The sequence below is a fragment of the Sarcophilus harrisii genome, chromosome X, assembly GCF_902635505.1.
Source record: "Sarcophilus harrisii chromosome X, mSarHar1.11, whole genome shotgun sequence".
In the NCBI taxonomy this organism is placed as follows: domain Eukaryota; kingdom Metazoa; phylum Chordata; class Mammalia; order Dasyuromorphia; family Dasyuridae; genus Sarcophilus; species Sarcophilus harrisii.
The window spans coordinates 21602188-21674276 of NC_045432.1; the positions used below are offsets into that span (position 1 = coordinate 21602188).

At 41.6% G+C, this 72089-nt stretch overlaps 1 protein-coding gene across 2 annotated transcripts; it reads left to right on the plus strand.

Annotated features, from left to right (window-relative positions):
• Nucleotides 1–17302: 17302 nt before the first annotated feature.
• EDA2R (ectodysplasin A2 receptor) lies at nt 17303–45682 on the plus strand. 2 transcript variants are annotated; one of them, XM_012553178.3, is made up of 8 exons: nt 17303–17559; nt 31461–31571; nt 33358–33536; nt 34962–35047; nt 35814–35978; nt 42230–42355; nt 42819–43246; nt 43336–45682. In XM_012553178.3, the coding sequence occupies exons 2-8, from the start codon at nt 31485–31487 to the stop codon at nt 43369–43371; spliced, it is 1107 nt and encodes a 368-aa protein (XP_012408632.1). In that variant the 5' UTR covers nt 17303–17559; nt 31461–31484; the 3' UTR covers nt 43372–45682. The 2 variants fall into 2 exon arrangements, with proteins under 2 accessions (XP_012408632.1, XP_031800267.1); XM_031944407.1 differs by having other exon boundaries at nt 17304–17559; nt 31436–31571.
• The last annotated feature ends 26407 nt before the right edge of the window (nt 45683–72089 follow it).

Sequence of the window (72089 nt, forward strand, 5' to 3'; positions counted from 1 at the left end):
TTTGCCAACAAACGACTGACTTTCTTGCCAGAGAGAGGTGGCTGCCAAAGGCAACAGCAAGATAGAATATGAAATCATTTATAAAATCTTACTAGGAACTATGATGAACAATTATGATGAATATCATCTCAAAAAGCAGAGAGAATCAGTGGAGGAGAAAACCAGTTTAAAGAGAGCTTGACGGGATATCTAACTAAGCAAAGTCATTCCAAAGACATTTTAAGAGTGTATTGGAAGGAAGATGACAAAGGAAAAATGGAGACTATTTATAAAAATTCTCCATCAAAGACAATGGAACCAGCACCCTTGGACCTTGCTAACATCAAAGCCTCGGAAGTGATCTAGAGAAATCAAAATAGCAATAAGGAGGGGAAAAAAGACAAGGAAAAAAACATATAGACTAAACTAAGTCTAGATAGAGAGAGGTAATGGAGATGAAACAATTGTGCGAGTGTTGAACTATAACAATACTCTTACAGATGAAGAAACTTGGGTTGAGGGCAGTTAAGCAACTTAGCCAAAGGCACAAAGGTAGTATGTGTCTGAGACAGGATTTGAAGGCATTTAAATTCCTGTGTTCCACCTACCTAGATGCCAGCTAGACCAGATACCTGCAGGAGAGAAAAATAGCAAACACATGGGGGGAAATACTGGATTTCATTAAGATTGGGAGGGAAAGGGTGGGCAGGAAATCACTGCTGTCTTGTGTGCTTTCTTCCCAACTATACACAATCTTTATGACAATCATCTATCTATACACGAATTAGGGGTATTTGTCAGAAACAAACATGTTTACTTACACAAGTGATAGTAGACAATGGACCGCATCTTGACTGTCTCACATGTAATATAGAAAGAATATAAGATCCTGTTGTGTTTTTTTTATTTACTGGTTATGAAAAAAATTGATTTGGTAGAACAAAACATTATCTTATGGTCTCTTTTACGAGAGGCCTCTCATCCAAACATCAAAATCATTTAAGATGTTTTGGAAAAATACAATAGAAAAAATCCTGTTCAATGGTTCTCTGATTATAAACATCAAACTAGTCATCAAAGGGGCCGATGTATACTAGCCAAAGGTGTTCATCACTGTAATAGGAGATCCAATGCCAAGTCCAAGTTGAAGAGGGAATTCCCCATTGATTGTGAGGTATTCTGTGTGCTGCTTTAAACTATGCTGATTTCATCAAACTCTAGAAAAATGCAGAACCTCCTAGAAAGTCTCTGTGTAATCCCCTCCAAGGAATTTGGACTGAACGCTCGTACAGGAAAGATCAAATGGTCAAAGGAAGAATATAGCTTACCAAATTTATAATATAATATAAAAAATATAATATAAATTATAATTTATAATAAATTTATAATATTTATAATAAATTACCAAATAATATACCATAATACCAAATATAAATATAATTTATAATATAATAATCAGATGGATAATCTAGAATCGGTCTCCCAGGTTTTATCTCGGGTAATACAAATGGACAATGAGCCGAGCCCAGAATTGAACAGGGGGAGCACAGACAGCTGGACTGCTTTAAGGAAATTGCAAAGTTCTTTTATTGACCTCAAGCATCCCACAAAAACAAAGACCAATCTTTTAAATTCTAACATTCTGCTAGTGTTGTTTTATCATAGGGAGAATGAGACTGCTTCTGAAGAACTAAAGACAAGTATCACACAGAGGACAATGATAGGTGTGAGCAGGCTGCAACATATAACCAACAAGGAATTCTGAAGAATAACAGGAGTAAATGATGTCATCAAAGAAAAGATGGCTAATCCTGTGGCAAGGGTGAAAAATGACAAGCAGAGAGCCAGTGTACTCCACCGGTACCCTAACAATATCAGGAAGAATTGAGGCTTTCAGCATGAGATAGGGACACCTGGGGGTGATGGTCTTCCTATCTTTGGGCCCAGTGCTCTATCCACTGTGCTTTCTAGTTGCCTGGCATGGCTGGTTCATCAGTGGCGACTTCCAGATCAATCAGATCACAAATTTATTTGATTATTTGAGTATCAGACTTTTACTGCATATCTTTGACACAAAGCTTTTTTCCCCACTTGAAAGTTTCTCTTAAATTCTAGCTACATTGATTTTGTTTGCACAAGGGCTTTTCAATTTTACATAATCAAAAGTGTCTATTTTATCCTTTGTAATCTCTTTCCTCTGTATGATTATTAAATTTTCCCCAATCATAGTTGTCCTTTCATTCTCCCTCCCTCCCTCCCTTTTCCTCTCTCTCCCTCTCTCCCTCCTCCTCCTTTCTCCCCTCCCTCCCTCCTTCTTTTCGCCCACCTCTTAAATGACATGACTTTGTGATTTTTTCCCACAGAGATCACAGATTGTTCAGTTTTCATTATAAGCATCTATATCTCAGAAATCAGTAAAGGCTTATTCAAGACTTAACTTATTGTTTTGTTAATTGTCTAGACTTAAGAGAGTGATGGAGAAAATGTTAATACAGATAAAACTTAAAAGTGTGCCATATATACTTCTTTTTTCCTAGAGCTGGTTATCAACAATTTATCATATATCACTGTCCTTCTCATAAGACTATATCATCTCATCAGGATTCTAGGAATATCCCTGAGGAGTCTAATGCCATTGGCTCAAGTCCATCCCAGTGTTCCCATCTAAGATTATCAGCCAATTTCAAGTAACTTTTAAAAAAGGAATATTTACTATGGTGATACAATAAGAACAATGGGTCCAAAACATCATCCCAAAAGTATGTTACATACTCTCCAATAAATGCATATAGATTCTAGGGGAAAGTGGATTGAAGTTTAGAGGGTGCACGTGGCAAATGGGATAATCCATAGATTTTTTTCTGTAAATTTCTTTGATCTCATTTGTAGAATGCTCAAGAAGTTCCTTCTTAGGAAAGATGGAGTTTCTTTATTAGATTCTTTGTGTCATCATGTATTTACATCCAGGCTGCCCTTGGCTTCTAATGTAGACACTGTTGCCCGCTAATTCAGGAACACCCCTAACAGGAAAATGGGAAGTCCAATAACTTTTGGCTCCTTCAAATATAGAAGCTCCTCCTCTAGCCAAAGGGAACAAAAAAGAAGTCCTAGGCCAAATCTAGACCTGAGGCCTCTCCTTCCTTCCTCAAAGAAACTCTTCCTCAGAGGGGTTGGCTAAGAAGGTCCCATTTGTTCCAACATCTTAGATGACTCTATTTCTAAACCAGCTTAATAATGATGGGCCCTGGGGTATAAGTGAGAAAGTTTCCTAAGCCTATTCAAACAATATTCCTATCCAATGGCATAGAGTTCCAAGGACTTTTTACACATAACCTAAGATTGAGACTTATATACTGAGCATCTTATAACTTATTTGAAGTGTGTGTGTGTGTGTGTGTGTGTGTGTGTGAGGGGGAAGCCTTGATTAAATAAATCAATCAACTCTACTCTTATATTGACCTTACTGTCTTTTCAGCCAAATTATGTTCCAGTTTACTTAACTCTTCTTGTTGAATTCAGAGTTAATCTCTACACAGTTTGTTTTCTTGAGTTTATCAAACACAGATCTACTGTGTTCACTGGTTTATCTAGTTGGTCTTAGTGACTTAATTTTCATTCTTTTTTCTACTACCAAATACTTTTTAAAAATAATAGCTTTTTATTTTTAAAATATATGCAAAGATAATTTTCAGCCTTCACCCTTGCAGAACCTTGTGTTCTAAATTTTTCTCCTTCCCTTCCCCCATTCTTCCCAAGCAATCCCATATAGGTTAAACATGTACAATTCTTCTCTACGTATTTCCACACTTATCATGTTGCTCAAGAAAAAGCAGATCAAAAAGAAAAAAATGAGCAAGAAAAAAGGAAAGCAAACAACAACAAAAAAGGTGAAATCCTATGTTGTGATCTCTATTCAGTCCCCACAATTCTCTCTAGATGCAGATGGCTCTCTCTCCATCACAAGTCTATTGGGATTGCCTTGAATCACCTCATTCAATGTTGAAAAGAGCCAAGTCCATCACAGTTGATCATCACATATTCTTGTTGTTACTGTGGACAATGTTCTCTTGATTCTACTCAGGTGGCATCAGTTCCTGTAACTCTCCCCAGGCCTCTCTGAAATCATCCTGCTGCTTTTTCTTATAGAACAATAATATCCCACATCATTCATATATCATCACTTATTCAGCCATTCCCCAACTGATGTACCAAATACTTTTGATGATTATTGTATTTGAATACCTTTTCAGTCCTTATCCTCCTTACATTTTATCCCTTAAATTTTGTTATTATGTTGCGTGGTTATATAAAGCTGGTGTTGCTGTTGTTGACATTGTTAAACCTTGGCATTAGTGTTGCATTACTCTCTAAGCTAGTTTATCATTGGACCATCATTTTTTATCATGTTAGCATGACTCAGCTATGAGCCATGGATCTTCCCCCTAACTATTTAAATTTTCTTTTATTTCTGTAAAGAATATTTTGTAATCATAGCTATTTAAATTCTGAATGGGCTTTAGTTGGCTAATGCTTGGAGATTTTGTACATTTGATAGTCATTTTGAATGGAATTTTTCTCTCTTTGTTTCCCTCTAAGGAACTCCAGTTAGTGATTTTGTCAATTTCTTTTTTATTCTACTGTTAGTTAAGCTATTAATTGTAATTCTCTGAGGTTCTTTAACTACACCCCAAGAACATTTGTAGACAAGCTGGAAAGGACGACAATATGTCAGTGAAAAATGGAACAGATTTGCCAGCAAGTCTGTAATGATCTCGTTTCATCATCAATAATGCTAAAAACAACACATTTGGACTCTATGTCTCAGTACCTTATGTAATATATAGGGAGCAGAAATGCACATTTGAAAATGAAGTTAGGAAGGACAGTCAGATTTAATTAAATTCTGAACTACTTCACAGTTCCATGATCTCCTCAATCAGAATGGCCCCTCAATGATAAAAGAGCTTTGCTGCCTATTGTTTGTGACTCTTGTCCATGGCCTCCTCCAAATTTGCCTCAGAGGTGCCACTCAACATACTGGGACTTTTCTCCCTTTTTCCTAAAAAAGAAATCTGCCCCCAAGGTGACAACTTGAAAGGCGCAACAGAATCCATTTTGGAGGTATTTTAAAGAAGAGATAATTCCCAAAGCATGGAAAATAATACAGATGATTGTCTTTTTTAAAATGTAGAGAAAGATACAACAATAACTAGTGACTCTGGAAAATATCCATGAGAATTCTCTGGTTACAGAATTTGGAATAGGAAAATATTCAAATTCAAAACTGGCCTTAGACCACTTAGCTATGTCACTTGTCTCAGCATCAGTTTTCTCCTCTGTAAAGGAGAAGATTGGACTCCACGACTTCTAAGTTCCTTTACTTCTTTAAATCTATGATCCTATAATCCTGGGAGTTCCCATTCTTTCACTGCCACTTATTATCTATTGAACCTTGTCTCAAAACAAAGGCCAAAAATGTTTTGACTACACATTAACCTCATGGCTATATCTCATCAATACCTTCTTTGAGAAAAGAGTTGGATTGAAAACCTTCAAATCTCAGAGGATTGCCAGTACAGAATTCCTCCTCTCATGTCTCATTGGAGAAGTGGCCAAATATAGGTGCAGAGTGAGGCAGACTTAGTCAGACATAGCAAATGTGTCTATTTGTGTAGTTCTTTGTTCCAATAGATGATCCTTTGGGGTGGAGGAGGAGACATTCATTGGAAAGTGACAATGAGTTTTTAAAACAAATGTTTTTTTTTAAAAGAGATATGAGGTTCTAAAATATGAGATTCTGAACAAAAGTACAGAGAGAGAAAGAGAGAGGGAGGGAGAGAGAGAAAGAAAGAAAGAGCCAGAAAGAAGAAAGAAAGAAAGGAAGGAAGGAAGGAAGAAACAAACAAACAAAGAAAGAAAGAAAGAAAGAAAGAAAGAAAGAGCCAGAAGGTGGTGGACATGGTGAGCACCAAATAACATAACAAAAAATGAAATCGATTAGATTTTAACAGATAGGAAATTACTTGTTACTGAGTCATTCCTGAACTAGCTTTCTGTGTACAGGCAGACCACTGACTTGTTAAAGCAAAGATCAAAAAGGGCAGTGGCAGTTTAGAATAGAATTTCTTTTGTAACATGTTATGGAGGAGGATCGTAGAAGATTATAAGCAATATCACCTCATAAAATATCAAAAAGCCATGGAGGGAAAAACATATTTAAAGAGCACTCGGTGAGAGACCCAACTAAATAAAGTTTTCCCAGGGGCATTTAAGGATGAAAATTGAAAGATGACAACAAATAGACAGAAAATGGAAAAGATCTGTAACAGTTTTTATAACAAACTCTTTTCATCATCAAGGACAGTCGAGCCACCACATTTGGACTTTTAATATCACAGTTCCACATGTGCTGCATGTGGAAGTGTAAATAGCATTGAAGGAAGCAAAGATGGGACAAACACTTGAAATAGACCAAGTATACATAGAGGAGATGTATGCTGGCAACAACACAATTCTGAGGGTGTTGGGTGATCAATTCTCAATGTATCTAAAAGTGGGTAGGAACCAGAAAAGTGGGAAAATCTGGGGCTGTATTGTAACTACCAAAGAACTGACTCAGCCACTGTGAATTGAGATATGTCTCTTGCCTACCCTTTAAAAAACAACTAAGAATAGTTAGTTTATGCACACTGAAAACATGGTTGATGAAGATATACAAAGAGAACGGGCAGACAGTATTCTACAGCAGACCACCTCTTAACACAAAGGGCTGAAATTGTATAAAATACAGGATTATTCTGCCCTTTGCTTATTGTTTAATGATGTAACTCACTTCAAAGTTTCTACCATGAATATGTCAAAATCATACAAGATTCCAGGAAAGTTGTACAACAGAGAGACCTTTTTTCCTTGAACCTTTGATCATTAAAATTAGTCAAGACACAACCAACAGAGCCATGCTCAGCAAACTGGCTAGAGTCTTTGAAATAGAAACGAACAGTCCAAAGGAACCTAGAAAGGAAAGCGCATTGTGAGCAATTAGGAGGAGCTGTGGGATGATGTAGGGCTAACATTCTAATAAGGGGAGAAGGAACAAGTGTCTCTTGAGAATCTTAATGTGTTCAAAAGGGAATGAGGGAGCTCAATAAGAAAACAAAACAGAGGTTCTGGAGATGAGTTACTTCTCTTTTGAGGGATTGAAGAGAAGAAAAAGAAGAAAGAGTAAAAAGGAGGAAGAGGACAAGAAAGTTCTGTCCTGTCCTGTCCTGTCCAATTGGGGTGTGTGAAAAGAAAAAAAAAGTGTAATTATGTGGTGGAAGGAATGGGAGAAGTAAACATCCAATGAATCTCACTCATTTGAAATGAACAAAAGAAGATTGAATACATATATACATGAATAAACATTTTAGCATAAAAATAAACTCAACAGGGAAACAAGTGGGGATGGGAAGGAGAAAAAGGGTAAAAAAGATGATAAAATAGGGCAGGAAACAATCACAAGTAGAGTGAACTTCCTGACCATGAAACAGGAATTAAAAAAAGAGAGGGGGAAAAGAATGAAAATTTAAGGGGAAGGGTGCCTTTTACGGCCTCTTAGACAATTAAAAATGAGTGAACAAATTGTACATGAATGTAATGGAATATTATTACATTGTAAAAAATTATGAAACAGATGATTTCTGAGATCCTTAAGTGGAATGAACTGACACGGAGTGAAATGAGGCAGAACCAGGAAATTAGTTTATACAGCAGCAATATTGTAAAAACAAACTACTTTAAAAGATTTAAGAACTCTTAAGGATACAATGACCAATCATGCCTTCAAAAGACCTGTGGTATTAAGGATATTATCCATCTTCTGACAGAGAGGTGATAGCCACAAAGTGCTGAAAGAGATGTACATGTTTGGACATGGCCACTGGATAGATTCATTTTCCTTGATCATATTTATTTTTTACAAGATTTTTTTTCCCTCTTGCTCTTGGCTAATGATGGTGGTGGGAGGCAGTGGGGGATAATGCTGGTGGTGGAGTTAGTTCTAGGGAAAGGGAGAGAGGGAAGGATATGCTGGTAAATGTTTAACAACAAGATTTCTGAGTAAAATATACACACGGTGCACTTTTAAATTAAATTTGCATTATTAACAGTTTTTCCATCACTTCTTCATTCTAGAAATCTGTAGCATTTGCAGATTTCTGAGGTGTCTCTGCTCACACTGAAAATAAAACAATCTGCTTTCTGGAGTTGATTTGAGCTCCCCTAAGGGAAGTTAGTAATAGTGATGCTACTGTAGGGGGTCACTATAACATGTTTTTAAAGGCCCAGAATTCAGAAGAAAATGAAGACAAGGAGAGTTTTAAATGTAACGTGTACACTTTTTTTTTCTATAGTTACAAAAAACCAAGTCGTGCTAAATGGATATTCATGATTTTGTAAGGAACTCCAATTTTTAGATTCTACTATGTTCTTTTTGAGAACTTAAGCTTAGAATTTAAAAAAGAAAGAACTGATTATATGCTTTTTTTTAACAAAAGGAAGATATGGGAAATGGGAAATTCATAGTTTCATATGAAAAATCTTATTTTTGTTTTCTGAGGGATAATATTTACATTAATCCTAAAAAAATTTCAAAAATAAAACTACAGACTAATATTTCTAATGAACTACTCGGTGCAACTATTTTAAATAAAATATTATCAAATAGGCTACAATACCTATATTAAAAAGATAATATTCTCTGACTAGTTTTAAATGCAGTTTTGTTCAATATAAGGAAAACTCCAAGCATAATAAGTCATACGATAAAACTAATAAAAACCATATTGTTATATTAATAGATGCTGAAAAAAGGCTTTTGATGAAATCCAACACCCATTTCTGTTAAACAACACTAGAAAGCATAGGAATAAATGAACTTTAATATGTAAGTAGTAGCTATCTAAAATCATGAATAAGCATTATATGCAATGGAGAAGTAAGAGGCCTTTCCGACAAGATCAGGAGTATGGCAAGGATGCTCATTACCACCACTACTATTCAGCATGGTACTGGAAGCATTAATTATAGCAATAAGATGAGAAAAACAAGGAGAGAGAATAAACAAAGAGGAAACAGAGCTATCACATTTTGTCCTATCGAGAAAACTCTAAAAAGTCAACAAAAATAATTGAAACAATTAATTGTTGCAGGATATAAAACAAATCCATATAAATCCCTAGAAGTTCAGTATATCACCCACAAAATCCATTGGGAAGAGAGAGAAAAATTACATTCAAAAGCAGTATAGGATATAGAAACATGGAAGTCTGTCTACCAAGACAAGCATGGGAACTGAATGAAAACAGCTGCAAAGAAGGACAGACCAAAATAATTGGAGAACTATTAGTTGCTCATGAATGAGTTGTTTCAGTATACCAAAATGACCGCACTATCTAAATTATTTACTTATCCAGCACCATACAAGTCAAACTATCAATGAATTATTTGTAGAAATAGAATAAATAATAACATTTATCTGGATAAAATATATCTTCCTTTTTTAAAAAAAAGCATCTAATCAATTCTTTATTTTTTTTTTAAATTCTAAGCTTAAGTTCTCAAAAAGAACATAGTAGAATCTAAACATTGGAATTCCTTATGAAATCATGAATATGCATTAAACACTATTTTTTTTAAAGTATGAAAATATTCCACATGTTACTTTCAAAACTCTCCTTGTCTTCATTTTCTTTTGAACTCTGGACCTTTAAAAACAAGAATCTTAAGGGAAATAATGACCAAAAAAGTGGGAAACAAGGGATTTTAGCAGTACTAAGTCTTAAACTGGTAATTAGGTAGTTCTAGGCTCAGTGAAGCCCAGAGTCAGGCTCCTGGGCCTGGAGTCAGAAAGACCTGAGTTCAAATTTGACCTCAGATACTCATTAGCTGTGTGCCCCTGGGCAAGTCACTTTACCTCTGTTTACCTTAATCTACTGAAGAAGGAAATGACAAACCACTTTAGTATCTTTACCAAGAAAACCTCAAATTGGGTCAAGAATAGTGGGACACTCCAAATCAACACCTCCAAAAGATCTTAAACTATACTCTAACCACTAATCATCAAAGTGATTACACACACACACACACAAAGAGAGAGAAAGAGAGAGAGAGAGAGTATGTATGCATCAGTAAAACAGAAATAACAAATGTAGCATGGTGTTTGAGAAACCCAAAGACCACAGTCTTGGAGGTAAGAACTCACTTTTGACAAAAACTGCTGGGAAAATAGGAAAAGCAGTCTGGAAGAAATCAGGTAGAGTATACCAAAATAAATTACAAATGGATACATGGATTAGACATAAATTGTGAAAACATAAGAAAATTAAAGGATCAAAAAAGAAATTATTTCTCAGTTCTAATGACTTGGAAAACTGTTTCTCACCAGAAAAAAAAAGAGGATGGTGAGAGGATCATAGAAGAAAAATTGCATAATTTTTATGATATAAAATTTAAGAGATTTGAATAAACAAAACAAATATAAGTAAAATGCAGGTTAAAAAAAAGACAGGTAAGTGGGGAAAAAAATCCTTTCAGCAAGTTTCTCTGAGAAAAGTCTTACACTGAAGATATATAAGGTACTGATTGAAACTAAAAAGCACAGAAGTCATTCCTTAATGGACAAATGGTCAAAGAATATGAACAGGCAGTTTTGAAAGAAAAAAATTCAAGCCATTCAAAGCCATATAAGAATTTCCCAAATCATCAATAATTAGAGAAATGTAAACGAAAGCACTTCTGAGGTTTTGATTCATGTTCATTAGCTTGGTAAAGGTAATTTTTAAATAAGGAAAATAACAGTTGTTAGAAAGACAGCAGAAAAATAGGCACATTAATATATTGTTGATATAGTTGTGAATGGGTCTAGCCTTTGGGAAAGCAACATGGACCTACTACTAAAACATCACTAAACTGTGTATACCCTTTGTCCAGCGGTCCATAATACTTATACTATAAAGAGATGAAAGAATGGAGCACAGAAGCCATATGTACAAAATTATTTTTAGCAGTTCTTTTGGTAACAGCAGGGAAAAAAACTTTGAAATTTAGGTAGTTTACATAATATGGGGGATATTTGAAAAAATTATGTCATATAAAGTAATGATAAATAATTTGATCATTAGAAATAGTGAAATGGACAGTTTCAAAGAAAAATGGGAAGATTTGTATGAATCAATGTAGAGTGAAGCGAGTAGAACCGGAAGAATTTACACAATAACATTGTCAAAAGGAACAATTTTGAAAGACTTAAGCATTGTGATCAATGCAATGACTAACCAGAATTCCAGAGACTTGATTATAAAGTATGCTACCTACTTTCTGAGAGAAAGGTGATAGTTCGAATGTTTGTGGCAGCCCTTTTTGTAGTGGCTAGAAACTGGAAACTGAATGGATGTCCATCAGTTGGAGAATGTCTGAATAAATTGTGGTATATTTTTGATTTCCTTCACAAGCTAATTGTACAATATTTCAGAGTCTGACTCTTTTTATACAGCAAAATAATGTTTTGGTCATGTAAAAAAAAAAGAGAAAGGTGATAGTTTCAAGATGCAGAATGAGACTTTTTTTGACACAATCAATGAGATGATTTGTTTTCATTGTCTGTACATATTTATTGCAAGGGGTTTTGTCCTTCTTTCCTTCTTTCCTTCCTTTCTTATTTTCTTCCTCTCTCTCCATCGCTCCTTTTCTTCCTTCTCCTGTCCCTTTTTCCCTGCCTTCCTTTCTTCCTCCTTTCCTTCTTTTCTTCCTCTTGGCATATAGTTTCCTTCCAGGAACTATATGAACACAATCACAAAAGACTTTTTACCCAAATAAAGTCAGATCTAAACAATTGGAAGTGCTCATGGGTAGGCCAAGCTAATATAATAAAAATGACAATTCTATCTAAATTAATCTACTTATTCAGTGCCATACCAATCAAGCTGACAAGAAATTATTTTACAGAGCTAGGAAAAAGCATAACAAGGTTCATCTGGAAGAACAAAAGGGCAAGGATCTCAAGGGAATTAATGAAAAAGTCAAAGGAATGTGATCTAAATTATATTATAAAGCAGCAGTCATCAAAACCATTTGATACAGGGTAAGAAATAAAGTAGTGAATCAGTGGAATAGGTTAGGTTCACATGACAGCAATAGTCAATGACTACAGTAATCTAGTGTTTGATAAACCCAAAGACCCCAGCTTCTGGGATAAGTACTCATTATTTGACAAAACATTGCTAGGAAATTGGAAAATACTATGGCAGAAACTATGCATTGAACAACACCTAACATCCTATACCAAGATAAGGTTGAAATGGGTTCATGATTTAGACATAAAGGATGATGTTATAAGCAAATTAGGAGAACAAAGGATAGTCTGCTTTCAGATCTGTGGAGAAGGAAGGAATTTATAGCCAAAGAAGAACAAGAGAATATTATGAAATACAAAATGGATAATTTTGATTATATTAAATTAAAATGTGTTTGTACAAACAAAACCAATGCAGACAAGATTTGAAGGGAAGCAGAAAACTGGGGAAATATTTTACATCCAAGGGTTAGGATAAAGGTCTGACTTCTAAAATAGACAATTGACCCAAATTTATAAGAATACAAGCTGTTCTCCAATTAATAAATTGTCAGAGGATATGAATAGATGATTTTCAGAGGAAGAAATTAAAACCTTTTCTAGTCATATGAAAAAAATCCTCTAAATCACCATTGATTAGAGAAATGCAAATTAAGGTAACTCTGAGGTACCTCTACATACCTCAGGTTGGTTCAGATGATAGGGAAAGATAATGATAAATGTTGGAAGAGATGTGGGAAAATTGGGTCATTGTTGATGGAATTGTGAACTGATCCAAACATTCTGGAGAGCAATTTGGAACTATGTCCAAAGGGTATCAAAGACACCCTTTGATTCAGCAGTGTCTCTACTGGGTCTATATCTATAAAAAAGGTCATAAAAAGGGAAAAGGACCCACTTGTGCAAAAATGTTTGTGGCAGCCCTCTTTGTACTGGCAAGAAACTGGAAACTGAGTGGTTGTCCATCAATTGGAGAATGGCTGAATAAACTGTGGTATATGAATATTATGGAATATTATTGTTCTATAAGAAATGATAAGTAGGATGATTTCAGAAAGGCCTTGAGAGATTCTAAATGGAATGAGTAGAACAAAGAAAACATTGGACACAGCAAAAACAAGATTATATGATAACTGTGATGGATTTGGCTCCTTTTAACAATGAGGTGATTCAGGCTAATTCCAATAGACCAGTGGTCCTCAAACTTTTGTTCTCAATATCTTTATCCTATTAAAAATGATTGAGAATTTGTCCAAAGAGTTTTTGTTTATGTGGTTTATAGTTATAGATATTGATCACATTAAAGATAAAAACCAATTATGAATTTGTAGACTCTCTGAAAGGATTTCAGAGATTCCCAGGATGCTCTGGACCAGACTTTGAGAACCACTGCAATAGACTGATGATGAAGACAGCCATCTGCATCCAGAGAGAAGATTGTGGGGACTGAGAGTGGATCACAACATAGTATTTTCACCTTTTTTGTTGTTTGCTTCTTTTCTTTCTCTCATTTTTTGCCTTTTTGATCTGATTTTTCTTGCATGATAAATGTGAAAATATACTTAAAAGAATTGTACATGTTTACCCTATATTAGATCACTTGCTGTCTAGGGGAAGGGTGGAGGGAGGAGAGAGAGAAAAATTTGGAACACAAGGTTTTACGAGGTGAATGCTGAAAGCCATTTTTGCTTATATTTTGAAAATTAAAAAGCAATTATTTTTTTAAAAAAGAAATATTTTGATAAGTGTATTTCAATGTAATTAGTTTTCTTTGTATTCCTGGCTTTAAAAATGTTTAAACATCTAAAAACCTGATTCTGAGAAGGGGACCAGAGGCTTCACCAGCTTCACTGTCAAAGGGAGTGTCCTATGGCATGCAAAGAGTTGGAAATTCTGATCTAGGTCAGCCATTCATGGTTATTTATCATTTTAATTGAGGTTCTTTTTTATATAACCTTATTTCTAAATGCTTCTGGTATTTGTTTTCTCTTCAGCAAGATCCCCTTAGCAATAAAAGTTTTGTTTTTAAGAGAATATAAAACATATTATCAGAGTATGCCATGCTCCTCACTCATAGTTTTCTCCTTCTGTGAAGAGAGGAGGGGGATGTCCAACAGACCGTAGACGCTTAATAAATGCTTACCGATTGATGGGCTGATTGAGTCAAGATCTGTTTTCTCATCACTTCTTTTTGGTAGTGTTCATTTCATGTTTTTGTTTTCTTCTTTCCAACTACAATGTAGTAATTATTACATATCAAGAAGCAGGTAACTGGAATCAGAAAGTTTGGGGTTCAGATTCTACCTCTGTCATGGGCTTCTGCAGAGCATTAACTTTGCCACAACCAAGGCACTTATGGATTTCCTGCAGAGACCCATTTCCATTCTTCAGGCTTGGTGGGTCTTGGAAGTTGCTTCTTGAGTAATCCCAAATTCAGGAATTAGAGACTCAAGGGGGTAAGGATCCACGTGTACAAAAATGTTTGTAGCTCCTCCTTTTGTGCTGGCAAGGAATTGGAAATTGAGTCAGTGGATGCCCATCAACCAGGGAATGGCTGAATAAGTTATGGTATATGAATAATAATAGAATACTATTGTTCTTTAAGAAATGATGAAAGGACAAAGTTCAGAAAATCCTCAAAAGACTTACATGAATTGATGCTGAGTATCAGCAGTAACAGTAAAATCGGGTGATGATCAACTATGACAGATTTAGCTCTTCTCAGCAATCTGGTGATCCAAGACAATTCCTATATACTTGTGATAGAAAATGTCATCCCTATCCATAGAAAGAACTATGGGGGGCTGAAAGAACAAAGGGAGAAAATATTCAGAACTCAAAATCTTATAAAACTGAATGTTGAAAACTAGCTTTACATGTAATTGGAAAAATATTATTAAGTGAAAAGTAAATAAATTGATAATTTAGATTAAAAAAAGAATCAGAAGCTCAGACCTTCTAGAGAGAAAAGGTATCCCTTTGATCCAGCAGTGTTACTACTGGGCTTATATCCCAAAGAGATTTTAAAGAAGGGAAAGGGACCTGTATGTGCACGAATGTTTGTGGCAGCCCTTTTTGTAGTGGCTAGAAACTGAAAACTGAATGGATGTCCATCAGTTGGAGAATGGCTGAATAAATTGTGGTATATGAATATTATGGAATATTACTGTTCTGTAAGAAATGACCAGCAGGATGATTTCAGAAAGGCCTGGAGAGACTTACACGAACTGATGCTGAGTGAAATGAGCAGGACCAGGAGATCATTATATACTTCAACAACAATACTAGATGATGACCAGTTCTGATGGATCAGGCCATCCTCAGCAACGAGATCAACCAAATCATTTCTAATGGAGCAGTAATGAACTGAACCAGCTATGCCCAGAGAAAGAACTCTGGGAGATGACTAAAAACCATTACATTGAATTCCCAATCCCTATATTTATGCCCACCTGCATTTTTGATTTCCTTCACAAGCTAATTGTACAATATTTCAGAGTCTGATTCTTTTTGTACAGCAAAATAACGTTTTGGTCATGTAGACTTATTGTGTATCTAATTTATATTTTAATATATTTAACATCTACTGGTCATCCTGCCATCTAGGGGAGGGGGTGGGGGGTAAGAGGTGAAAAATTGGAACAAGAGGTTTGGCAATTGTTAACGCTGTAAAGTTATCCATTCATGTAACCTGTAAATAAAAGGCTATTAAATAAAACAAAAACAAAAAAAGAGAGAGAGAGAAAAGGTATCCTGATACAATATGATCCTTGGAGAAAGAAGGCCATTTCCCCCACAGTTCCCAAAAAGTGTCTTGAACCAGAATGCTATTTGGTCTGTCCAGATCCAATGGAAAGGGGATCCTTCATTTATCTATTCCCCAAATATGTTTATCTTCTGTGGATAATCCAAAGCATGGGGTTACATTTTGAGTCTAGGAAGAACTGTGAAGGACCATGTGGGAGTTCTCTGGATCCTCCTGTTGACTGAATTATCTCAGCCACAGCTCTGAGCTGTTTCCCTCTGAGGGATGATTTGAGTGTTTTCTGTGTTTTTGTATCTGTTTGAGTTTGAGTCTTCTGCCTGGCCAAATAAAGGCTGCTCTACCCACACACATTGATGGGTAGCTTGGGCACCTTTCCAGGAGGTAGGAAATCTTTGGGGAAACCTAGACTCAAGCTATATTTACGCCTTCCTGGAACAGTTTCACAAGCAGGCAACATGCCACAGGGACACTGAGACTTTTGGGTCAGCCTTCGGGACTGGATTCGGTCAGTTTCTGTGAGCACACATGTGGGGGAAGCAGGCAGCCTGGAGTTTACACATACCCTCCTTTCATGGAATGCACAATCTGGTAAATGGGCAGTTCAGTTCACTAAACTTTTGTGTCTTCCACACCAGACTTCAACCTGGTCTCAGATCCCATAGCTCTTCCATTCTGTTTGGCCCTTGGATACCTTCACCCCTATTCCCAGGAATCATAAGCACAGATGCCAAGTTCTAACAACCTATAGCCCAGGTCCTAAGGTCCCTTCCAGCTATCACATATCCTTTCCAGCTCTGACACTCTGAGCTAAGATCCCTTCCAGCTCTGACACTCTGTGAGCTCAGATGCCTCCCAGATCTGACATTCTATGATCTAAACTCTCTTCCAGCTCTAAGAGTTTATATTCTAAAATTCAGAGATTTCAAACTAGAAAAAAATCTGATGATCCTTCCAGTTCGACCTTCCCCTTTTACAGAACAGGAAACTAAGGCAGGGGGTTGTGAAATGTCTTGCCCAAAGTCACACAGTTGATAGATAAGCGAGCTAGGATTCTAACTAGGTCCTCTGGTTCTGGGGAAACCATAACTCTTTCCATATATACCACAAAGTCTCCTAGCCCCAAGATTTTCTGTTTCAAGGTCCCCGGGTCTTGAAATTCTTGACCAGAGGCCGTGGGGTTTGTTTCTCCGTCAGTCTGTCTTTGTGGCTGATTTTCCCTCGTCTCCCTTTTCATAAACTCCCAGAGTGCCTCTTCATCGAGGTCACAGCTGAGACGTGACATGACCTATGTAGGCCTTGGACGCCTTCCCAAACATTTCCATGGCTCATTCAGTTTCAGCTGGAGGCTCCGAGTGTTTACCCATCCCATGGGGCACGCCCACTTGGAGAGGAGAGGCGGGGATCTGTTTTGGCTAGCCCCTCCTAAGTAGGGGGAGAGGACCAATGGTTTGGGGGCTAGGCCCGGCCTGGGCCAGGCGGGGCCGGAGGCTGGGACTACACGTGGATGAGTCAATCGAATATCTGCCCGCAGAAGACTCCGTCCCCTGGTAGTGCAGTGCGCGAGGGGGCAAACTGCGCGCTGGGTGGGGTAGGGGGCTGCCGGCCTCTGCGTGCGTGCGTGCGTCCGTCCGTCCGTCAGTCCGCCCGGCTGCCCGATTGCAGAGCCCGCCTGGCTCGGCCGCCGTCGCCACCACCTTCTAACCCGGTAGGGAGGGGACAGCCAGGTGTGATGACTGGTCCTGGAGGGGAGTGGGCGGCCGGTGGCAATTACGCACGGACTTTGGGGGTGGAATGGGGTGGGGTGGGGGAAGGGAGAGGGGGCGCTTGGGGCCGGGCGGCCTTCCTCGGAACGCTGTTCGGGACCTGGAAAGGAAGCTTTCTTTCCCGAGTGTCCCCCAGCCCCTGCCCCAGCTTCGCCGGGCAGGCTCGGCCTAAATGGGTACAAAAGTGGAGGCCATTGTCCCGCCCTGCTCCTGAGCAGCTGTGGCTGGAACGAGCGGCGGGCGCCGGCGGGAGGAGGCCGGGGGCGGCTTGGACCCGTGCCTTCCGGACCCTGGGCGAGTCATTCTCCCTCTGCGGTCCTCAGTTTCTTCCTTTGTAAATGCTGGTTGGGGACTAAAACAGGCCTTCTTAACCTTCCCCCCCCCCCCGAGGCCCCATTTCTCCCCAGAACTTTTTAGACGACCCCGGCTACATAGGTATAGAGACCAGGCCCACAATGCCACGTTCCTAGTCTCTCCACCCCCACCTTCAGGTAGGAAACCCCCTATGCGGCCGCGGGCCCCCGTTTAAGAAACTGGGGACTAAAGACCTCCTTTCTAAGCTCCCCCTAAGCTTCCTTCTAACTGAACCTGCAACGCCCCAATGTCCCTTCCGGCTGGGCCGGGGAGCCTTTGCCCTCTCTGGGCTCTAACTCTCCGGGCCCAAGGCCCCTTCTCTCTGTGGCTCCCGATGGCCCAACACGTCAAGGCCCAAGGTCTCCTGCGTCTGTGATGTCTGACGGCCGCAGGGCCCAGGGCCCAAGGTCCCTGTCTAGGTCTCCCGGGGGATTTCTGCGGTCCCTCCCTGCTCTGCTATTCTCCGATTCCGTGACCCGGAGGCTGCCGCAGGAGGAGGCTGGGGAACATGCCTGAGCGCATCCCGCATCCCCAAGCATCCCAGCCGCTGGGAGGCCCGAGGGGGCGGGGAGGCGGGAAGGGGCGGGGCCAGCGGGAGGCCAGAGGCGGGCCCGAGCCCTGGGACGGAGCCGGGGAGGGCGGGGGAGGGGGAGGCAGGGCCGGCCCAAGCATCCTTGGCATCCTGAGGGGAAGCTGAGCTCTCTGGCCGCCCACGTGGGCCCCTGGACAAGTCAGGGCATGTTGCTGTCTGGGGGGGCTCTGCACTCGCTGGCTGCTTTTCTCTGTCTCTTGGCTAAGTTTCACTTTGCTCTTTCTTTGTCTCTTTGTCTCTCTTTGTCTCTCTGAATTTCTCTCTCTGACTCTGTCCCTGTTTCTCTCTGTGTGTCTCTGAATCTTTCTCTGTCTCTGAATCTCTCTCTGTCTCTCCCTCTCTCTCTCTTTCTGTCTCTCCCTGTCTTTGTCTATCTCTGAATATTTGTCTGTCTGTCCCTCTCTGTCCCTGTCTCTCTCAGAATCTCTGAATCTCTCTTTTTTCTCTCTCTTACTCTCATCTGTCTCTATCTCTGAATTTCTCTGTCTCTCTTTCTGTTTCTCTCTCTGTGTGTCCCTTTTTCTCTCTGTCTCTGAATTTCTCTGTATCTCTCCCTCTGTCTGTCATTCAAATCTCTGTGTTTCTGTGTCTCTGTCTCTCACTGTTTCTGTCTCTGTCTCTGTCTCTCTTCATTCCTCCTTCCCTCCCCCTCTCTCTCCCCCTGCAAGGCTGGGCAAGGGTGATATTTTGATCCTCCCTCCCCCTCCTCCCCCTCTTCAGACATTGACCTGGGCCAGACAGCTGTCAGGTTTTGGAAAGAAGAGCTGCCTAGCCCTGGACAGGTGTTGACCATGGAGTCATCCATAGTGGGATTGGTTGGCAAAGCTCTCAAGCTATAATCTTAGGAACAGGATTTAGAGGTGGCAGGAACCTTAGCCATTATCTAGCCCAGTCCCCTTATTTGACAGAGGAGGGAACTGAGGCCCAGAGATGTCAAGTGACTTTCTCGAGATCACATAGCTAGTAAGAGCAAGGTCTTAAGACTCCAAAGCTATTCTCTCCACCAGGCTATTATTTAAAGGCCTCTTCATCATCTCATCCACAATCACCTAATGGCAGTTTCAGTTCATGATTGGGACTAAACTGTGCTTTAGAACTAAACCATGGCTTACCTTTCTGTGCTTTAGGAAGAATGGCCTGTCTTCATCTAACCTCTTCCTTTGGGGGCTAAACAGCTACACACATGTCGGGCTTCTCATTGAAAAAGAGAAGTGGGGGGGGGAATAAACAGAAGACTCTGAAGAGGGTCACCAGAACCTCACACCATCCAGAGTCTGGACACTCACAAAGTGGTCTTAAGGAGCACCCAGGCCCCTCAGTTCTCTTCCTATATTACAACAGCCCAGCTTTTGCCATCCCTGGCCCAGAAAAGAAGCAGAGACACAGACAGAGACACAGAGAAAGAGAAGAGAAAATAGGAGTAGCGAGGAGAGGAGAGGAGAGGAGAAGACAGAATAGGAGTAGAGAGGACAGGAGAGGAGAGACAGAGATTAGACCAGTCTGCGTAACACATGGGGAACTGGACCCCACATGCCGCCCAGCCAGCTGCCTATAGACTCAGTTCTCCCCAACTTGACTGGAGGGTGTAAAGAAGAATACTGGCCAGCCAAGCTAGTAAGGCAGATTTCTGGAGAGCCTTAAATACTAGATAAGTAGTTTGTATTTTAATCCAGGGACTATAGGGAACAGCTAAGAGCAGGGGAACTCAAGGAAGATCAATCAATCTTTGTGAAGTATGGACTGGTGAGGTGGAAACCAGAGAGGAGGACGAGGAGGGGCAGGAGGACTAGTCTAATAAATATTTGAGTCCACGGGGTGATGAAGGCTTGTATTTAGAGGCAGTGTGAGTTTAAACTTTAAACTCTTAAGTCCTTTCCAGCTCTGAATCCTATGATGGGGAGCTCACAGTGTTCCAGAAGCCCAATGAGGCCTGGGATGTGTGAGCTGGAGCCCAGAGCTTTGCTGACAAACTCTGGGCTCTCTCTCTTTCTTCCAGGACTGGTATTTCACCCTAGAACTCATGGGACCTTTGGGCCCAGGCTCAGTAAATTTGCAAGCGAGAGGGAAAAGATCTAGCTTAGATGACAAGAATGGTGGAGATTCCTCCCAGCCTCCAAAAGTTAACAAATAAAAATGTAAAGCCCAGATCCAAGACACTGCAAAAAGATCCATCCAATTCTAGACTTTAGAGGAGTTCTAGAATTATTGAATCATGGATGATTGAGAAAAGACCTTAAAGATTGTTGGACTCAAGCCTCCATTGTGTAGAAAGACAACCTTTGAATTAGAAGGGCTAGAGGGGAAGGGAAGTCTTGATTAGAGGTCACAACATGACTTAATTACCCCCAAAGCCATGTCTTCCAGTAGCCCCCATCTTCCCTTTGCCTTCAATAATCTGAGTTCTTGTGCTCTTCATTGCTCCACTATTTTAACGTTTTTCTCACCTCCTATGAGGATCAGGGAGCCATATTGACAAACTCTGTGGCCCTGGAGGCAAAACTGCATTCAAATCTTAGCTGTGTGACCCTGGTCAAGAGGGATAATGACTCTCCTGCTCTCTGCCTCCCCTCCCCAGATGGGGATGTGGGAATCGTTCATTGAGCACACTAGTAGGGGAAGGCCGTGTGATTTGGTGGAAAGAGCGTTGAATTTGGAATCAGATGACCCGGGAGGGAGTCCCGGTGTGGCCTCCGTGAACTTGGGCGATTCATCTTCTCTGAACCGCAGTTTCTTTATCTGTAAAATGGAGATAGTGAGACCTGTGCCCCTTCACTGCCGATTAGGAAGAAAAGGCCCCATCGGTGCACTAAATGTGTCCTAAGGCAACAATAAAAATGATAATAATTACAAAGCCGACGATAATAACTAGCATTTATGGAGCCTTTTATAGTTTGCAGATTATATATGTATAAAGAATATAGATGTGGGGAGGGACAGAAAAACTCGTGATTCTCACAACTTTATGAGATGGGTTTTATTATCCCTATTTGACAACTGAGGAAACAGACACAGTGACTTTCCCAGGTTCACACAGTAATTATCTATCTGAGGCAAGATTTGAATTCAGGTCTTCCTGACTTCAGCACCAGGGACCTAACCACTGTAGCGTAGTTGTCTCTAATTATCCCTCTGTTAGAATATGAGTACAAAGATGGTGTAGCTCTCAGGAAATTTCCATTTCAAATCCCACCAATCATACAGACTAGCTGAGTGACCCTAGGAAAGTCACCTAACCTCAGCACCCCTGACAGTTTGGTGAGACTGGTAATTAAGTTGCAGAGTTCCTACTTGGGAGGAAATCGGAAGTCTGATCCAAAACAAACTGCTCGTCAATTATTCCCATCAATTATAATAGTATCATAGATTGGGGAGCACTGGGGATGAAAAAAGCCAATCCCTGCCATCAGTGAGTTTGAAATCGAAGGGGGGGGGTCAACAAAGAAATACAAATAAGCTCTATCCAGAATCAACAGGAAATAATGAATGGAGGAAAGGAGCTAAAATGAAGACAGTTTCCTGTAGCAGGTGGGACTTAGAGAAAGCCAGGGAGGTAGAGGAGGAGGGAGAGCATCCCAGGCATAGAGGATGGTCTGAGAAAATTTGAGAAGGGAGGGAGGAAGAGATAAGGGTTAGGTCCAGGGTAAAGAATTGGCCAAGGTCCCCCGTAGCATCCTAGATCTCATCCCGGAACACCACTTAGTCTGAGGCTCTCATTATTACAGATGAGGAAACTGAGACTCAGGGAGAGGAAAGGGCTTGTCCGAGGTCACAAATGGTGGAATTGGAACCCAGGGGCTCTAACACTAAAACCAACGCTCCTTCTGCTTTGCCAGCTCTGAAAGCAACAGTCCCAACCTGGACGTCTATAACCTCACCTCCTCCATCACTCTCCATCTCATCACGGAGGCCAGAGAAGTCCCTCCTTTTGCCCATCTTTGCTCCCTTTGGGTCATCCCTTTAGGGACAATTTCTTCCTTCCCAGTGGGCTCAAAGCTGGGTGTTCTTGGGTAGTTGCTTTTATTCATGATATCCCTGTGTTCCAGGCTGGCAAATTTCACTTTCTCTCCCTTAGAGAGAATTTCTTCTGAGCAGTTGCCAGACTCAACCCAAATATTTATATTTTTTACTTTTTCTCCCACTCTCCTCATCAGCTCATGTTGTGTTTGCCTTTTGAGGGTGTGTGTGTGTGTGTGTGTGTGTGTGTGTGTGTAAGTGTAAGGAATGGAAACCATATGGCAAGCATCTGCTTGTGGCTGGGCAGAGAGGGCCGGCTCCTCCTGGTGCGCTGACTGTTTTTAATAAGGGCCCTCAGCATCCTAGCATCTTGCTGACAGGGACAGCCCTGCTTCTGTGAGGAGCTGCCGGCAGAAATTGGGCCGTAATTGGGTGAGGGTCCCTCCAGACTGATGTGCCAGAGCACTGATCTTGGAATATTAAACCTAAAGCTTCCCACACACACTCACTTAAAATGCTGCTGTCACTTTGGGAAATAGAGGAACTCCGAAATGCTCCTGAAGATCTGGGCCAGATAATTACAGCTTTCCTTTTGCTCTCTCTCCCTTCTTTTCTCCTTTTTTATTCCTTTTGTAACTCCATATGGGCAAAATGGAAAGACACATTTTTCTTGTGACTCCAGATTAACACCCCCACCCATACAAGAGAAAAACATATTGCCATGTTCCCAGTCTAGTTTTCTCTGCTCTTGGAAGCATTTGCAGCTCTCAACTTTGCCTTTCCTTTGATGTGTTTTTTTTTTTTTTGAGGGGGGGTAATGTGTGTGTGTCTGTTTCAGGACCTGGTCCCTTATTCTTTCTACTTCCTCATTAGAATTTCTGGGGCAGCTAGATGGTGCAGTAGATAGAGTACCAACCCTAAAGTCAGGAGGATCTGAGTCCAAAAGTAGCCTCAGAGGCTTAGTACTTGCTAACTGGGTGACCCTGGGCAAGTCGCTTAACCCCAATTGCCTCACAAAAAAAGGAAAGTTCTTTTTCTGATTCATAGGTTGGTTTACTTTGGTCTCTCAGTGTGTATGTGGCAATTGGGAGGGAAATGGGGGGGGTGGGAGGGAAAAGAGCCCTAGTCTCCATAAACTCACAAGCATTTCAAAGCATCAGTGGAAGGCTCCCTAAGTTGACCATTTCCTGCTTTCTAGGAGTTTACTTTCCCTGTTTGGAGGTGGGGGCAGGGGCAGAATACAACAAGTCTCTGAATGAGGAAATAAGAACCGATTTCTGGAGGCCTATGGGAGTCTTCCTTGGGGCATACCTCCTGAGCTGTAGTTTGCCAAGAGACAGAGAGGAGGGAGTGTGTTCCAGACGTGGGAGATGGGGAGTGAGGGGAGGGGGGCGCTGAGGTGGAGCGGGGTGTGTCCCTTAAACAAAGGCCCAAATTCAATATGTGGAATGTTGTGTTGTGGGACCAACTGGCAGCCCCATGTGACTAAAATCTAGGTATAGGTGAGGGGGAGCACTAATACCACCAAGGGGCTCCCAGAATCCATTTTCCAAATGCCCATTCCAGGCTCAGCAAGAGTCCGGTGTAAACTTTTAGCAACTTTTCTACTTGAACCCCAGAACCCTAAAAACAAACAGCCCCCCCCAAAAAAAGTTTCAAATGTCTCCTCTCCCTTTGTTCTTGAGCTTTCAAAGGGCAAAGCGGCCTGAAGTAGGTGGCTAAGTCACATTTCTCTAGTGCTCTGCACTTTACAAAGCAGTTCCTCCTGGCAATGCTGACCACAGAGGAACTTGAGCATTTCCATCTCTGGCTTCCCAGAGAGAGCTGAGTCTCTGAGAGGTGAAGGGATTTCTCCACAGTCTCACAGCGCCTAGTAGCGGCCCGGAAAATGCAGTGGCCCTGAGGCTTGCTGCCAGAAGAGTGGGTCCTAACTCTGTCACTTCACTTTCCTGTCAGATGAGTTCTAGCTAGATGATTTCAAAGCTACTTCTTCCTCAGAGCTCTAAATCTAGGAACCTGAAAGTTAGGATTAAGATTTGAGCCTCCCGGGCCCTTATTCTTTCTACTTCCTCTACTACCTCAGCTAGATGGTGCAATGGCTAGAGCACCAGCCCTAAAGTCAGGAGGACCTGAGTTCAAAAGTGGTCTTAAGAGGCTTAGTACTTGATAACTGGGTGACCCTGGGCAAGTCCCTTAACTCCAATTGCCTCACAAGAAAAGGAAAGTTCTTTTTCTGATTCATGGGTTAGTTTAGTTGGGTAAGCACCATTCTTTCTCTGCGTTTTATCAAAGAAGAAACTGAGACTTGGAGAATCCGAGTGACTTGTTCTGCCATATATATAGGGAACCATTTGTCAAATCCGGATCTCCTTTCCCCATCCTGCCAATACTGCACCCTGACAGAGGTCAACAGTTGTCATCATGAGGGCAGGGATAGCATCAATGGGAGAAATGGCTCAGAAAGGAGAGTGGAGCGCTCTCTCCAAGTGCCATGAATTACATGGGGGAATCCAGCATCTGGAAGGGCTGAAGGCCCCGTGTGGCCCCCGAGAGTCCCCAAACCATTGTCTGCTTTGAAACTCCTGTGCTTGAGGGAGGGAGAGAATGAGAAGGGTGGAAGAACTGGGCAAGGAGGAGTAGGGCGCAGGGCCGCTACCTTGGGTGTTGTTTTCCACGCCTGTTTTAATCCCCACCAAGTGTACTGTCCAGGAAAAGCAAATATCTTCCTTTAGGCATGGGGGCTTAATTTAGACCTGTCATCCCACCCTCTGCTTTGGATAGACAAAGTGTTTCACCCCCTAGGCATGCGGCAAAGTGAGAACAGGCTGGGGCTGGGGGCAGGGGTGGGGTGGGGTGGGGGTGGCCTGGATGATTGCTACTGCTTGGGCCAATAGGGCATTTCATGTGGAAAGGAGTTAGGACTTGATATCCTAGAGAAAGACCTTAAGAAATTCAATGGTCCAAGGATTCGGAACCTGGGATCCTTGAACTTGAAAATATGTGTGTGTGTATGTCTGTATGTCTGTATGTGTGTATATTATATATATATAACTGTTTTGACACATAACTGTTTTGATAGAATTGGTTTTCTTGCAATTCAGGTATTTTATTTTCTGTATTGGAAAACAGGATTCTCAGAAAGGGTCTAGAGTCTTGACCAGAGTTGTCCATGATCCCACGGAAAAAAGTTAAGAACATCTGCTTGACTCCAAATGCCTCCTTTTACAAAAGAGGAAAGTTCAGAGAAGGAAAGTGATTTGCCAGAGCTTGCGCAGTAATTGGCAATTTGGATTTGAATCCAGGGCTTCAGATTCCACATCCTTACTCTTTTCACCACATCTACGGTTACCCATCAACAGTCATTAGGCACTTGACCAGTGCAGAGTGCTGTCCAGGGTGCTGAGAGACAAAGGATGAGTGAGAGTAAAGTGTCCCCTGTCCTCATGGAGCTTCCAGTCTTTAGAAGGATGTGATAGGAAAGGGAATTCTAACACATAATGTTACTGGTTTTGTTTTGTAATGTCACAAAGAGAGCCTGGGGCCTTGAGTTCTGAAACCTGGATTCTAGTCCTATTTCTGCCTATGTGACCTTGAGTGTGTTATTTCTCTCTGGGCTCTTGCCTCATCTGAGTTTTTGTTGATCCTTCCATTTTGGGGCACCTCCCCCTCCCAGAATATTTTCTCTTTTTTGTTTATATTTTGCAATGATGTCTATTTTTTCCTAATAGTTTCACCGTGAACGGTTATTATTTCATATTTTGCCTTTTTATCTTAATTGTCTGGCACATTAGCTGATACTTAGTATATGCTTGTTGAATGTGATGGAATTGGATCCATAAAAATGCAGATCATATGGTGGGGGAAAATCCCTGGATTTGAAATCATGGGACTCGGAGTGAATCTTGACTCTGTCAGTGGCCAGAGGGAGTTTTCTTCCCGATTGTTCCCTATCCCAGTGAAGTCACAAATCCAACACTCCCTCCTCCCCCCAAAAAAAGAAAAAGGCTCTATCATCTAACTTTATAAAGAAACTTCTTTGTATTTAATTGGTGCTGAATTAAACATTAAAGATTTTGAGTAAAGAGTTTCCTTTCTCCTGTATTAATTCAGCCCATCTTTGAATGTTGAATGTCCCTCGGGTTATTTAGGTTTTATTTCATTTCGGTCTTTCTAGGTTTCTAGTTGCCCTTTTTCTTTTAAACAGACCCTGTGGATTTCTAGGTCAGTTAATTAATTAATTTATTAATAATTGGATGGGCTTTGTTGTTTTTTATGTTTTCTTGAACTTTATTACTAGTAAATAAGAATGCCAATGATGTTTTGTGGCCCAATCTCATATTTGGTGACTTTGTTGAATTTCTTCATCTCCATTAATTTGGGGGGAGTTGAGACAGTCAGCTCGTCTGAACCGCTCCCGACAAAATTATTCAGAGATTTCCTAGATTGTCGGAGATGGAAGGTGTAGCCCCTGAGATCACCCACCTTACCCCGATCTTTTCATTTTATTGAGGATCCAAAAGAGCTATGATGATGAATTAAGTGACTTACCCAAAGACATGCAGGTAGTGAGCCACAGAACTGGGCTCCCTTTCCACTAGACCATGCTACTTACTCCCCATGAAGAAACTGAGGCCCACAGAAGTGGGGTTACTTGTCAGAGATCACATAGCTACTTGGCAGCAGAGCTGGAATTTAATTCCAGATCACCTGACTCTTATTCTCCTATTCTTTCTACTCTATTATGATGCCACTTTTTGAAACTGTCCTTTAAGGAAAACCATGGTTCTGCTCAGGGGGTTGCTTGTAAATGTTTAACAATCAGCTCTCCAAGGAGAAAAATGTATACACGGTACAGTTTTCAGTTTAATCTTCATGGTCAATGTTTTCTTCAGCATATTCTTTAGTGTAGACAATCAATGTCTACCTTAATAAGTTTCCCAGTTTCTAAGGTGTAAATGCTCCCATGGAAAACTTAGGAATCAGTGCTCAGGGAGGATCAGAGCTGGCTTCCACATCACTGCCCCACCTAATATACTGTTACTCACTTCAGAGCAGGATTTGGTATAAGGTACATCTGACTTGGCCTTCCTCCCAAAGGCTCTGCCATTAATAATGCTGGCTGACATTTATGTCCAACTTTACATGTCATCTCATCTGATCTGTCCAGCAACCTTGTGAGGCAGGTGCTATTATTATCATCCCCATTTTACAGATGTTATTTAGACTGAGTCTCAGAGAGGTTAAGTGACGTGCTGTGTGTCACACAGCTAATGAGTCAAAACCAGAATTTCAACCCAGATCTCCTGATTGTCACCAGGACCACCGCTTTACACACTATATTGCACGGGGTTATCTCCATCAGTGTTGCCATCTGATGATTTCCATGGTCTGTCCTGGCCCTGATTTTCTATAATTAATTATTCTAAGGAGAGCACATTTTAAAAATGGCTGGTGGGGCCAAAATTCTGAGAGAGATAGTAGGGAAGAGAACTCTTGTTCTGGAGGGGGAGGGAGAAGGAGGAGAGAGAGAGAAAGGGAGATTCACAGCAGGGAGAGTATCAGGGTCCAGAGATCATTGCTAAGACTTGTCTTGCTGGCACCTCAGGTCTAGACATATGAATTTGCCAACTTTGCTTGGCTTGATTTTCATTTTGTTTTGCACGGTTCGTGTTCCTGAGTCTAGATTGTTAGATAGAATCAGGCGAGGCAGATGGAGAGATTTCTGTTCCCCAGGAGGGTTCATCGGGCATTGATTTGGGAGAGTGCTGAACCTGCCTGAGAAGGGGTGGTGGTGCAGAAAGTAACGGCTCACTAATTGGCTCTAGGAACCTGGAGGCAGCTAAGTGGTGCTGCATTGGAAAAAGCACTGGTCCTGGAGTCAGAAAGACCTGAGTTCAAATCTGGTCTCAGACACTTACTAACTGGTCAGATCACTTCACCCATGTCTGCCTCATCCACTGGAATAAGGGAATGACAAACTACTCCGGTATCTTTCCCAAGAAAACCCCATGGTCAATGTGGGTGTCCATGGGATCGCAAAGATGTGGACACAACGGGACAGCGACTCACTATGGCTAGCGCCCTTGAGCTGGAAGGGACATTAGAGGCCATCTAGTCCAATCTCCTCATTTTCAGGAGGAGTAAACCAAGGCCTAAAGAGAGCAATGTTCCAGAGCTTGGAACTCTAAGGCTCTAGGACATGGTCAGTGTGGTATAATGGAAATAAGACCATTTTAGAGGTAATAAGACCCAAGTGTAAATCCTAGGTCTGCCATTGACTTTACTTCATGACTGTGGACGAGCCATGTCCCACCTTGGAGTCTCAGTTTCCTCCTGTGTAAAATGAGGATAATAGTTCGTGGTACTATTACAAAAACTCACTGTAAATCAGATTGCTTTATAAACCCTATGATGCTAGAAGAGGGAAGTTGTTGTTAAAAGTTCCAATTTCTATGGCCTGGGCATTTTTAGGAAAGAACTGTAGAAAGCTGATCAGGATTCTAGTTCCACTTTCACCACCTTCTTCCTCTCTGCCTTGGAGACCTACCTCCTAGGTTGGTATGATTTAGAGATGGAAGAGTTCTTAGAAACCCTTTAGACACAGGACCAGAGATTTAGGATTACAAGGGACCTCAAAGGTCACCCATTCAGTCCCATCATTTTATAGATGAAAAAAGAAAGGCCCAGAGTAGGGAGGGCTAGGAAGTAGCAGAGCTGAAACTGGCCCCACGCATCAGGTGCGGGGATCTTTCCGATAGCTTCTGCTCTAGCCGCTTCTCAGTCGCCCCTAGTGTGAAACAAGGGTGTTAGACGAGAAAGACCCTTCCAGCTTGGATACCCTATCATCTAGATGACCTTGAGAAACCCTTCCAAGTCCACAATCCTCTAAGAAATCAAACTAGATCAAGTGTCTCCCCTCCCAAAGGCTAGGAGTCACCACCCTGGAGATTTCAAATACCACTGTCCAGAGCTTACCCCAAGGACACTGTTGGTGGGCAGCTTCTGGAAGCCTCTTTCTATTTCTGTAGGGAGGATAAGGATATAGGGGTACTGTCCAGACCAGTAGGTTGGCTCGGAGCCCCTGGCACTGAATCCATTTTGTCACGAGTGAGGCCTGCAAAATACTGAATTAATCTCTTTCTCTCCGTCTCTCCTCTTTCTCCTTCCCCCTACCTCTCCTCTCTTCTTCATCTTCCTCTTGTTTACACCTTCTGTGTGTTTGTCTTTCTCCCTCTCTTCTTTCTCTTCCTGCCCTCTCATTCTCCCTCCCCCTTCTATTTTCTTTCTCCTGACTTCCTCAGTGGAAGTTCCACTGAGTCTCAGCTGAAGTAGGGGCGACCAGTTGAATTTAAAAATAGTTAATAACTTCATACAAGAGCTGAATGTCTCTAGGCTCTTGAAAATGAACTATAGACAGAGCATGGCCGAGCATATTTGTAATCCTATCTCACGGGGCAGTTAAGGCTAGTGGATTTCTTTAGCTCAGGAGTTCTAAGCTGCAATGGGCTAAAACAATCAGGTGTCTGTACTAAATTTGGCAGAAATATGGTGAGCCTCAGGAGCGGGAGATACCACTTGTGTTGCCTAAAGAAGAGCAAATCAGTCCAGGACAGGTGAATAATCATAGTGGGACTGGAGCAGTGTGTAATTCCTGCATTTCCAGCTTGGGTGAGATGAGGGGGTGGGGAAGAGAGGGAGGAAGGAAGGAAAGAAAAAAGAAGAGAGGGAAGGAAAGAAGGTTCAGTCATTCAAGTTGAGTTTAAATCCTATTTTTGTCACTTATTACTTATGTGACTCTTGATAAGTTGCTATATTTCTTTATGCCTCAGTTTCTTCATCTGTAAAATGAGGGATGTGGACCAGATAAGCTTGGGGGGGGGTCTCTTCCAATTCTAAATCTCTTGTCATATAAGAGCAGTGGGGAGTTTTTTTTTCTTCCCAGGGATACCATTAGGAGTATCTTTTATCATGTGGGTTTTATTTGGGATTATATCCTATGACTGTGACTGTAGGGTCAAATTTTGGCAGAATTAGAATTGTTCTGTTTGTCTAGTGATTTCAAGTTTCCCCAGGGCCCTCCTTGTGCCAGCCTTGTAAGATAGAATGCGTTCATCCGATTAGAAAACCAAGATTCGAAGGAAGGAGAGCACTTGCCCGTGGTCACATCGATTCAGTAGGGCTTCTGATTTCAAATCCAACATTTTAAAAAATTACCCAACATTGTATTGGGAGAGAAAATTCAATGCCATTTGTATTTCTAGAAAAAACTGCAGTTTCAAACATGCTTTCCTTGAAATAGCTTTAGGAGGCAGGGAGTCAGAATATAATGATGGCCATTTTACAGAAAAGAAAACAGAGTCTGAGGAAACGTAAGTGGTTTTCTCACAAGCACAAGACAATAGTGATGATACGGGGATACTACATCAAGTCATTCAATGTCCAAGCCAGTGTTCCTACCATCGTGGTGTGATGGTGTTCCCTTTAAAAAAAGAAACTTAGCCAAGGCTCAGAAAGAGTCCAACTTCTTCTGTTTCCTAAGCCCTCTAAACACATTGGCTCCTATCTGGGCCCCTCTCACCAAATCCTAAGCTCGGAGTGATATTTGTGCCAGATGAGGAAAAGGGGGATGGGAGTCGGTTAAGAGATTTGCCCCCATCCTCGGTAAGCTAGGACTGAGTCTGAGATGGCCCCACTCCCTCCCTGACATTACCCCCCACAGCTCTCTTGGCAGTACACCAGGCTATTTCTGCACCTCACTTGTTGCCAAGAGCATAGTCCCTAATTCTGGGTGGCATTTGACAGAGAAGGAAGCCGCCCCACAGCTAGTTAAATAGCAGCAATCCTGAACCTCAAATCCAAGGCTAGTGTCCCTCCCTCGGCACTGTGAGCAGCCGCATCTTTCCTTGCTCCTTTCTCAGACCTTCCCTTGGTGTCCACTCCCAGCTCCCCTACTCCTAGACCGGCAACATGGAGTGCCAAGAGAATCAGTACCGGGACCAGTGGGGACATTGTGTCACTTGCCAACAGTGTGGCCCTGGCCAGGAGCTCTCCAAGGTAAGACCAGCTAGAACATCTCTTTTTTCTGCCCTGAAAACAGTGGTGGTGGGGGAGGGGAGTTGAAGGGATTCAGAAGCCATCAATGGCCAAATCAGGCAACTCCAATCGGGAAGGCCGAATACAGCCCCATGGTCCTATGGGCGATGTCTCTTTGGGAAGGAGGCTTTTAAAAAGTGTCTGTCTGTTGGATTAGGTGGTAGTGGCTGACTAGAGGGAGGACTCCCCAGTTGTATCTTTCCTGTCTCCAAGAGGGTAACTGTTCCTCTCTGGGATCTGGGACAAATACCCAACTACCCTTGGAGAGGGTCCAGGCTGGCTCAACCCTGAGAATTGTCTCTGGTTGGTGCCCCTGTCATGAGCTTCCTCTTGAGACAACTATTAGAACAGGGAAGAGCCTTAGAGATCCTAGACCAAGTTGAATTTTTTTTTAATTTCATTGGATAACACATTATCAGCTGTATTATAAAGCCCTTTTTACCATCCTTGGTCACCAAGTTGAATTTTCTACAGAAGTTTTCTGACTAAGGTCAGAAAGGTAGTGAATGACAGAGCCAAACTAGAGTACTTCAGGAGATCTAAGAAGGGTTCTTGGTCCCACACCTAATCTAGCAGAAATCCCCTCCATGAAAATCCTAGGATTTAAAGTGAAAGGAACCTTAGGAGATGATAGCTTCTGACTCATTTTATAAATGAGGAAACAGGTTCTTCAAGGTGAACGACTTGTTCAAGGTCACAGAGGTAGTAACTGGCAGAGCCAGGATCTGCTCCTCAACACGGGATCCTGAAGACCTTCAGTGATAAGGACTTTGGGAGACTGTGAGACACACAGTGATGGGGAACCTCCCCAAATTCTCCTTTCTACTTTGGGACAGATGAGTTTTTTAATGTTTTTCTAATATATTTATGTCGTTCTTGGTCTTGCCTGTCTGATTCTATATGAAACTTTGACTTGAAGTCAAGAAGACCTGGATTAAAAATACCACCTCAGGCACTTCTGAGCTGTGTGACCCTGGGTGGGTGACTTAAGTGCCTTCAACTATAAAATGAGGTGGCTGGACAACATGCTTGAGGTCCCATCCAGGTCTAAAGTTATGAGAGTGATCATATCCCCCTGTTAAGTCTTCTCTCATCTCTATCCCCCTACTCACACCACCCCATTTCCTCCAACTACACCTGATTCTGGCCTGATTTTCCTTCTTAAATATCCTTCTTAAAAGGGAATGCTTATGACTGACTATAGTGATCCAGGTGGGGTCTAGGCCTAACAGTATATAGAGGCCCTTACCTCTCATCTCCCTAGGGCAGGGAGCCAACCCTTTCGAATACTGACTGAGATGGCAACGTCTTTTTGGTTCACCATGTTCTACTGTCATTTCATAGCTCCACTAAAGTTCCCGGGCCGTTTACATGTCTACTTTGGCCTAGTCTCATCTTCTCCACCTTGTACTACAGTCACTAAAACACACACACACACACACACACACACACACACACACACACACATACACATACACACACCATTGCTGCTGCCACCACATCCTCCACATCTGCCTTCCCAGGCGCCATTCCCAAGAAGCCATACCACATCCCATACCAGAACAAGTTGGTTATGTGGCTTCCCCTTATGGAATAGGGGCAAACAGTCATTCTGGATCAGAAGCCTTCTAATTCCACTGTGTGGCCATTTTGAAATCTTTATGAGGGGCTTGAATTAGATGAGCTTCAGGCTCTCCAGGGAGAATCAATAACCTGCAATTTATGTCCTCTGTTTACTTCCTGCCAGGAATGTGGCTATGGGGAAGGAGGAGATGCCTTCTGTACCCCTTGTCCCCCCCGAAGATATAAAAGTGGCTGGGGCCACCATAGCTGCCAAGCCTGCCTAACTTGTGCTGTCATCAACCGAGTCCAGAAAGTCAACTGCACTGCCACTTCCAATGGAGTCTGTGGAGACTGTCTCCCCAGGTGAGCTGATTCCCCTGCATGGAGACCACAGATTCTTTGCAATGGGAAGGAAAGCTTTCACTCCCTTTTCCAGAGGACTTTATGTCTTTTAAAATACTGTCATGTAATTAATCCTGCTTAACCAACAGCTTAACAACTTTCTGAGGTGATGGCCGTGTGCTTGCAATGGTATATGGGTAAATCGCTTTACCAGTGCAGACCTCCGCCTTCTCATCTGCATAATTCCTTTTTTTGGGCAGATGGCCTTTGAAGTCCCTTCACAATTGACCATTCATCTCTAAACCTACGACCTTGGATTCAGAGACCAATTCAGGTGATTGAGTGGCCTTGGCAAATCTCTTGGCCTCTGAGTCTCAGTTTTCTTGTATTTAAAATCAGGTAGTTCCAGATGACTCCTGGGATTCCTTCCATTTGACATCCTATGTTCTATATTTACCTTTATGTAAACATGTCCTCTCCAAGACAGCCTGGCTCAGGGGAGAGAGAGTGCAGCGCTAAGCTGCCCTCCAGATGCAAAATAAAGACTTGTTGACTGATCGAATCCCAGCTCTGATCTATCATTAATTCCACGTTTTATGAAATTTGCATCCCTGACGTTCCTTGATACAGGAATAAAAACACATATTCCTTCCTTCACTCATTCAAAAGAAGCTTTTTAGGTCCCTACTAGCCAGGCAAGGTAGAGTACTAGGCAAGGCTGCAGATTCTGAGGGTGCACCGCGTAACATGTGATGGGCCCTTGAGCAAAGCCCTGTGCAGAGAGCCCTTGAAGGTTTAATAACATTCTTTTCCTCATTTTATGGATAAGGGGATTGAGAAGCAGTCTATAGATGTGACTTTCCCCAGGTCAGCTTGAGTAAGTGACAGGATCTGGTCTCCGATCCATGTCTTCTTCCTTTTAACATAGTATTTTTTCCAGCCTGGCCGCTCTGTGTAAGACAAAGGTACCTACCTGTCTGGCCTCCACCAAATGGCTATCGGTACCCGCTTATACAATGGCAGTGTTTCTTTAGGATCGATTCAGCTCATCCCCAAGTAGGAATGCTTTTCCTCTATGACTGATTGCCACAGACACTTAAAAGTGAGACCAGATCCTACCAAACTAATAAGGATAACAGGATCTTTGGGGTTGCTTCCAGCTTCAGATCTGAGACCCACTAACTAGAGACCAAAGTCCCTCATGGAATCATTGGTTTAGAACCAGAACTGACCTCAGAGGTCAGTTAGTTCAGGTTTTCTTATTTTACAGGGAAGGAAACTGAGGCTGAAGGTTTCCTAGGGCCACATAGTAAATGGAAGAGACCAGATTTGAAGCACAGTTTTCTGACTCTAGACTTCAAAAACAGATCTAGAGATGGAACATCTGTACATATTTGGAAAGCTATGTACCTTCTTCAAGTTCTTTTCCTATTTCCTAATCTACAGGTTCTACTGTAAGACCCGAATCGGTGGCCTTCAGGACCAGGAGTGCATCTCATGCACCAAGCAGACCCCTGTGTCGGAGGTTCAATGTAAGTACCTTTTCCACTTCTCTGGAAGATAAGAGTTAGCAGGATAGGGAGGTAGGAGCTCAGAAAGCACCATAAGGAGTCTTGGGATAGACAGAAAGGAGAACATAGAAACATCAGCTGGGAAAATCCAGAGGGACCTCAAGCCATAGAATGCCTGAGCCATGAAGAGAGGACTTTAGACCAATGGTGGACAGTGGACGGAGCACAATTGGGTCACTTGGGCCTCAATTTCCTCAATAAAAAGTAAAAGAAAGGCTTGGAACCAGATCAAAAAATAACAGAACTGAAGCAATCTTTGTGCAAAGAGAATACCCACTTTCACATAACCAATAAGGCGTTGTCCGTTCTTGGCTTGAAAAGGACCTGTGAGGATATTTTGAGTTCCTCTGATGATAGAACATCAGGGTTAGAAGGAACTTTGGAGATCTTCAAGTTTAAGAAACTCATTTTGTGGGTAGTTTGAGAAGGGTGATGATTTTCCCGGGTTATTAGGCCTTATGATCATACAATGAAAAAATGGAGGGCCCAGAATCTGTGCCCTCTCACCTCCCAAGTCTTTCCACCACACCACACTACTCTACCCCAGTAGGAAGGGGATCTCAATGCAGCGACCTGTTAGTAACCAGGATGAGGAAAGGCCTTTGACACTAGGATGTGAGAGACACACAAAGGAAGGTAGACTCTGGCCTAGAGGTAGCCTACTCAGCAAAGCTGAGAGCCTATTATCTTGATCCATTCTGATGTTCCATCCCATCTTATAACACAGGTGCCTTCCGACTGAGCTCTGTGAAGCTTGAGGTGCCCACGGCACCCCCTCAGGAAGCCACACTCATGGTGCTAACCAGCAGCCTGCTGATTGTTTTTGTTCTGGCCCTCATATCCTTTGCCATCATCTACTGTAAGCGTTTCATCAAGCGCCAATTCCGGCATGGTAAGGCATGATACTGATGATGCTGAGGTAGCATTTATGCGATGTTTTTAAATTTTACAAAATGTTTCACCTATATTCTCCTATTTGATCCATCCCCACAACAACCTGAGGAGGTAAGTGCTATTATCTCCATTTTATAGATGAGGAAATTAAGATTAAGTGACTTTGCTCATATACACAGAGCTACAAAATGTCTGAGGCAGGAATAGAACTCAAGTCTTCCTGCCTCCATGTCCTGACACTCAGTTCAGCACTCTGTCTGCTACTTCTTGGGTGGCATGAGTGAGGTCCAATTGACTGAGGAATTTTCTGGGACCTGGAAATAAGATAGACCTATAGGTAGACAGAGTAGACATTGTACTTGATTTCAAATTAGAGGTTCTAGGAGCGAATTCTGATTTTGCTGCTTTCTACCTGTGTGATCTGGGCAAGTTGTTTCCCTTCCCTGTACCTCAGTTTCCTCCTCTCTCAACTTAGACTAGATGACCACTGAAATCTCTCTCAATAGTATCTATGATACTATGTATAAAGATCATACTTTAAGAAAAAAAGCAAATCCTATCTGTGTTAGTATTCTTGCTGAAAATTAAACTGGAAGATATAAAGTGGAATTTTTAGCAAAATGAAAGGAACTCATAAGATCTCCTCAGAATGGGAAATAAAAGTTTGCTCATGGTAGACTCATTGGGCCTATAGGCAATAATAAGAAATAGCATTTTATGGGCTACTTGATCATCTCATTTTGTAATGTGTATGAAGAGTGGATATGGATATGAACATCCACCAGGAAGAAAATCATAGCTTATTTACCAGAAAAAAAAAAAACTTGACAATATGAAGTTGGGCATCTGGGAGGGAGGGAGAAAATATGTTTGGGATTAAGGCCTAAAAAGACCCCAAAGCTTATAGAGTGGCCTCAGTGGTCTTGGCCTTCTCAATCATGAATACTTTCAGAAGAGCATGAGAAGGCTCTCCATGTAGTTAGCCCCAACTAGCATGATGAAAAATGAAATTGACAAACAGAAAACAGCTGGTTACTCATGTGGGAGTCATTTTTAGCATCAGGTGTCTGTGCAATCAGATCATTGACTGGTTAAAGTAAAGGTCAAAGCCCAAACCAAATTAGAAGAAAGGATGAACATGAGAAGACACTGTGTACAATTATAGCAGCTCCATCCTGAGGTATTCAAGTAAGCTGTTGACCCTGAAACATGAGCAATGGATAAAGAAAAAGAAACTGACATGGACCATCACCATTTGCTCCAACAGTGTAGCAGATGCAAAGTAGTACCACAACGAGGAGGCCAAAAGAGCCCAGAAACCACTTTCACCAAGTATTTGCTCTTCTTGCCAAGACGAGAAACACTATAATCAAGGATTTAGAATAAACTCATATGAAAAAATACTGTTCAATATAATATATATTAATATAGTCTCACAATATAGTTGAATATAATATATATATTAATATAGTCTCACAAAGCAGTGGAAAGCAGTAAAGGATAATAATTTGTGTGCGACATACCTCAATGAGATAACCCCATTAACCTTTGAAGACGGAACTGAAAAGGAGAGTAACAAATAGATGTAATATTGAATAAATTTGACCACATTTGTACAATGAACTACTCTCATCCTTGGTGATAGTGGAACCATCATAGGGTAGACCATACTACTAATCCAGGAATTGATGTACCATTCTAGGAAATGATACTTAAGAAGATAAAGCTGTTCTCAGATCAGTCAGTCAGTCAATAAACATTTCTTAAGTACCTTCTTTGTGCCAGACTCTGAGCTAAGTGCTGAGGATACAAACAGTGGTTGGTTGGAAGAAAAAAAAGAAAAATTTAGAACACTAGCTTTTGCAAAAGTGAATGTTGAAAAATATCTTTGCATGTATTTTGAAAATAAAAAACTATTATTTATAGGAAATAAATATATAAATAGAAATAATGGTGAATAAAAAATAGAATAAATAGAAATTGAAAAAATGATACTACATATAAGGATAGTTCAATCAAGAAAAATGAGGATTGGGGTTATGTTGGTTCCAACACATGCAGAGCAGTTTGTAAATTTTCTGGGTAAGCATATAGATCTCAGAAATCGGCAAATGCTCCAAATCGGGATTGATCAGTTGTTTTGTTGACTGGCTTGACTTCAGAAAGTGATGGAGAAAATAATAATAATAAGACAGCTCTTGCATTTTCAGAGAGCTTGATGTTAAACATTTACCAGCATGTCCCTCAGTAAGGTAGTTTTAGGGAGAATGCTAACGAACATTGCTTTGGTCTTGTTGAGTTGAAGTGTTAGCGGGACAACAAGTGGAGATGTCTAGATGGTATTGGAGCGATTAGAGAGTCTGGGGCTTAGATGATATGTCATGAATGGAGTTAGAAATTTGGGAGTCTCTGCTTCAAATGGTAGTTGAGGTGGTGGAAGGGACTAAGATTCCCAGGTAGGAGCATGGAGACATAGAAATGAAGAGAAAAGTAGAGGGGAATCATCAACAGTACCTTGGGGGAGAAAGTAAAGTCTGAAAAAAAGCATGGGGAACCAGCATAGAATAGGGGTTTGCAGAACTCTTTCATTTTCTTTTCTTAATAGAATTTTATTTTTCCAAACACATGAAAGATGGTGTCCATCATTCACCTTTGCAAAACCTTGTGTTTCTGTTTTTTCTCCCTCTTCCCTCTGCCAAGATAGCAAGCAATCCAATGTAGGTAAAACTTGTGCAATTCTTCTAAACTTATTTCCATATTCATTAGACTGCACAAGAAAAATCAGATCCAAAGGGAAAAAAAAACTATGAGAAAGGAAAAAGAAACAAGCAAATAACAAAAATGATAAAAATGGTGAAAATCCTATGCTTCGATCCACATTTAGCACCCATAGTTCTCTCTCTGGATGTGGATGGCACTTTCCATCCTAAGTCTGTTGGAAGTGCAGAACTCTCAAATATGATCTCATTTGAGCCTCACAGCTCTGGGAGGAAGGTATTATTATTATCCCTACTTTAGAAATGTGGACACTGAGACAAGCAGAGATTAAGTGACTTTGCCTAAGGTCACCCAGTTAGGTAGTTTTAGAGACAAGATTTGAATTCAGCTCTTCCTGATTCCAAATCCTGCACTTTATTCTTGGCCCTACCTAATTGCATTAAAGAGACAGAGATAGACTCGAGAGAACATGGCATCTCTGAGGCTGAGAACCAAGAGGAGTCCTGTAGTAAGAGGTGGTTGCCATTATCCCAAAGTTGTTGAGGTCAAGGAAAATGAGGAGTAAAACAATGATGGTCGAAATGTGCATCAGGAAATCGTTCATGACCAATAAGTATCAGATCTGGGACACAGTTCAAACATTCATTTTGTTTGAATCTCCAGTGCCTAGCAAACCAAAGTGAATGTGTCAGTGTTTCTAAGAACCTTAAGTCATTTTCAAAAAAGTCCCTGTTTTTGCCCCAAAGGAGTTTAATTTAATGGGGGAGAGGGGACAGGAAGGCTAAGGCCCACATATGACAAGACAACCAGGAATACTGGGAGGTGGGTGATTGTATAGCAAAAGACTAGGATGACACAAAGAGTTATAGGAGAGAAAATGGAAATTCCCTTGTCTCCAGCTCTGATACCATAAGTTTTGAGTGACTAGAATGCTGCATTTGAAGGCAGAGGGACGCATCTAGCTGCATGACCTTTGACATTTCCCTCTTTGGGCCTGCTTCTCCATTGGTAAAGCTAGAGGCTAAGGTCTGGTGAATTCGAAGGTCCCTGTCAATGCTATATCACCTGATCATGGCTACTTTAAGGCCAAAGATTGTACATTGACAGGAGAAACCAGGGCCTTGCTTGAAAGACAGTAGGAGAGGTACAAAGTCAAGCATTGAAGAGATGAACAAGATGGCGTAGCTGGAACCATGTGGCTGAAGGAGTGCTAGGTGTGGGAAGCAAGCAGGAGACAAGCATAAGAGTTGCCAAGCAAAGTATCACTCATAAGGTTGTACAAGTAAGTCACCAGAGAAAAGATTGGATTCTCCAGGAGAGTTAAGAACAGGGCAGACTTCCGTTTTTTTTTCCATCTGAGTCACAGTCTTTTCTTGCAAAGCAGACAATTGAGTCAAAATGGCTCTGAATACAGGGCACTGGCTTTCCTATTCAAGCCGGGGTCTGACAGTGGTATAAGCAAGACTTGAGTAGCAGGAAGATGGGCCCAACTTGAGGCAGCTGAACCCGAGACTCAGACCTACCCTATATTGTTATTAGCAGGATACTCTCACTTTTCAAAGCCTCATCTACCAAAGGAAGATAATACTCAATGAAGAGCAATTTAAATGAGCCAAAGATTGGTAGGACTTCCATATGGAACAGCCACTAAATCCAGACATTTTCATTCTTGAATGGAAAGAGCCAGGAAGGTACGCGATCCAAGAGAATAAAATCTTGAGGTCAAATATGTCTTTGGTCACTGCTGCTAGACAGCACTACTAGGTGCCACCCCCTAAAAAAAGATTTCTGGAAATAAAAACATCCAAGAGCAAGCAGGGATAGCTAGATGGTACAAGTGGTTTGAGCCCCCAGGCCGCCCCGACTTGGGAAGAATTGAATTCAGTGCGTGATTCTGGAGCCTTCTGTACCCAGAGAAAGGGCTGTGAGGACTAAGTATGGATCACAACGTAGTATTTTCACTTTTTTGTTGTCATTTGCTTGCATTTTGTTTTCTTTCTCATTTTTTCCCTTTTTGATCTGATTTTTCTTGTGCAGCATGAGAATTGTGGAAATATCTCTAAAAGAATTGTACATGTTTAACCTGTATTGGATTACTTACTATCTAAGGGAGAGGGGAGAGGAGGGAGGGAGAAAAAAATTGAAACACAAGGTTGTTGAATGCTGAAAATTATCTATGCCTATGTTTTGAAAATAAAAAGCTTCAAAAATATATGTGATCCTGGGTAAGTCACTTCACATCCATTTGCCACACCTTTGAAAAGCGTGGCTAATACTACCATCTACTTCCCTTGCTTATTGTAAGGATGAAATACTATTTGTAATATTTGGTCATAATTTGTAATATTTACAAAATGCTTAGTGTAGTGACTAGCATAGAGTAAGTGCTATATAAATGTTTAACTATTACTAAGCACCTACTATGTGCCAGTTCCTTGAGTAGGCCCTGGGTGTACAAAGTCTCTGTCTTTTGGAAGCTTACATTCCACTTTGGGGAAACAACATCGGTCAATCAATAAGCATTTATTTTTTTTTAAAATATCTTTTTATTTTCAAAACATATTCATATCGTATTCCCTTCTATGTAAATGTAATGTAAATTATAATGTAAATGTAATATAAATTATAATATAAAAATAATGCAAAAAGTAGATATGTATCAGCATATTAATCAGTGTCTTAAACCATTAGGAAAAAATGTCACTGAAAAGAAAGACAATGAAATCGTATTCCAAGTGCAACTGGCTATCCTTGAATTTGTAATCAAAGACAGCCTAGAGTGGTGGAATATGGGTCCAGAGGTTCACGATCAAAACCCTGGCCAACCTCATTTTACAGATAAGGAAACTGAGGCCCAACAAGGGGAAATGATGTACCTGGAGGCCTCAAAATTTGCTTCGGGTCCCCCGATTTCAAGCTTATGTTAACTAGTCCTTTCTGACACACTGGCTTGTCTACAATCCTGGGTCCGGGAATAAGACCCAAGGAGAAGATCAGTCAGATGCTGATACAGTTTCTAACCTTTCCCTCCATTGCAATCAATGTTTTGGTCATAATGGATGAGGAAAAGTCCCAACACTGAAAAGCAGAGGATGAAGTCCCAGAGTTGACTCAGAGCTCAACCAGTCAGCACTAGTCTAGGTCTTTATATTTGGACTAAAAACCAGACTAGCTCCAGAGGATAGGACTGGGCCCATTGTCCAGTGTTGGGCCCACCATCCAGGCCTGGGCCCTCAGCCTAACTAGTAAACTGTCCCTAGAGGCTGCCATCACGTGGTCACTTATAGCTTGGAAGTAACAAAGCCAATAGGCCTTGTCACCCCTCCTTTGCATAGAGACCCCCGCCACTGCCATTTTATTATCTTAATATACTAAACACAAACAAAAGCCTGGCTTGGAGAGCTGCTATCACAACTGTGGGCAGGTAGGAGCTAGGGAATAAGTTGGGAAGGAGGAGGGTAATAGAGGCAGACCCCTCTTCCTTTTGCTTGCCTTCCTCCTCACTCATTCCCTTCTTTCCTTCCCCTGCAGGCTTCATTGGGTCTCCAGACTTTCGGGGACAGAGAGAAATATCTCAGGCTTCTGATTATGCAGGTCTATGCCACAGCAGAGAGCTGGGCATGAAGAATATCGGTCCCGTTGTCGAACAAAATGGAGGTGAGTGCCACTTCCCTCTGGGTTAATTCCTTGGGGTTCCTTACACAGTGTGGCGGCTCCCTAACAAAACCAAAGCATTTGAGCCTATATTCAGGAGGTTTGTAGATACCGGCTATAAGTCCTTTGGCCGGTGGACCAAAGCCTTCTCCTCAAGGCTAGTAATCAGAGCTTCTTACCAGAGTTCTGTTCCTGGAGCCAGCTACTTCCCAGCTCAGGTGTGATCATCAGAAAGACTTTCCGAAAGTGAAAAAGAAGGTAAAAGGCATACAGCTGGTGGCGAAACAACTGGGCGGGATTCCATTTCCTGGCTTTTGTCCTATAGAGGGGACAAGTCAGTTCCGTACCTGTAATGGCCAACCCATCATGGTGCCCGGCCGTGAGCGCATGAGATGCCCTAGTTGGAATCAAGTCCTATTGTCTGATCTGTGGGCGCGAGCCTTTGACTTTGGCTTTCTGTTTCCAGCCCCCGAGGATTCGGTTCAGTTTGTGGCTGACAGTCCAGCACCCAGAGCAAAGGAAAGTGAGCAGCTTCATCAGTTACAGTCCAATCTTGAGCCTTATCCCAGGAAACTGGCTTGCAGCACTACTGACGCCGCCCAGGCCCTCATCCATACCTGCCCACCTTCGGAGGCCCAAGCCGATCTGACAGGGCACCCCCTGACACTTCCCTCCTGCGCTTCGGAGACACAGTCGTGCTGGGCCCATGCCCCCGTTGAATGCACTGAGCTGGATCTTCACAAATTTTCGAGCTGCAGCCCTTACGCCAGTGTGGAAGGGCACCGGGAAGCTGTCATCTGGGCCACGCCGGGGGGCGCCGGAGATAGAGTGGGGTTCACCCCTTCCCTGTACCACTTAGAGGGAAAGTCTCCTGCACCAGATTCTTCCTTTAAGGTAACTAATGTCACAGTAGGGTGGGGAATACAGAAAGAGATGGATAAGAGATCCCAATGGTCAAACTACCTTCTTTGCTTCCTCCTTAGGTCTCTTCGGCCAATGGTGGCCACACATCCTGGTAAACTGGCAAGCCGCCTCCTGAATGGACTTCGAGCTCCAGTATCGATGACTTATTCCATATCTGCTCTGCAAGTGGGGGGATACAGTTGGCTCCCTAGGCTAGTCTTCCCTCCATTTTCCAAAAACAACTGATTTAACTGTTTGAATGATCTTTCTTGTGTTTGAGCAAGGGGAGCGGGTGCCGCCACCCACGCTACTGGACATTTCTTGTATTTTTTTTTTTTAGTAAATTCCACAAAGGAATATAAAGTTAAGAGGAGAGGTCATGGTAAAAAATGAGATTTTTTACTAGCATATCTAACCCTCAATCAACCTCCCCTCCCCCAGTCTCCAGCTTTTTAGAGGTTGGCGAAGAATCTGAATTTATATAGGTTTTGAACATTCACTTGAAAAACCCATGGTAGCTCTGACTGCCAAAACAGTGGTGAGCCCTGGGAAAAAAACAGACTCTGCTTTGAGAGCCCAGGGCCAGATGGTTTCCGGGAGCCAGTCGTGTCCGATGCCCATCCCCACCAACTCAGGAAGTGCCCGTTCCGTGGGCCACCTTTTTGACTTTCCGGCTGGTTGGTAAAGACTTGTGCTCACCCGGTGTCATTCCCAGCTACTTCTGGGATCCCTCAACCACAATTTGGGCTGAAGACAAATTTTTTTTTCCCTTTGACTTGGAAAATGGAATGCCAGCCTCAAAGACCTCAGAAGGACTGGGGGTTGGAATAGGGAATCCCTCATGGGGCTCAGGGATCATATTTATGGTGCTTTTGTGAATTCAAGACCTCTTCTGCCTCATACCTGTCTGTCAGCTACTAGAACAGCCCCCCCCCCCCCGACGCCCAAGATTCTAGAGCATCAGTTTGCAAAGGCTGGCCAGCCAGCTGACTTGAACTGTATTTTTCTCCCCACCCCTGTGACCTGTCAGCTCTGACAAGTCTAACAATTATTGAGTACCTTCTTTTTTACAAGGCCCTGTGACTATTCTGATGGATGGAAATGATGCAAGAACTTAATTTATATAAGAAGCTGTTGAGAAGCTTAACAAACCTCAGAATATTCAGGTTGTGCCTCTCCCCCACCCCGGGGATATTGGGGGGAGGAGCAGCTTTTTGGTGGGCCTCCTCCCCCCCCCCCCAGCTGTGCTCCAGAAGCCTCAGAGAAACTGCACAACACGTTACCATCTGAACAGGCCCTGATCCCCAGCAGGCACCCTCTTAACAGAGGCTAGGAACACCACAGGGGCTCCCTTCTTCCTTCTGGTCTGAATTACTCAATCCCTCTCTGCTTTTAGGGATCTCAGACATGTGTGTGTGTGTGTGTGTGTGTGTGTGTGTGTGTGTGTGTGTGTGTGTGCTGGGGGAGGGGGAGCCTGCCCAGGGGTTGGAATGAATCAAGGTTGTATTTTGAAACTTAACTGGATACTACAATATATCCAGTCTGCCCACCGCAGCCTTTACCCACTCCTGTGCTCTGGGCTCGCTCCCTTCCCTATCTTTGGCATATGATGTATATGGGGCTTTGAATTGGGGGTGAGGAAGACAGGACAGTAGAGGTGATTGCTCTGTATACAGTTGAAGACATTTCCTGGTTTTGTTTTGATTTTTTTTTAAACTGCCTTTATATGGAACCTGAGGTTGTCATTTTTCCAGAATTGTAAGAGATAGTAAGTATGTGATTTCCTTCCCTCAGAGTGGAACGTTTTGTGTATCCCTTTTTATAATTGAGACATTTATTGTAGAGAGCCTAAAAATGGTTTTGAGGTTCTTGTTTTTCCAGAATTTCAAGAAGCTTTGAGGGAAATGATGTCAGGATTGGGAGTTGGGGTGAGGTGGAGCTTGGGTGTAAATTTAGGGACAGCAGTAGAGCAAAATTGCACTAGCAGATCCAGCTTGGAACATGGCCAGGGACTTACCAGCCCCGACAGATTCTGTGTGCTTAGCTCACTGTGGGCAGTGGGGGCAAGGTCAACAAAAGGGGCCCAGAGGGAGAATCTCTGGTGAAATGACCACAATCCAGTGGCTTGTGGGAAGATCTGAGGACAGTCTTAGAGTATTTTTTGATCAACCATTTTTTAAAAACTTCTTCTGGTCTCCTCTAGGAGACATGGGGAGGGACACTAGCTTTGAAAGTGATAGGCTTATAGTTTCTCCCCTCAGTGGGCCCTCAAGTTTCCCGCTTGATAAAACTGGGGATTTGGAGAACGAGTGAGGGGTATGTTGTGCCCCCTTTCCAGCTCCGAATGAAAAACTTTATTATTTCCTATGTTTTTCATAATTTAGTCTTTTTTTTTTTTTGGTACAGCATGATTTCTTATTAACCTCACTGGGGATATATATATATATATATATATATATATATATATATATATATATATATATATATATTTCTTTTTCTGTGGATTTTGAAGTAGCAGTTCAGACCACATGGTTTGTCTTCAAGAATTAAAATTTGTGAATGTGTTTTCAGAGAGGATTGTGTTCGAGCTGTTTTGCCACATATTGGTAACAGGGAAGAAGCAACCCTTGTTTCCTCCCTCATTCTCCTCCTCTTCTTCTTCCTCCTCCTCCTCCTCCTTCTTGGCCAGTTGCCAAGCCACTATGCTTTCTTGAGCCTGGGAGCAACCAACTGGCCAAGAGGCCCAATTTCCCCCTTTCCAAAGCCTTCAGGTGCTCAAGTCTCTGCTCTCGGAAAAGGGGGTCTGCCCCATATTTACTGGATGTTGTTGCTGCCAGAGGTGTGCTCTTGGACTCTTAGGGAAAGAGGAGCATATATTTCCTATCAAATGTGACTCTTACCTTGGAGCCTTTGCTAAGGCCAAATTAATTCCCCATCAAACTGGTGCTAATGGGTCATCCGATTCATCCCCTCCACCCCAATCCCATCTGGGGCCAACTGCAGCATGGCGGGCTGGAAGGGATGAGACCTACTTTTTTTCTGTAAATACTGTATAACTCAGGACTTTCCACACTGGTGACTTAGGGAACCCCTTTGGGATCTGTTTTGTTATTCCTGAATCCAAAACTCTGTAGGTTCTACGGAGCCATTGGCTAATGTAGAATGTAGGCAACTGAACAACTGAGTCACTCAGGGTAGCTGATTACCACCTTGAAGTTGCCGGGCAGTAGCCATGGACCAAGGATTTCAGGACCAGATTACATCATTCATTTCGGATAAACAAAGTTGCCTATAGGCTAGATCCATCTGGACCAGGACAGGCCAAGGTGGGGCACCTGAAGTAAAATCATTGTGGATTTGGCAGTCTAGTCCAGGCAAGGGAGCAAGGTCTTTTTTTTAATTTTTTCTTTCTTTTTTTGCAGGTTACTGTATCCCCTCATCTCCTTTTTTTCTATAACAATGGGATATGTTTTCTGTTTGTTTTTTCTTTTCTTTTCCAGTCCCTTCTCCCATCCCCCTTTTTTTCATCTACTGGTAAATGATGATGAAACTAGAATCCTGTTGACATGAATGATAATTCCCAAGTCCTTGACGGAGACTTTTTTTTAACCACAGTTCGTGCTGTATTAACAAATGGTCAAGGACTCCGAGTCCCAGTAACTGCTCGATGCTGGGAGATATGGACACTGTGTATGGAAATTGGGGATTACACAAGCTTATATGCTAAACTTCCCTACCTCACAGGGAATCAATTGTTGTGAGGACTTTCCTTAGTTAGAAGTGTGTATAAACTGGGTGATGAGTGATTATTATATTGTTGTTATTATATATTGTATTGTGCTTTCCCTAGAAGGGTTTTTTTTTTTAATTGGTAGTTGATTTCATGCCTATGAAAGATCCTTCCCAAGTGGCTGCCATAAGGATTCAATTTCTAGAAGGCTGAATTCAGTTAGCGACTTCCTTTAAAAAGTTCTAATGCCATCCATTGTCATCAAGTGGGATTTGAACAAAGCTCTATTTCTATACTTATGAACAAGGGTTGGGGATATAGTGGAAATACAGAAAAGCTCCAGTGGGTTCTATAGGTGAGAACTGCTGGCGGGGAGAGAGGTGGGGAATGAAAGGGAGGAGGAATGAGTGAGAGGGGGAGGGGGCAACCAAAGGGGACGGGGGAAGAGAGAGAAGGGGAGAAGAAGAAAGGAGGGTGAGAAAGAAGGAAGAAGGGAGAAATAAAGAGAAGACAAGGGAAGACATGAAAAAAGAAAGGGAGAGAGAAGGGGAGAGAAAGAAAAGGGTAGAAGGAAGGGTGCAAGAGAAAGAGAGCAGGAGATGAAGAGGAGGAAGAGAGAGAAGGGGGCAGAAGCTGCCTTTCATTTGCCAAAACATTGTCTTTTCCCTGTTTATCTTTCACTCTCCCACATGGTTCCTTCTCCCCCCACCCCCACCCTCCATACCGTGATACCAAGGAAAAGGACCACTTCTCCCTACTATTTTCTTCTTTGATCTTTCCCAGATGAAATTTGCTTAAGAAGCAGCTTTTAAGGGACAAGCAGCAAAAGGCTTTTCTTTTGTAAACATATCACAGTCGGCTTAAGCAAAAGTCACTATGATTGTCGGTCTGACTATAATAATGGGTTTTTGTTGTTGCTTTTTTTGTTTATGATTTTTCTTGTCATTGTTTTTATTAGTTTCGTAGATGTGGAGCTAGAAGGGCAATCAGAGACCATGTGGGTGAGGCCTAAAATAAAGGCTTGAACTGATTGGCTGCCCCAGTCACACCGGAGTGTAGTGGCAGAGGCAGGAAATTGGCCCCGGCTCCAAGATTTACTGGCCTCTGTTCTTGCCCTTTGGGGCGAAAATTCTGACACGTATCTATATGTTTTCCAACCATGAGGGATGCTGTCGGGGAAAACATGGCCTGCCAGTTCTAGAATTACTTACTTGGAGTTAAAAAATCTGAGTTTAAATCCTGGCTGTGTTACTCATGTGAACCGGGTCTCACTTATTGATAAAGAAAAGGCCTCTGGGTGTCTTTGTAGCTCTAAATTCTAAAATTCTAATAAATAGCCTTTTAGGCTATTTTGTGAAGCAGGGGGGCGTAAGCAGGGAACCCCATAGGGGAATGGAATGACTGCTCCATATGTATTTTGGCAGCATTTCCAGGGAATTATTAGATAGTTTAAGATTTGAAGGCTTGTTCTCAAGCCCAAGAGGTTGGGGCGGGGGGAGAGGAGTGGGAAAGGGGGTCTCCTACCCATGGTTGCTCCATCTTGGGTCACTTATTATCTAGGGGCTTGGCGGCCCCCTTACTTGGAAAAGCCTGGGAATTTTATATTAAATGTATGATTTTCTGATTTTCTGTTGTAATAGATATTTATGGAGGTTTTGCAGCTCTTTGGACATCTTGCATGTTTGGCTCAAATATGTTGGATCTGTTTTTCTGGTTCTCTAAGAAACCTCCTAATTGTCCGTGAAATAAAGAAACAAAGCAATATTGGTGTTTTGATGAGTTTCTGGGGCTCCACGTGCCAACTGGTACATGAGGGGGGATAAACTTTGTCTCTAGTCGGCTTCTCTGTCGCCCAGTGGATCTCTAGAGGATGAGCGATGTGAGATTAGGAAAGTGACAGTTGAGCTAACATCTTGAAAATTATTTTCCTTTAAGCTTCACTTAGGACATTGAGGAAAGAAAGGTAGAATTGAGAATAGAATTGAGCTAGTGAATACTGATTGAATCTAAGGCCTGCTTCTTAAGAAAGAAAGTTAAGAGTTGAGAGAAAAGACTTTAATAATAATGGCTCCTGAAGCTATAATAGACTAGGCGGGTCTACCTGCTGAATTCAGTCCACTTCTCTACTCCTGATGAAGGGTGCAAGCCTTCTTGAGTCTGGATGAAGGCATCTAAGTTGCTCTTTAAATTGTTATGCTGGAAGATTCCTGCCTGGTTGTTAATGATCCTTTTATATGGTCCGGGGATACTTACATGTTTCTAGGCTGATTCAGTGCCCTCCTCTTTGATTTGGGAGTCAAAGTTGGGCCTGGGACTTTGCCCTGCTTCCAGCCATCCAGCCCTCACAGTGGTATTCCACCAGTAATATAACTTCAGCGGGGACGCTGTCTGGACAGGATGGCTACAAGTGGGGGCAGCTTGTTCAGGGATGCCGGGGACCCCCAAACCAGGATAGAAAGAGCCGCGTCTACGGCTGGCGATAACATGGGCCCGGTGCCTTGAGCTGATAGCAACTGCAGAAATCACCCGTCCTGTAACATTTGGAGAACCTGAGACTAACCTCACTTAGATGATCATAAATTGGGAGTGGAGCGGGACTTCAGTAGCCCCAGGGATTCAGTCCAAGCCTATGGAACCATCCCATCTTAGAATCATGTTTTCTAAATGCTTAAAATACAAAACTCTTTAAGATGTCTCCCTCTGTATCTCTCTATCCATATATCTCTCTCCTCTCTCCTCCTTCCTTCTCTCCCCATCCTCTTTCTCCCTCTCCTATATCTATCTGATGTCTGCCATCTGCTTTCCAAGCAAAACACTAAAGTCTACAGTAATAATAATAATGGCTAGTATTTATGCAATTATTATATTCTATTATTATTATATGACCATACTGTATGCCAAGTACTGTGCTTCTGTACTTTACAAATATCATCTCAGTTCATAGCAGGGAGTAGATACTATATTATCTCCATTTTGCAGTTGAAGAAATTGAGGCAAACAGAAGTCGGAACTTGGCCCAGATCACATAGCTAGTAGGTGTCTACAGAAGAGTTTGAGCAGATCTTCCTGACCCCAGGCCCATGCTCATACCAGATGCCCAGTAAATAACCCAATCTCATTTTATAGAGAAGGTTGGAGACGAGGTCAAATATTTGATGCCCAAGGGTCCACATAAGATTGTAAATCACATTTTGAGTGGACCTCAGTGGACCAATCCTTTACATTACAAGATGAGAACAGGCTCCCGAGGAAATCAGTTAAGATTTTAGGATTCTAGATCTAAAACTGGGGGAGGGGTGTGCCAGAGATCAGTTCCAACTCTTTCATTTTTTTTATTTGAGGAAACAGGCCTAGAGAGGTGGAAGTGACAGGTGCTAGATAAGGAAACTTGAAGTCCCAGGGAATTTAATTTGTGAGACAAGTTAACACATGTAATGAGCAATTGGAGGGCGGGATTTGAATCCATTGTTTCAGAGCCAGTCTGCCCATGCCTTCTCCACTGGCAAAACCAATGTAATGTATATGAAACCCGATTCTACCAAAAAGCCATTTAAGCCCTCCAGAAGGAAGTGGGATTTCTCCTCCCTTACAAAATCTCAAAGATATCTCCTACACTTGATTCTCCTCCAGAAGACTGAACTGCTCCTACTTCCATATGCTAATGAATGGACCTCAAGAAATCATATCATCCTGTCCAGCCCCAGCAGGAATGCCCTGAATATCCCTTACAAGGTCACCTCGACATCTGCCGGAAGGCCTTACAGTGACAGGAACCCACCATATCACAAAGCAGCCCCTTCCCTATTATTGTTCTGTAACAAATGAGCAGGCCGATTTCAGAAAAACCTGAAAAGATTTACAAGCACTGATTCCGAGTGAAGTGAGTAGAGCCAGGAAAACATTGTACACAGTTAACAGCGAGATTATGTGTGATGATCAACTATGCCAGACTTAGCTCTTTTCAAGCAATACACTGATCCAAGATGATTCCAACAGACTTGGGATGGAAATTGTCATTTGCATGCATAGAGAGAACTATGGAGACTGTATGTGGATTGAATCATAATGGTATTTTTATCTTGGTTGTTATTTGATAGCTTGTTTTTTTCTTTCTCGTAGGTTTTCCCCCTTTTGATCTGATTTTTCTTTCATAACATGACAAATATCAAAATATGATTAAAAGGATTGCACATACCCACATCATTTTGCTTGCTGTGTCGGGGAGGGAGGAGGTACAAGACAGAGAGAGAAAATTGGAACGCAAAGTTTTACAGAAATGAAAGTTGAAAACTATCTTTTCATGTATCAGGAATGTAGTTACAAAAAAGCAGCCCATTTCACCTTTGAACAGTCCGTTGCTGCTTTGGGTTTCCCAACCCCCTCACAGACACATGTACACACTTCCTTGTTCAGTCATTTTTGGCCAAACTACATATCTTTCTTCTATGTGGTAAAACGGATCCCGAAGATGGCTTTTTCAGACTGCTAACAATGGGCTCTTCATCTGATCCTTAGGTCAAATTCTCTCCCTTCTCCTTATCTAGCCCCCTTCCTAGGGTCCATCTAGCCATGTCTGCCCCCCAAATTGGCCCAAATTGTATATTTTATTCCAAATGCAGTCTGTTATCTGTCAAATTCAATCGACAAATATTACAAAATGCCTACCATGTGCTGAACACAATGCAGTACTTACTTGCACTGCCCCTGGAATCGGGACGACCTGAGTTCAACTCCAGCTTCAGATAGTGTGACTAGCTGTGAGACTAGCTTCTGGACAAGTCACTTCCCCTTTTTCCTCATCTGCAATAGTAACATCTACCTTCCAGGGTTGTTAGGAGGATCAAGGGAGATGATATTTGTAAAGTGCTTTTAATGCAGTATTTGGCACATAGGTAAATACCAATTAAATGTTAGTTATGATTTATTATTTAATAATACTTCAAGCACTTTTGAACACCGAAAATAGTATATAAGCTTTTAATTTGATTTCCTTATTTGTTGGCTATCATTAAGATCTAGAGAGATGCAAAATAGATCAAAGGCACTAAGCAGCTTGGGGAATCGGGAAAGATTTCATGTTGTTACTGAGAGAAATACATATCCAATAGGTAGTTAGAGCTTGAACTTTGTCTCGAAAGAAACAAGATAAGAGATGTAAGAGAGTAAGTAAAGAAGGCAGAGAGTGCATATCAGGCACGAGGAACACGCCAGAACAATCTTAAAGACATAGCAGATGGCTGTTGTATACACAAGAAAAAGTAGGAAAGTTGATTTGGCATAAAATAGATGCATACTTCTAGGTCTGTACTAAATATTAATATGTACTAAAATTGAAAAGGTGTGATGAACCAATGTTGGGAAAAGGTTAAGGTATTAAGTAGGATAATTTACAATCAGTCCAACTTTTAAAAACTCATTTTTACAACTGTGTAATGGAAGGAAGGAAGTGAGGAGAGATCTGAGGTAAGGAGATAAAATTAGGAAGCTATTCAAATAGTCTGATTAAGAAGTGATAAGGGTCTGAGAGGGTCTTAGCCAGTATCCAAGAGGAAAAGGTGACATGATCCCATGAAAGCTGAATGCTGCCTGAGAGATTCAAAGCTTTAGGGAAATATTTAACAGAATAAATCAAAATAGCAACAAGAAAATCATGTTCATTCATTGCCTTCCAAGTTAACGTGTAGCTCACAGAAATCTGTTTCTAGTTGAATTGGAAGCCACTGGTCAAGAGTGCTAAATTTTGTAGAGGGGTCGGGAAGGTTGAGGACTGAGGAAAAGACTATGAAATTTGACAATTAGGAGATTAGTAACTTTGAAAGACAGAGCCAAGATGGAGGAGTAAAGGCAGGAACTTGCCCAGACTCTCTCCCCCAAACAGCTCCAAATTCCTTTCAATAATGATTACACAAATTTTAGAGCCACAGAACACCCAAAAAGACAGAGTAGACCGTTTTCTAGCTGAAGGAAACTTAGAAGGTCAGCAGAAAAGGCCTATGATACCAGGTTGGGAATCCAGGTGCTGTCCCGGTACAGACCACACTACAACAGCCCTGGACCCACTCCCAGCCAGGTCCCTGAATCAGTGGTGATGCCGCTGGCTTCCAGACCTCTCAGCTTAGAGACACCAAAGAGGACTTGAAAGGTCAGCAGAGAAGGTCTGTAGAACCAGAGTGGGAGCCCAGCACGTAATCCCAGCACAGGCTGTTCCACCAGTGCAGCCCCCGCCCTGGCCCTGGCCCTGGTCCCAAATTCTGTTCTGCATCATCCCCAGCCTGGATCCTTAGCATCAATGAGATGGGACCTCTGAATCAGCAGCAGTGCTGGAGGCTTCTGGACCTCTTGACCCAGGAACACCAGGGAGGACTCAAAAGGTCAGCAGAGAGGATCTGTGGACATGGAGTGGGAGTCTAGTGTGCAGTCCAAACACAAGCCAAGCCAGCACAGCCCTGGCCCCAACCTGAGTGGTTAGTACACTAGATCTTGCAACTATAGTGGGTGGGGACACAGCTCCAAGGCTGGAAAGAGTGCTTGCAGTCAGATTCCTAGAAGGATCTCTGAAAACAGCTGCACAAACCCCCTGAAGCTTGGGACAATGCACCCTCCACCTTGGAAACAGAGCCCTACTTTAACAAAGAATTAAAATCCAAGTAATAGACTAGGAAAACGAGCAGATAACAGAAAAAATTTCTGACCATAAACATTTACGATGGTGAAAAGGACGATCAAAACACACACTCAAAAGATGATAACAAAGTCAAATCCCCTACATCCAAAGCCTCTAAGAAAAATAAGAATTGAGCTCAGGCCATGAAAGAGTTCAAAAGGGACTTTGAAAATCAAGTGAGAGAGGTAGAAGAAAAATCAAGGAAAGAATTGAGAGAGGTGCAAAAGAAAATACAAAAAGCTAATGAGGAAAAGAATGCCTTAAAAAGCAAAATTAGCAATTGGGAAAAAAAAGGTTTGCTCACTGAGAAAAACAATTCCTTAAAAAAATAGAGCAATGGAAGCTAATGACTTTATGAAATCAAGATCCAATAAAGCAAAAACAAAAAGAAGAGAAAAAAATGTGAAATAACTCACTGGAAAAAACAACTGACCTGGAAAATAAATCCGGGAGAGGTCATTTTAAAATTATTGGTCTACCTGAAATTCATGATAAAAAAGAGTCCTGAGCATCATCTTTCAATAAATTATCAAGGAAAACTGTCCTGATATTCTAGAACCAGAGAGTAAACTAGAAATTGAAAAAAATATACCAATCACCTCCTGAAAGAGATCCCAAAAGAGAAAATTCCCATTGTAGCCAAATTCTAGAACTCCCAGGTCAAGGAGAAAATACTGCAAGCATCTAGAAAGAAATAATTCAAATATAGTTGAGCCACAATCAGGATAACACAAGATTTAGCAGCTTCTACCTTAAAGTAATGGAGGTCTTGGAATATGATATTCTGGAGAGTAGTGGAGCTAGAATTGCAACCAAGAATCACCCACCCAGCAAGACTGAATATAATCCTTCAGAGAAAAATGTGGTGGTTATTTGATGTTTTCAAGCAATCTTGATGAAAAAATTGTAGAACTGAATGAAAAATTTGATTTTCAAATACAGGACTCTGGAGACACATAAGGAGGTAATCAGGAAAGTGATATCATAAGGAACTTAATAAAGTTTATCTGTTTACATTCCTCCATGGGAAGATGATGCTTGTAACTCATTAGAACTTTCTCATTATTATGACAGTTAGAAGGAAGATATATATATATATATATATATATATATATATGTGTGTGTGTGTGTGTGTGTGTGTGTGTGTGTGTGTGTGTATGTAGATAGATAGAGGGCACAGGTTTGAGCTAAATATGGAGGGATAACATCTTTTTAAAAATTAAGAAATTAAGGAGTGAGAGAGGAATACACTGGGAGAAAGAAAAAGGATATGAAGTGGAATGGAGAAAATTATCTGTCATAAAAAGAGACAAGAAAAAGCTTTTACAATGAAGGGGAAGAGGGGAAGGAGAGGGTGTGAGAGAGTGAATCTTACTCTCATCAGAATTGGTTCAAAGAGGAAATAGCATGCATATTCAATAGGGATATAGAAATGTATCTTACCCTGCAGAAAAATAGGGGAGAATAGGATATGGGAAGGGGAGAAGGGTGAAAAAAGAAAAGGCATATTGGGAGAGGGAGTGGTCAGTACCAAAACACTTCTGAGATTAGTAACTTTGGAAAGAGCTGCACAGTGTCCTTTTTGGCATCTTGGAAACCATATTACAAAGGGCTGAAAGGAGAATGAAATGAGAAAAGGTTGTACAGCAAAGAGTATGGACAACCTTCTCAAGGAGTTTGTGTGAGGGAGATATAGTCTAACTAGAAGAAATGGATAGATCTATTGAGGATTCCTTTTAAAAGATGAGGAACACCAGGGTAGATGTTATTATTTTGTTTGTAGGCAGAAAGGAAAGGACTAGGTAAGAAAATATTGAAGATTAAGAAAAGAAAGGAGGATTGGTTAGGAGGGCAATTTGCTGAAGAGGAAGGGAATCCGGTGTTAGTCGTGGCAAAGAAAAGAGTCCCCTCCTTCTCAGATACTGGAATAAAGGAGAAAAAAAGGGATTATGTCAAAAAGAGAATGACAGGTCTCTATCCCAAAGAGATAATAAAAGAGGAAAGGGACCCACATGTGCAAAAATGTTTGTAGCGGCCCTTTTTATAGTTGGCAAGGAACTGAAAATTGAGTGGCTACCCAGTATTCAGTTCATTCTGCTCTTTTCTCCCTGCCAGATTGGGACAAAGATAAATTTTCAAGATTTTGTTTTCCAAGATTTCCTTGGTTTCCCCTGGAAGGGATGTACGAAAAGATAGAGCGGATTAGGATATGATCTTTTCTCTAGTTTTAGTTGCTTCTCTTCTGTCTCTGGAGAAGTCAGACACATGTTAAAAACAATTTGTTTATTTTTGATTTTAAGTCCGTAAGACCATGTGGTCCCGGTCTCTGTTTTATGGTGCTTATAGCCAACAAAATATTTTAATACAATTACAAAAGTGCGGAGTCCCCAGTTAAGCAAGTTTCAAAGATTAGGACAGAAGTTTGGTTCTGTCCCAATTTAAGTAATCGTGTGTTTGTGGTCAAGCTCTGGCCTCTTTATGTTTAATGTAAAAATCAGGAGACAGGAAATGGTTAGTTAGTTAATGAACTTAAGAATTGTGCATAATTAGTATATTATGATGTGTTATTGGACCGGAACAGGGAGAGGAAGTTGGGGAAAGAGCGAATTGTTTTTTTGGAACTTCCAAGCCCAGTTTTTGAAGAGAGAGATATAACCACAAGATATTTTCAGTTGTATCTTCTGCTTACGGAGGCCTAGAGAAATCTAATGGCTCTTCTCAATCTCTCTATTCTCTGCCAGTTGAGCCCTCTGCTTACTTTCTCCTTTCAAAATCTTTATTTGTTGCCCATAGGCTACTGATTGTTTCTGCTGGGTCTGAGGACTTTGTCTTCTCTTTCCTTTCAGTGAAAGCAGAAACCCAAAGCCATTCTAATACTGGCTATGTCACTAACTTGTATGACTTTGATAAAGTCACCAGTCACCAATCCCTGGGACTCAGTTTCAGCCAATATGATTCCTAAAGTCTCTTCTTCCTCAAAGTCCTGTGAGTCAGACCATTACTTCTGAACAGTAAGAAGGAAGATAGCCAGAGATAATGAGGGGAACAAGGAAACAAGCATTATTAAATGCCTACTATGTGTCACGAAGCGTTTTACCAATTCGATTTCATTTGATCCTTACATCAATCCCCATTTTATACTTGAGAAAACTGAGGTAGACAAAGGTTAGGTGACTCCTTCAAGGTCACACATCTAGTAAGTTTCTGAGGCTGAATTTGAACTCTGGTCTTCCACACTTTGTCACCTAGTTGTATCAGTGTTAAAGAAAAATGGATAAGAGCTCTTCTTTCTGGGAGGAAATTTTTTTAAAATCTAGTTCTTTCATCTCATCTAGAGAAACTATTAATCACATCTATCACTCCCTGCACAAGAAATTCTAGTGTTTCCCTCTTATGTCTAGAATAATATATATATATATATGTATATATATATATATGTATATAAAACACACACACACACACACACACACACACACACACATATATCTGGTTGCCCTTCAGCCTCTTACAGCCTGACGTCAATTGGTTTTTTCAAACCTACTGCAGTAGCACCTTATGTTCCGCAAACTCGCCTGCTTTCTATTCTCCATAGCCTACATCCACCTCCCATCTCCAGACTTTTGTCTGGGTGATCTCCCATTTCTCAAATGCTTTTCTGCCTTTCCTACCTCATAGATTTCCTAGTTTACTTCAAAGCCCGGCTCAAAAACCCACCTCCCACAGAAATTTATTTTATCTACTTTGCATATATTTTGTACTTATTTTTCTAAATATTTGTTGATTCCCTCTGTAGAAAATGAACACTTTGAAGGCAGAGACTTTTATCTTGTATCTTTAGTTGTTAGCACAATGTCTGGGATAGAGTAGGTGCTGAAAAAATGTTGGTTGATAAAATAAATGAAAGAACCACTCTAAGCCTCTGATTCAATCTATTAAATGAAGGACTGGCTTCAATGGCCTTTAAAGTTTCTTCTAGCTGGAAATCTATGATTCTGTGCTCTGCATAATACAGACAGGATAGCTTCTTTTGACCATCAATCAAAGACTGATGATGACCTTTTAATGCCCACTCGGTGAGCTTCCAATACCAATAGAATGACTCAGGCTGATGCACACACACACATACACACACACACACACACACACTAACACATACACACATATATTACTACCAACACACACATATATTACATATGTTATATATAATATTATATGTATGCAATAGTACATGACACAGATAAATATCAGATGTACAAAGACATTTTATATATATATATATACACATGTATATATATGTAAATATATATAGTATGCATGTGCTGTAGTATATACTGTATATTATACTACATTATATACATTATATAATATACACACAAGTATAATATATACAACATATACTATGTACATGTATATACTACATAAATATATACATATAGTAGTATGGTATATAAATACTATATATCACATGTATGTATATATGTGTGTGTGTACATATACTCATAGGTGTAATATATATACATATATGTGTGTGTGCAAAAATACATATGTTTTTACCTATGTATATACATCATATTAGAAAAGGAAATGGCAAAACCACTCCAGTATCTTTGCCAAGAAAATCCCAAAAGGGATCAGAAAGAGTCAGAATGACTGAACCACAACATAAATGCATACATACATACATATGTATATACACAAACATGCATACAAATAAATTCACCCATGCTTGTATTATGCATGTATTAGTCCATGAATATATAAGCACATTTACATGTGTATATTATATGTGTGTACAATTTTTTTTTAATCTGGAGTAAGACCAGCCTCTAGCTCTTGGAGGAATCCTTTGCTACAGTTATTCTAGAAAGACAAAGAAGGAAACCAATCCAGGAGGAAAAAACATAAGGCAATATTCAGTCTACGCCCATCAAGAGAGCTCTCTTACTAATGACACGTATCACAATAAGTCTAGCCAAGAACTTTCAAAATTTGTATTGGAAACATGGAGACCTGACTCAACTTTTAGCTCAAGGAGTGCCCAGCAGAGAGAGCTCTCTGTACACAGTAGGCATCTCATTAATGTGCATGAATGGAATGGAAGCTCTCCAACATCGGCATATGCTGCCTTATAAGGTCAGTCAGGGAGGCCTTCGGTGTTGCAGGACTGTTGCTTCAGTTAGAGTTTGAGCCGAGAGCTGCTAAGGTGTTTTGGTGTTTTCCAACTCCAAGATAGATTCCTGGGGTTCTTGCATTTTCTCTGATCCCTTCAGGTTTTGCTTTTGGCTTCCAGGTAAAGGGGCAAATGTTCTTCATATTTTAATAAGGTTTGTTAACGTGTTGGGAATATCCAGGGAAGATAACATTGAACAAAATGATGTCTTTATGCTTTTACAATATGGCAGCTCCTATACCGTGTTTAAGTAAATCATGGGATTAATTTTAAAGAAATGTGGCCATTGAAGAGACCATCTTCTAATCCCTTATGAAAAAGGCTGCTCAATGAGAAAAGCAGGAGATTGGCCAAATGATTGGTGGCAGTAAAGCCACTGTTTCCTTAATTTTAATATTTCAGAGTGATATTCTATTTTCATAGTCCTAGATTAATATTGATTTGAGGCTGTAACCTCAGTGTCACAGATTGAATTTACTTGGGGTGGTGGGAATGGGGAATACCATAAAAGTGTTTAAGCAAGTAATTGCTGATGAGTAAGCTGTAGGGATGTTTTGGCTTTGGGGAAATCTAGTACATGAGCACTGAGTACTTTTTGATGAAACCACTGGACTGATGACATATATATATATATATATATATATATATATATACACACACACACACACACACACACACACATAGATACATCAAATTAAATGACAGCACGCCTTTTTGTGGATGGAATAAAGAAAGCTAGGTAATCAACCTAAGGTGGACAGATTAATATTACTAATCAACCAAAAATAAGTCTCTACCATGTGAAATAAAGTCTGTGTAATGCTGGTTCTGCTATTAACTAGATGTATGTAGCCTTCGTTATGTCACTTTCTATCTCTGTGGCTCAGTTTCCTCACCTGATACATCAGTGGAATACAGCAGATGACCTCAAAAAGTCCTTCTGGATTAAATGTTCCTCTGATGTTCACATCTGAATTTTGCCACCACAGAACTCCTATGAAACTAGTTATTGCTCCAACCAGAAGGGAACCATTTTCCCTTTTAAATACAGCTCCTGGCCTTGTGAAGCACTATTTCATGTTATTCCTAATCTACAGGGAACGGTCCCCTAACAACCATTGCATTTTGAGGATTAAGCCCTAAAACTGTGTTTTCTGCTCAGGGTCTGTATAAATTGGAACTAGAGGAAAACTTTGAAAACATACTGAAATAGTACACAAAACTTGGGAAATAGAGGCAGAAATTGGCTGCTTTCCATGCCTAGTCATTGGTCTTCCCATTCTCTGATCTAAGCCCTAGTGAGCTAAGACAATTGAAGAGTAGCTTTAAATTGGCTCCAATTTTCCTGGGTTTTTGGTCTCCCACTGGGATAAGGTTGAGCACAGTTAGCAGACTTTAGCTAAGCAGTGACTAAGCTGGGACCTCTTCTATCTTTCTTTCCTAAAAAGTCAATGGTCTTAACTACTTAACTACTGATGAGAGAAAAACGGACTGGGGGGGGGGTTCAAAAATTTCTAGTCCCCATTCTGCCATTGGCTTTTCTGGTGATTTCTCACTTTCTCTCTCTAGACCTCTGGTTCTCCTCTCTGTAAAAAGAGGGTGGGCACATTAGACTAGATAATAATCCCTAAAATTCCATCTATCTTTAACATTACCTTATTGACCCCATAGGAAGACTAGAGTTCCTTTTCTCTCCCCTCTTTCCTTCTTTTTATAGCTATTTCTGATCAAATGACATATTCAGAAAGTCAGGTGACCTGAATTCAGCTCCAGGAGTTGGGTACTGGGGGCTGGTGAAGTAAGGTCGGATTGTACTTGGCTCTAAATTTGTTCTCCGCTCCCCTTGCTGCCTTCACCTTTTTCCTCCCTCTCACCATTCTCTACCCCGCCCCAATCCCCATGACACTTCTATATTCCCAGTTCAGCTAACTCCAAAGCTTTGGGAATAACTCTTGACCCCACTACTCCTAAATGTAGTATTACCAAAATGAATTAGAAGAAGCTAGAAAAATTGACTCCATAGTCTACCCCAAGATTTGTCTCTGTCTACCAAAAAAGCCCCAAAGTTGGTCATGAAGAGTCAGACATAACTGAAAAATGACTGAACCACAACTGTGGATTTTAGCTATATCTGGAGAAATAAAAGCTAGGACTCGGGCAGAGGATTAAGAGGGCAATGATAGCCAACCATTCAACTTATAGTTGGCTTCTAATTTTTCTGCCAAGGAGAATGATCTTTGGATCAAAAAGGACAGGAAAAGAAAAAAAAGAAAAAGAAAAGAAAAAGAAGTAAACAAAGTTTACATCAAGGTTACAAGACGTTAGGCTCTAGAAAAAGAATATTTGGTCACTGTTGATGAGTTCATCACCTGGCCCCAGTAAATGACATTCTCAGGCACTGAAAGATTCAACAGATGCAGTTGCCAAGCTGATGTCAATGACCTTTAAAAGATGGTGGAGAGAAAACAAGGTGTCTCAGGAGCAGGGGAAGGCAAGCATCTTCCCGATTTAGAAAAAAAATTGGGGGGGAGAGGAAGAATGGAGCCGACGTATTCCAGACCAGGGAATTTGAGTTCTTTCTGGGCAAGATTCAAGAATATAATCTTGACGTAGACATAGATAACGAGCATCTTCCGGTGGTAAATACAGAGAATTCACCTGGCTTCATCAAGAGCAGGTCATGCCACGTTAATCATCTTCCTTTTAGACAAGGCTGTTGATTGGGAAAGAATGCTACAGGCAAGAATTGGCCTCAGTTTTAGGAAAGCATCTGACTTGGTAACAATATTAGCTTAAATCTCTTGAATGATGTAACGTTCTTTACAAATATTAAGGCATTTGATCCTCACCACAATTTTGTATGGTGGGTTCTATTATCACCCCCATTTTATAGATGAGAAAAGTAAGCCTTAAAAAAGGCTAAGTAGGCACAGTGGAGAAGAGTCCTGAAGTCAGAAAGGATCTGAAATTCAAATGTGGTCTCAGACAGTTAGCACTTACTAGTTATGTGACCCTGGGTAAGCCATTTAAGCCCAATTGCCTCATCCCCACCCCCTTCCAAAAAAAAGAAGAAATAGAAAATATCAATGTTTTTAACTTAGGTAACATAGCTGGTAAGTGTCTAGGCCAAGATTCAAACTCAAATATTCCTGACAAAAAATCACTTTCCTCTCATAGACCCAGAACAGCACATATTTAGAGTTTGGAGATGATGTTTTCCAACCTCTTTTCTTTTAGATATTTAGTAAACTGAGGACAAGATTTGTCCAACGTCACCTAGCTAAGATTAAAACCTAGATTTTCTGACCCCAGCTCAGGAGACTTCTTTCTATTAGGCCTCTCTCTGATTTATAAACAGTAGGACAGCTCTTAAAAGTGCACCTTCTTTGGCCATGTCAGTAATTACTATCTCAAATACTTAATAATAGTGTGATTCTGGATAAGTCATTTTCTGCGCCTCAGTTTCCTCATCTATAAAATGGGGGAAATATTAGCACCTCTTTCATAAGGTTGTTGTGAGGATCAAATTACTTACCCCCATTTTTAAGCTTTAAAAAGCTTAAGTGACTACATAAATGCTACTTTTATTATTATTAAGATTATTATTAGGTTGTGGTCAGTCAATGCTTCATCTCTTCACCATGTGGTTAGCAGACCACAACATACTCCAAATCATGGAGTGGAACTCTTCCATTACAGCCTCTTGTACAAGGGGATTATAGCATGCTTCCTAGTCACCATTAATATAATAATAACAATAATGGTAATAAAATGGCAACCGTAATAATAACTAGCATTCATTTGACACCTTAAAATTTGCAAAGCACTTTGCAGATATTATCTGGGAAGTAGGTACCATTGTTATCTCCATTTTAATTGAGACAGGCATGTGAAGTGACTTGCCTAGGGTCACACAGCCGGGAAATGTCTAAGTCTGGATTTGAGCTCTGGTCTTCTTAATTGAAGGCGCAGTGTTCTAACCATTACACTCCCCAGTTGCCTAGTTTCATTTAATAATCACACTAATTCCAGCTCATCAATTTCTGGCTCATTATTAGTCTTTTCAGTTCTTCAATCAATTGGAAGACTCTTTATCATCATATAGCACCAGTCCCACCAATCCCACTCCCCTAACCCCTTTCACACACACACCTACTCTGGCCCCCCTTCCTCCGACAAGGCCCCTGGCACATGGTAGGTGTTTATTTAATGAAATGTCTGATAATGGAAAGAGCTCCAACTGGAGGGGTCTGCTCAGATTCCGGCTCTGATGTCATGGACAAGTTGGCGTCTGGGATTCTCAGTTTCTGTATCTGTAAAATGGGAATAAACTTCTTTTTCTACCTCTTTCCCTATTGTGTTCTAGCTACCTTCCCTCCCCTTACGAGTAGAGCTCATCATATTCTTTAAAATGCAAGTGTTGTTACAATCTCCTTCTTTTGGTGATATTGGAAAAGACCAAATGCTGCTCTCTTTTCTTCCAAGTAGCTGCCATCTGTTACAGCTCCCTAAGGAAATCACAAGCATCGAGCTTCATTTTTCTACATGCAAAATGGAGATAATTGGGAACGGGATGAGTGGAAGGAAAGACCACTGGGCCAGTTGGAAAGAACTTGGCTTAAGCGGTCAACGGAACGTCAGCCTGGGAGTCAGAAAGTCTCAGGTTCAAGTTTGGCCTCTGACATTGGTTGGCTAGGCAGCTCTGGGTAAGTCATTTGGGTCCTTTTCTTTCCTTATGTATAAAGAGAGGGGATGGTTTCTAGGATGCCAGAACTCTAACCACCAGCTCGGCCACTTGCATCAGAGGTGTCAAATATAGCATTCGGACCCGTGTCACCTGTACCACTCGCTACACATTCAAATATCATCGGGAAATAGTCACAAAATAAATACAAATACAACACACCCTAGATCAAAGCTTCTTAAACCCTGGGTTTTGACCCCATGTGGGATCACATAATTGAATGGAGGGGGGTTGCAAGATTACAATGCATTCTCAGTGAATGTTTGATTTGTATACCTATTTTCTATACCAACATACCCAGGGGCATGTCAAAGTTTCTCGTGAAAAGGGTCGTGAATGGGAAAAGTTTAAGAAGCCTTGATGAAAATAACATTACAGAGTCCAACGGTCAATATGCAGCCCGCCGGGATCCTGGTATGTGGATTAGTGGCCTCCATTTCTATTTGGGTTTCACACCCTTAACTGACATCTTTGGGCCGGTGGGAAAGCCATTTCCCTTTCCTGAGACTCAGCTTTCTCATCTTCACCTGGAGATATACATGCATGCATAAGCTTCTGCTTATATTAGAGTTTGTGTGTGTGTGTGTGTGTGTGTACACACATACACTCATATATCTATATCTATCTATATCTATATCTATATCTCTATATATCTATCTATCTCTATATCTATCTATATCTTTATCTCTATCTATATCTCTATATCTCTCTATATCTATCTCTATCTATCTCTATCTCTATATATCTATATCAATATCTATCTATCTCTATATCTTTATCTCTATCTCTATCTATATCTCTACATATCTATATCTGTATATATCTATCTATATCTATCTCTATATCTTTATCTCTAGCTCTATCTCTAGCTCTATCTATCTATCTCTATCTCTATTTATATCTCTATATATCTCTATCTAGCTATATCTATCTCTATCTCTATCTCTATACCTATATATCTATGTATGTATCTATATCTATATCTACTTATCTCTATCTCTATATATCTATAGATAGATAGATAGATATCCTGATGATGGAAAGATGACTCTCACAGGCCAAGTGATTTGTAAATGTCAGTGCAATTTCAGTGTCATCTGCCTTGGAGCCGAGGACCTGAATTTGAATCATGGTCCTGCTATTTATAGGGCCCATGTGGCTTTACGTGGATCCCTTTGCCTGATCTATAAAATAAAGGTATTAGAGTAGCTAATTATTTTTTAAAATAGTATTTTATTTTTCCAAATTCTTTTAAAGATAGTTTTTAATATTCATTTTTTGTAAAACTTTATGTTCCAAAGTTTTCTTCTTCCCTCCCTTATCTTTCCTCTCCCCAAGACAGAAAGCAATGTCATATAGGTCAAACATATACAATTCTTTTAAACAGATTTCCATATTTGTCATGTTGTACAATGGAAATGGAAAAAATGGAAAGAAATACAAGAAAAACAAACAAACAAACGACAAAAAAGTGAAAATACTCGCTTCGATCAACACTCAGTCTCCACAGTTCTCTCTCTGGATGCAATTGGCATTTGCCATGCCAAGTTTGTTGGAATTGTTTTGAATCACCACATTGATGAAAAGAGCCACGTCCATCAGGGTTGATCATCACATAATCTAGTTGATACTATGTTCAGTGATCTCCTGATCCTGCGCGTTTCACTCAGCATCAGTTCCTGGAAGTCTCTCCAGGCCTTTCTGAAATCAGCCTGCCCATCATTTCTTATATAGAGCAATAGTATTCCATTACATGCCTATACCATAACTTATTGAGCCATTCCCCCACCACTGGGCATTGACTCAGCTAGCTGATCCTTAATGTGCCTTCCAGCTGGAAACTTGGGATCATAAACTGTTAGAGCAGGATGTGGTTTTATTACCATCCCTCTAACATGCTGTCTATTCTGAGGTGAATGGAGAGAAAAAGGAATAGGGAAATCGGACCTACAAAACATGGGAAGACAGAAAACCGTGTCTGAAGGACCAAAGGATAATTAGCGTGAAGAAGTGAGCATTTAGGAGGGACTGTAATAGTCTCAACAAGAAGTCTTTTGGAGATATCCTCTCCTGAGGCAGTAGAGCACGGTGGAAATAGTTCTGGCTTTAAAATCTGAGGATGCGAATTCAAGTATCGCCTGGGTCCCTACCTATGGGTTTTTCTTGGGCAAATTGTTCCCTTTCTCTGGGTATCTGTTTATTCATCTGTAAAATGAGCTTCTGAAGTCCCTTCCCGCTCTCATTCTATGAACACTGATGGAAAGGGATTAGTCTGGTTCTGCTTGGCCCCAAAGGGCAGAATGAGAAGTGACTGAAGGAATTCTCAGAGAGACAGTTTTAGGCTAATTATAATGAAAAATTGCCTGAAAAGGAGAACCATCCCAGAGTACAAAGGGCCGTCTCCCAGAGGCGGTTGTTTCCATCCATGAATCAATCAAGCCCTGGGCTTAGTTTAAGGTGCTGGGGACTTAGTTAAGCCCAGGGGATACAATGAAAGAGAAAAACTTGGTCCCTGCCTTCAGCTAGCTCACATTCTAATGGAAGGGACAACATATAAACAAGATATATTCAGTGCAAGTGGGAAGGTGATCTCAGAGGGAAGATAGCATCAGGGAGGGGCCCCAGGAGAGATTCTTGCCCAAGTTGAGATTTGAGCCTTTGGAGTTGTTCAGTGAAGTGATGAGCGAAGGCATTCCAGGCAGGGTGGCAGTCAGCGCAAATGCCATGAGGTATGGAGGTTTGGGTGAGAGGAACAGCAAGGAGGCCATGCCTCTGGGTTTTAGACTATGACGGGGAGTGAGTGTAAGAATATGGGGAAAGATGGGGCAGTTAGGTGGCACAGTGGATAGAGCACCAGCCCTGAAGTCAGGAGGACCTGAGTTCAAATTTGACCTCAGACACTTAATACTTCCTAACTGGGTGACCCTGGGCAAATCACTTAACCCCAATGGCCTCAGCAAAAAAAGAATATGGGGAAAGTCTAGAAGGGTCTAGATTCTAAAGAACTTTAAAAGTCAAACCTAGAAGTTTCCATTTTATCCTGGAGGGAATCCCTCCAGGAGTAGGGGCTGGTGGTGGTGACATAGTTCCCCTTGAAATTTTTCAAGTTGTAGTCACCCAAGCACTCGTTGGGTGGCCCTTATGTCATGGGTTTTACTACAGGATCCCTGAGGATCCTTGAATCCTCTACTTCAATTTCTTCCTCATTTCTAAAACCTGGACATTGTTCTAAGGCCCCTTTTAGCTCCAAATCTATCTACCCTCTGGCTCCTGAATCCTTCACGGCTTATGTATATATTATATTTTTTTGTGGTGGATGAAAGAAGATGGCATAGGACAGCCAGCCTGACCCGGCTCCCCTGTATACCACCCTCTGTCTTCCAGGGTCTTGGAAGAAGGGGTCCGAATTGGATGGGTTTGGGCAGGTGGGCGAAGGACCTTTTTCTAGCAATTGGCCAGGGGCAACAGGACCGGCTGCTTCAGGTTCTGCCCAGCAAGGAGAAAAAGTCTTGAAGCCATTCCTCTGGGTCCCCAAGGAGCTGTCCAGCGGGCTAAGAGAAATCTCAGCAGCTGTATGAGCATCAGGCGAGAGGCTAAAATATTCTATTGGCATTGATTCTTGTGGGGAAAAGGGATTTTGCACGGCTCTGCCCAATCCAAGAGATGTGTCAACTGCTACAGGAACGCAGAATGTATTTTCTTTAACAAAGCCCAGAAGAGAGATGGAGCAATGACTCAGTCCCTCTCCTGTCTCAGCCCCTCCCGGCTGCTAGTCTGCAGTTAGCACCACTAAGGCACAAAGTGAAAATGAGTTTCGGAAACTCAGACAGGAGGTTCGCTTATAGAGATCATAGCTCCCATTTTCCAGTTTTCCCCAAAGTCTGGGCAGAGGATAACAGTGAAAAGGGCATTTACCTGTGTTGTCTAGAAAGACAGGTTTTTACCGGCCTTTACTAGCTACGTGACCATGGGCCAGTCACTGAATCTCCGATTTCTTCATCTGTTAAATGAGGGCTGCGACCTCGATGATCCCAGAGATCTCCCCTAGCTCTAACAGCTGGGTTTCTGTGATTATCCCTGCTCTGTTCCTAGCTAGGGTAGGAGTCATCTTATTTAAGACTGGGGGAGCCACACTTGGGCTTTAAACACTATGGGGATTTGCCCATCTGGGATCTCCAAGCCCTTTCCAGAAACTGACAACAAGGCCAAGAAACAGGACGGAGGTGAGGAACAAAGTTCCTGGGAGTGACAGCTAATAATGAAATAGGAACTAAGAGGAGTTAGGGGAGGAGAAGTTAAATATGGGATATTGGAGACTGAAAACAGACAATACTGGTGGTGGTGGTGGTGGTGATGATTGCTTTAGCTTTTCAGTTGTTTTTGACTCTCTGCGATCCCATTTGGGGTTTTCTTGGCAAAAATACCAGACCGGTTTGCCATTTCTTTCTCCAGATCATTTGACAGATGAGGAAACTGAGGGAAACAGCATTCAGTCATTCAGCTAGTAAGTATCTGAGGCTGGATTTGAACACAGGCCTTTCTGATTCTAGGCACAGCACTCTAACCACTATGGTGCCACCTAGCTGTCCCAACACTCCTGGCATTGATTTTTAAAAACAATCCTCCTTGAACCATCCTATACAGTAACAGCAAGATTAGGTGATAGTCAACCGTGATAGACTTGGCTCTTCTCAACAAGGAGGTGATTCAAGGCAGTTCCAAAAGACTTGGGATGGGAAGGGCCCTCCACATCCAGAGAGAGCTACGGAGGCTGAATGTGGATTGAAGCAGAGAATTTTCACCTTTTTTTAGTTCCTTGTTTTTTTCTTTCTCGTGATGTTCCTCTTCTGTTCTGATTTTTCTTCCACAAAATGACCATTATGGAAATGGGTTCAAATTGGGTTATACATGGACATGGACATTGTTTGCTGTCTTGGGGAGGGGAGAGGTAAGGGAGGGAGGGAGAAAAAAATTTTCAATTCAAAATTCTACAAAAATGAATGTTGAAAACTATCTTTACATCTGATTAGAAAAATAAATTATCAATGAATTAAAAAAATAAAAATAAAAACAATCCTGCTCAACATAACATGGTAGAGTGGGAAAAATGACGGAGTTCAAGACAGATGTTCCAAGTTTAAATCGTAGCTCCATTGCTTATGAAACATGTGACTTGGAGCAAGTCACCTGATCTGAGTACAAATTCCAGTTCTGTCAGTTACTTCTTGTGTGACTGGGCAAGCCACTTACTAGTAATAGCATTGATATACCACTTTAGGGTTTGCAAAGCACTTTGCAAATATTATCTCATTTGATCTTCACACAATCCTGGGAGGGAGGTGTGATTATTGGCCCTGTTTTACAGGTGAGTAAACTGAGGCAGACAGCAATCAAAGGATTTGCCCAGAGTCAAGAGTCTGAGGCTCAATCTGAATTTGGGTCTTTCTGCCCTCAAGTCCAGCGTTCTAACCACTGTGTCACCGAGCTGTCCAAACTTCCCCTTCCTGAACCCCTTATCTCTACCTTGCCTACCTCATCTATAAAATCAGATTACCTTGGATGAGGTGATCTATAAAGCCATGCCTACTTCTAAATCTAGGACCCTACGATTCTATTATGGGGTCCAAATTTAATCTGTGTGTACCTCAGTTTTCTGATCTGTTCCTTTTCAGCTCTAGATCTCAAGTCCTAGGATGCTTTGAGGTTAGAGCAGGAACTATATCATTTATAGATGGAACAACTGAGGCCCAGAGTGAATGACTGATTTGTCCAATGCATAAGTGTCAGAGCTTTAGGCCACATTTCCTGACTTTCAGCTTGAGAAAGGGGGAGCTATTGAATCACAGAGGTGGAGGGAATATTATGGGTCATCTAACCCTGTGTCATGGCTATGCCAGAATGCTAGAGCTGAAAGGGACCTTAGAATCTTTAGAACCTAGAACATAAGCTGTCAGAGTCCTCACCCAATCTTACCGTCAGAACTGAGAGAAACCATAAAGAATAGAGGAGGGACCTCGTCTAATCCAACCCAGCTATTTTCAAATGGGGAAACCGGGCCCTGAAACATGATACTCCTTATTGAAGGTCTGGACCTAGGACTAGAACTCAGATCTCCCAATACCTGAAGAGCGTGAAATGTGCTGACATGACAAAGCCATTTCCTTTGCACCAACTGCCTCTCTAGAAGATCCCTCAAGACTATCTCTGACATGGTCATCGTGCTCTTATTTGAATCTATCTAGGGATGAAGAGCTCACTTCTCTACCCATTCCATCGTTAGACAACCACAGGTATTAAACAAGTCTTAAAATGGGCCGAAATCCCCCCCATATTATTGGTTCTGCTTTCTGGGGTCAAAGTTACTGTTTCTTCTCCATTATAGCTCTTTGGATATGGGCAGCCTGATAGCGGGAGCTCTGCAAGGGGAGCAAGAGTTGCTGGGGGAACTTGGGTCAGAATCCTGTGCCTGCTCTGCTTCCTACTGATTATGTGTTCTTTGGCCTCTGTCTCCAGGACGGTTTTCTGATCTCAAAAATGAAAAGGTTGTGTCTGCTGACCTTGGAACCACCTTGAAACTTCAGCCCCCATAAGCCTAGGAAGGGAGCAGTCACATCTTCCCTTTGCTCCACAAAACACATGGTCTCCCTTCCCACAGCTGTCTAGAGTTCAGAGCCTGGTTGGCAAGGGATAAGGGGAGTTTGGGACAGAAAAAGACCTGGAGAATACCATGTAGGGAGCAGGCTTGTCTCAGCGGGCCAGGACAGGATGGCAAGGATCTCTCCCATTCCTCTGCTGTTGCTTCTGGGACTCATGAGTGCCCAGGCAGTCACGAGATAAGGGTGAGGACTTTAGAATGACCCCCGAGGGCACGGACTGAAACCAAAGAAGTCCACACAGCTGTTGAAAACTGTTGTCCCTCGTGTCTTCTCTGATCAGACCTAGTTTGCCTCCGACCTACTGAAGAGTTCCAAGGGCAGGCGGGCCTGTGTCCCATCATGCTCTATAAATGACCCAACAGAGGCTGCCAAGGCTGGGCCTCCAAAGGCCAAGCACCTGGCAGTCATTCTAGACAACAGTGCCAGCTCAAGTAATAATAACGATTATAGCTACGTGTATATAACAATTGGCATTCTTTATTTTGGGGAGTGAAAGAGACATAAATCAGGGTAAGAATATAGAATGTCAGAGCCATACGGGACCCCCGAACATAAAGCTTAGGCTATCAGAGTGTGAATGGACCTTAGAACACAGAGTTTTAGAAATAGAAGGTACCTTAGAACACAGAATGTCAGAGGTGTTAGGGACCTTAGAGCAGGGAATATCAGTTAGGAGGAGTCTTAGAACACATGATAGCAGAGCTGGAAAAGTCCTTAGAACAGAGACTATCAGAGCTGAAAGAGACCTTAGAACAGAACATGTCGGAGATTGGAAGGTCCTTAGAACACACAATGTAACAACTGAAAGAGCCTTAAAACAGGGAATGTCAAAGCTGAGATGGTCCTTATAACACAGAATGTTGGAACTAGAAGGTCCTTAGAACAGGCAATATTGAATTAAAGAGACCTTAAAAATAATCCAGACACACGCACACACACACACACACACATACACACACACACACACTTTTGACAGAGGAGGAAGACAAGGCTCAAAAAAATGAACTGACTTCAAAGTGACTTCAAGTTTAACATTATTTGATCCCATGATGCCTTTGTCCTAATAAGGTAACATTATTTTCATAGTAGGAGGACATATGGAGCTTTTTTTTCCCTTTCCTTTGCTGTAATCATAGATATTGGTCCTGCACCTCCTTTCCCCCGCCTCCAACGAAGATCGCATGACCTCCATACCTTGGTAATTCTTGTCCTCAAATCCTACTAACCAGGGCTAAAGTCAACACCACTCAAAATTCGCCCAAGGCACTGGGCAATGATGGTGGGGGAAGTTTCCTTGAATGATTTTAGCTCTTCCGGACACCATGACTTCCTTAGACTTTCACTCTTTTTCCTTTTCTAGTTCCACAAGTCGTCAATAATACCTCTTACAGCACTTATCATGCACAACTAACATATCTGCTTCTATCTACCAATTGTCTTTCCATTGCCCGTTGGATTCTTCCCCATTGCAATTCATCAGAGAGATGCTGTCAAACGAGTCACAGATGAGTTAGCTTTACTGAGTGAACATGTCAGTATTTTAACTTCAAGTATCGGCCATTTCAATGGCATGAATATCTTCACTGATGAAGATGATTTCTTAGTAGATGGTCTTCTGCTATGGTCAAAACATTCATCCCTCCATGGCTACCTTGGTGATGGGACTTTTAGAGCTAAGCTAGAGTAGTAAAATGAGAGAGGTGGAGTCCACTCGTTGACTTGCCCATGCTTGAAACTCTTCTACCTTATTGGAACCTGCTAGCACTTGTTCTTTGCTACTATAGCCTGTTAGAATCTGGGGTTACCAGAAGAATATTAGTGTTTTAACGAGTTGGAGGGGTAAGAAGTAACTTGAGATCACTAATACTGT

Coding starts and splice junctions, on each gene's coding strand:
- EDA2R (XM_012553178.3), top strand. CDS start 31,485: ATGGAGTGCCAAGAGAATCAGTACCGGGACCAGTGGGGACATTGTGTC. Junction 42,356..42,818: donor CGTTGTCGAACAAAATGGAG/GTGAGTGCCACT, acceptor TTCTGTTTCCAG/CCCCCGAGGATTCGGTTCAG. Junction 43,247..43,335: donor CACCAGATTCTTCCTTTAAG/GTAACTAATGTC, acceptor CTTCCTCCTTAG/GTCTCTTCGGCCAATGGTGG.